The sequence below is a fragment of the Rissa tridactyla genome, chromosome 3 (assembly GCF_028500815.1).
Source record: "Rissa tridactyla isolate bRisTri1 chromosome 3, bRisTri1.patW.cur.20221130, whole genome shotgun sequence".
In the NCBI taxonomy this organism is placed as follows: domain Eukaryota; kingdom Metazoa; phylum Chordata; class Aves; order Charadriiformes; family Laridae; genus Rissa; species Rissa tridactyla.
In genome coordinates, this window is record NC_071468.1 from 32,215,872 (window position 1) to 32,287,960 (window position 72,089).

Below are 72,089 nucleotides of genomic sequence, written 5' to 3' on the forward strand. Positions count from 1 at the left end.
TTCGGAGTGGCTTTCCAATTTTTCAATACATTTTATTTTCAATTCTGTCTTCCAAGGAGCTATCAATCTTGTCCAGCCTGCTTTTTACACTGTTTTTGTAAACATCCTTGTTCTGGTCAATTAAAATCATTAATGAAACCAAAGGCCAAATGCCTGTGGTATAATGCTTAAAAATCCTCTCCAGTTTGCCCACGAGCCAACTATTCTAACCGCAGTTCTGCATTCACTCGAGAACACATTTCCCCGGTTTGCTAACGAGGCTGGTTTCTAACTTTGAGGCACTGTCAGAGGTCTAAGAGTTTGGTCTGACAGGGAGGTTGGGACCATAGAGTCACTTGGACATTGGTGGCTTCTTTGGAGTTCGGAGATTTACTTTTGTGCTAGACTTGCTTCCATTTAATCGGAGCAAGGACACCAGGGCTTGCTTGTGTTTTCATAGCAGGTCTGCATCTCTTGCTAAAACCAGTGCTTTTTCCCCTTGATTAAGTTTGGGTTCAGCTTGCCCTTGTGGGTTTGGCTTGTTTTTACTTTATCTGATGGATTTTACAGTTCCTAGAGAATAACATATTTAAAAAAAAAAAGCCAGAAAAATCACAAGCAGGTTTGTACCCGATGCAAAAAAAACAACCACCAAGCCAAAATCCCCAAACTTCTAATTTGAAGAAAAGAAGCAGTGAAGATCTATCATAACTTTGAAACACAGCAGATATATTTTTTGCTTACTGTTAGAACATCTTACATCTATTGTTGCTCCTAGCTGCTTTGACATGTGACGTGTGTGTGATGTGATGAATATCACTGTATCTCATAAATAAAGCTTACATTTATTGAAAACATATTTCTGGCATTTTAAGAAGCTTCCTTTCATCTTACAAAAACAAATTGGCAATTGAAAAGGACAAATTCATCAGCATGGACTTCATTATTCTCTTGTAATTGTCCTTTGTTATTATTATATTTTTATTTTTTGAGGTGGGGCCCTAAATCTAGTTTTATCTAGGTCTGGGACATCTTGAATGCAGGCAACTTCAGCTCAGCAGAACATTTTGCAATGGATTTGCATAAATGAGCTTGCCTCCAGGCCTACTCTCTTCCTCCACAGTCAGTCTTCCTGCTCATGCTCATTATCTCTGATTTTCAGCAAGTCTTCAAATTTCTGCCAGGCATGGTCTAAAAGACTTGCAGGATTGAAGGCTTCCTTGAGGAGGAGTAAGAAACGTGGGAAGGCAAAAGTAAATTTTTCTGGTATGCCAGAGACCTGGGGAGGAACATGCAGAATCTCAAAGGGACGATAGAGCAGGATCCCTGCAAGGCGTGGGGAGACAGAGAACAGGACCAACACCTTCTTTTGTGGTTGGACTGTGGAAAAGCACTTCTTTCCGTGCCCTTATAAAGATCCATGAGCAATCTCTGCAAGCGTGGGCATGCCTGTTCTGTACAAAGATGACGCCGTATAGAAATGTCAGCTCCGACGGCAGTATGAATGTCCTAACGCAATTACAGAGAGTCTGGCTCCAGGGGAGAGCTTGTCGGGCGCTCACTTGGAGAACGCAGCCCTATACTGTCTCATACAGCAAGGGCAGGTTGCCAGAAGGGCCATGTGCTGAGAGACAGAAAGAGTGCTCTGGGACCCTCTGGGGAGCAGAGCAGGGGAAAAGGTTGAGGGGAGAGGACACAAGGCAGAGAGAAGAAAGGTGCTCAGAGTGCAGGTGTACACTGCAGGTTCGTTCTCATCATCCATTCCTTTTATTAATTCTTTTACACTCCACTGAAATTCACCCATATGGGGGACATTCACACCTATGCGCTGACTATGTGTCTTACAAAAGGAAGAGAAGTTACTTGGTGTTTTACTTCTTCATATAGATTTATTTTAAAAGCCTTTGCCCACTCTATTACAAATATAACTGTCTATTAGCATCATATTGCATGATGTATATACGTGGATGCATTTATAAATGTATGCTTGTGTAGGTATCTATACAGATCTACATGTCTCTCTCAACAATGTCATAATCTACACTGTATCATTATAAAAAGCTTTTTATACTGTTTTAGATTAAAGCTGTCATGTAAATCTAGGATTTTATTATTCCTCTTCAAAGTAAACAACATGAAATAGATGTTCACATTTCAAGGATACACCTTGAAGTCTGCAGAACTGAGGGGGGTAGGGGAGAAGTTTCTTCTCCGAATTTGTTCCAGGTAAAATAATTACTTTCCAGAGTGAGAAATGTATTACAATTTTCACAATTACTCTGTTCTATTGTACCAGGGCAATAAATGACTTTAAGCCCAACGTTTGTCTGGTTAAAAGTTACAGGCACTTAATTTTAATAAATAATTTGGCCCTTTTCTAAAGTGGAAATTAAAATTTCCTTAACAACCGTAAGTAATTTTTTTAAACTACTGTCACATAATAAGGTCATTACAAAAGGGGGAATTAACTACTTACTGGAACAATGCATTTTAAAAATTACTTTAAACAAGCAAAAACAAAGGATCATTCATTTAAGTGTGAGCGAGAAGAACCCGGCTCCTGTTTCACAACACTTGGGGATGCAAGTACACTCTTGTAGGAAGGAGATTTGCCAGCCTGGTCCCACGTGAAGTGATGGCGAAGGATTGGCTGCCTCCGTTTCTGTGTGATGAGCACTGGATTTGTTGGGGGGGGGCTGTACCGCAGCGGGTGGACGCTGAAAGGAGAAAGAGGGAAGAGACACCAGCGCTGGTGTTGCCCAGTCTCTGTCCTTGCGGCAGTTCCCACGCCTTGGAGATACAACAGGACCATTCACCGCTCTTTGGCAAAGGGCAAGTGAAGCCTTAATGGAGACAATGGTGCAATTAGGAGGATTTTTTTTTTAAGAGCGCCTTGGTCCAAGGCACTCATATGTGTAACAGAAGAAGCTGGGGATGAACAGGGTCTCTCAGCGTGACATGAGTGTTTCAGGAAGAGATCTTGCCCGCTGGCTGTCCCTCCTTATACAGTTGCTGTTTACACTTTGAAACTCCAAATGCCCTGTGCCAAAGCACTGGTTTTATGCTAAAATGAATACAAGCATGATTTTGTGCTATTAAGGGTTTGGGGAAACTGGTGGCATTGCAGATTCTGGTAACTCCACTTCAGATGGACTTCCTCCAGGAAGCAGTTTTTACAGAAATATTGGGCTTTCGAGGTTAATAGCTACTATTATACTGGTATCCCCCGTACTTTTCCTCCTTCTCCAAAAAAAATGTCATCTATCTATTGTTTCTCTGCAAGTCAGAGGCCAATCCTTATCATAAGGAATCATGACTATGTGAATAGTTTATTGTCTGTAGGACAATCAACAGTTGTCTTTCTGCCCTACTGCTTTAAGCACAGCTTATAAACACTCAACCACTCTGTGTTTAAAGGTGTTACACTCTTCTTAAAACCCTTTCTAAGGTGGCATGTGACGTACATGCAGACACACATTGGCAAGAGTCAGTATACCTCATATCAAACAAGCCATGCTGCCCATAGGATAAAGTAAGTGCACATAAATCACATATTAAATAACTGCAAATAGAAAGTGTGAACAATATATTGTAAAAATGAGTCTCTGTGAATCAGAAGAAATTTTCATTAAGATTTATTTTACTGTCTCTAGTTGTTATGAAATCAACTCGCTTGTATTCTCCAGCACAATGGGATAACATTTGTTGTGATCCAGTGGTACTGATTAGACCCTAATATGTTGGAAAAAATGTGGTTTATGCCACTAAGTTAATCAGAGACTTCTGCGTCAGCTGGAAACTAACAGCTGAAGCCATCTGAACTGCACTGTTCTCTGTTGCCTGTGGGACTGATTCCTCTTCTCATGGTGCAAATGTGAACACTCAATATGCAATGCACATCGAGTAATTTTCTGTTTAGCTTTTCTAACTGTTGCATCACATTTTTAATTTTCCTCTCTTTGTAATTTAGCCTAAATAAAGGCTCTGGTATTAATTTAATTTTTGAGAGAAAAATAAACCCTGCAAAAGTAGAGACATGCTTTGCCCTTCCTCTAATCAATTTTATAACAGTTTTTTTTAATTGACTTATCCCCTTGAATGAAATTATCATTTTCAGATGAGAGACATATTAGAGTCTAGGCTGTTAAGCCTGCCAAAGCTTGTCTCCATGGAAGGACTGAGTGTGATTTTCATACAATCATTCTGCTCCTCAAATTATACTATTGACAATGTGTTTTTTTCCCCAAGTATTTTCCTGGGGGATCCTTATGAATGATATAGAAAAGGAAGCGCTTTTCTGCCTTTTTTTTTTTTTTTTCCTTCCTACAGTTGGGCACGGTTGTGAGAACAGGCATTCACACCATCCGGAGGGCAGAAACCTGCCCCTGTGGGGCAGTTCTTTCCAAGGCTCCTATGATGAGGAAAGCTTGTGAGATCTAGAAAAACGATTAGGCAAAAGGTTAAAATGTTTGAAATCATCAGGTTAAAGCAGAGACATCAATCACTGCTCTGTTTCTCATAATGCTTCTCAGATGTGGTAACTCAAAAGCACCCCTTGATGTTTACATGAATCCAAGCCATCATAGCTGATATAACACTACACACAGAAATTGCTATCAACAATATTTGAGTTTTTGTAAAGTATAATAGCATGGAGTTTGATTACCTGACTCACATGGACTGGTTTTCTTTCTCGATTGTTGTCAATTTGGTCATGACTGACACCCAGTCTCTGGGGCACAGGGGAGATCTGGTCTCAGGAGAGTTGTGTACTCCCTTTCCAGAGAGATGATTATGAGAAGTTTCTGGTGAGCAGGTGAGAGAAAAATAGCTGAATGACAAGGGAGCTTTACTCACAATATCATTAAAGTGGTAATTTTCCCCATAATTAATGATCTGAAAGATTTGGTCCTTGTGGTAGCGAATGCAGAGGAAAACAGCACTATGGGAACACAGTAAGTGGGCTCTGTAAACACAGAGGAACTGTAAGTGGTAAAGCTTATCAAAAGTCCCATTTACTGTAACAGGTTTTGCCCAGATGTTACCAAGTTTCATACAGGAGATAGAGTCATTGCTATCCATGGATAATATCATGGAGATTTTTTTCAAGCAGTTCTTTCCACCTTGTGGTAAAAGGGAGCAACTAATCCTTTTCTATATAGCTAAAAGTTTCTGTTCGCACTTCTTCACTATCTGAATGCTTCATAACCCTCCATGGATCTTATCTTCACTGCACCCCAGTGTTAGGACTTGTTGCCGTCTCCACTACCTACTCTCCAAAAAAGCAAAATTAAAGTAAGACTGGGCAACATGCTTGGCATCACCCAGCAACTCGCTGACCGAGTCATATTCCTTTTAATCAGTCTGGAGAACAATCCCTTATATGTATCTGTCCTTTCCCCACACAACATTTTTGTGTCATGGACTGCACCTAAGCAGTTTTTTTTCCAGCAGTGAAACTTACTTTTGGTGTTTTATCGCATCTGTTGGGTGAGGAGAAAAATAAATCCACCTGGCTGAGCTATTCACAAGCTTATTCATGCCTCTCTTTAATGCGTGGTATCCATGCTGCCTTATTCTCTGCAGCTGGCTGTCCTTCTCTGCCCACCTTATAAAACATGGAAAATCTCCCTTCCCCCATCTAACTATCTGGCTGAGGAAATGCTTTAAAGGGCAAAATTGCAGCTCCTTCAAAGGTGGATTCACAGAAGAACCTGAGCTTTGATTTATAATTAGAGCTCACAAAACCTTTCATTACAAAGCTGGGAAGAACTAGGGAAAAAGCCATCCTCACCTGTTTTCTGCCTCACTTCACTCTAAATCTGGTTCATGTCTGTTCCCTGGCTCTGTGCAAACACATTTTTGCAATGTTTTTGATGGCAGTGGTATGAACCAATTTCGAAGGGAAAATTTAAGGCAAAGGGAAACGGGAAACCTCCTCTTTCTCGTGAATTTCAGGACAGGGATTTTTGCTTCATTTGAAACAAGTGAAATGCTCAGACTTTCTCCATGACTTTAAGTAAGGGCAAAATTTGCTCTCATTTTTGTCTTTTCTCCTCCTTTTCGCACTCCCTCCCCTTCACAAACAACAAATATTATTTCTCTATTTCACAACCCTGGTCACTGGGAGTTACAATTTCATGTGGACCTCTGTCTGCTCACAAGGCAATTGGCTGGGCTTTTGCCCATGAGCTACCATTTTGCACAACATGTCTAATGCCACTTCTAACCAGAACAGGAGAGAAGCAACCCCAGTGCCATCAAAACAATTGAGTTCCCTCTTGGCTTCATTCCCTTGAAAAATGGAGTCCACACAAAAGTAAAAGCCCACTTGTGAGGATACATCTTTATTTGAATGAAAGGATGAGCACGAAGCTTACTTGAAAATATTTCCTCTCCCTATGCATCTTTATAAATCTTCATATTTTTTTCTGTTTTTCTGCTCATATTCTTTGACAGTTCTTTCTTCCCTTTCTTTCTTCTCTCTTGGTTTCTCCTAGTGGTAGTAATTTCCCAAAATATGCATCCTAGGATCCTCAGGACAGCTTTATTTTTTTCCCCTGAAGAAGGAAAAAAATTTTCTCAAAACTCTTCTAAGGAATGTTTACAGAAACGTGTGATCTCTGAACATCCAGAGGTAGGAGCTGCAGTCAGAAACTTGGATTTGAGAGAAAAATAATATATTAGTTCTGTGCCATTTTTAATCAACTGTGCTGCCTATGTCTACATAGACCAAGCCACAGAGCTCTAAAACTTGCCATCAATCCTTGAGGCCCCTGAATTTGTACTTGTACCATACATCCCACTATGCGTTTTGCCAAACCTCTCAACATAAGAGGTGATCTCCTAGTGCTAGCACTGAGCCTGTACTGTGGCATCATGTGCAGTGCTCTGCTCCACTCAGCTCATCTTGTTGAGAAGGCAAAGAAGTCTGCACAGCTATTACACCTCTACCAACCTTTCTTACTGTTTCTAGCAATTACTTCTGAAGTCTTGGAGGCTAATATTTGTGATTAATACATATATATAAAATGTATAATTTCTTCTGCTAGTAGTTATATGCCTTGGATTTCACGTGGCTGGACATCACTGGTAATGTTCAGGTATGACAGGGTATTGCTCCAGCTAGTATTTTGTGAAGCTTAAGAGGGCAGCAGCTTCTCATTTTCTCTCATTTTCTCAGTCATGTTCCACAGATAGCTATACTGGAAAAATAAGAATGAGTGGTATGGTTTTGATCATTTATCCAAGACTTCATGGATCATAAACCAAAAATTTTTGCAAGTAGATAGTGTATTTTCAGTGAGTTTTAAATATGTGGGTGACAAGAAAACCTTTGTCAATAGAGTTATAGTTAGAGATGGAACAAAAATTATCCAGAAAACTTTTGGTGCCCATAAAAATGGACAGCAAAAATAAAGAAAGAGCTGAGGAGGAAGATGCTTCTCTGTGAAGTCATCAAGCGTGGGTAACAGACACCTGGGATCTACAGCTATGAACTACAGCTGAATCACGATTACTGCTGTGTAATGTGTAATGTCAAGTCTCTGGACATTGGTGGTCAAACGTTCCAACACCTGAAACTCAGGTTTTAAGGGAAACACTATTTTTGTCTGCAAATACAGGGATTAATCCTTTTAGGAGCTGGAAAGTGGATTACAGTGGCAGTAAAGCAAACCTGTCATGACTTCTAGGGAGAAGCAGTGAGGACAGAAGGATCCATTCAGTTTCAGAGTACAGTACATGGCCTATTGCAAGGTATGACAACCATGATGGATCTGGTAAGCTGGGAGGGGAAGGGATTCTCTGTCTAGCTACCACCACACAGAGAAGGGCACGGGGTATGGCAGTGTTTATAGGCTCTCTGTGAAATAAGGGATGCGTGTTTTGAATGGGTAAAAATTAGGCAATCACATTTTTGCTCTGTGGATGGGAACACTCAATGTGGCTTAGTCAATCACATGACAGGCATACCAGATTTATTGTCTTGTTTACAAATGTGATCACTAACAGACATACCAGACCAAAATGATAAAATGGGCTTGGTTGGCTGGGCATAAAATGCATGTGAATGGACCATTAAAATATTCTTCTCTGGCTAAATGTGTGTGACATTTTTATAATGGATACCAAAATTCATGCAATGCAAATCTTGACTTCCCTGACCTACAAAAGTCAAAATACATCCAAAATCTTCACTATTTGGTGCATGGAACATTTCATAAATGTCCATATGCATTTTGATTTGTGGTCTGTCCTCCCAGAAGCTGGAAAATGAAGGCACAGTACAGCAGCTGTAATAAAAAAAGGTCTTCTCCATGAAAACATCTGACTCTCCTGTAGTTCTCTTAAAGTCTCAGAAACAGATCTCAAAGTTTGAAGTTCGACTACCTTATTCTTAAAGAAAGATCTGAATGGGACTGTGGTTTTGATAGTTTAGAAGAAAGAGAAAAGAGATGGGACTGGATTGGAAGGCTGAAGCAGATTCTTAGCAGCATAATGGCATCATCATCACAAGAAACCTTTATCACACTTTCACTCTCCCTTTCCACTGAATTACCAAAACTATTCCTTCTATTTCTACAACTTTCTGATTTAACTGTCCATACGAGCTGCTGTAACCCAAATAATCTGCATACTGATATCCCACATCTTTTAGAATATATAACCCTTTGGTATTCAGAAGTAAACACTAAACTCCTTGTATATTGTTTACCCTGACAGCATCAAAAGATGGGTGTAGAGTTAGCTTTCACAAAGGCTTCAATTTGAATAGCGACATGAATACATAAAACCCCCTCCAATAGAACAGAACCAGTAAAAAGTTAATTTTATACTTTCAAATAAATCTGGGCAGTAGGTATGCTTAAGGGAAAATAGTGAGTAAGTGTAGACTTTAATGACTATAAAAATCAATTCCAGGTAACACTGTTCCCCTCCCGCTCTTTGGAACAGACTGCGTTGCCATCACTGTCAACTTTGTCACAGCAAAGACTAGCCTACGAGCTGTAACATCTCCCATGTGCATATCACTAATTAGCTGCAGCAAAGAAGCATGTTCGGATTTTAACTACACAAAATAACAACCCAAGCGTATGGATTATGACAACAGACAAATTTTAATGTCTTGGAATCATAAAGTGTTGGTAGCTGTGGCATTCCTCAGCCCACACAGAGAACAAGGGGAATGTTTTGCACTGTTAACACCTCTTCCAATTTCAGGATCCCACAGGCTTTGCAAACGGAGAGTGACATTTATCCCAGCTCCTTGGACTAACCACAAGGTCTGGACATCACTTACATTCCACTTAGGGGTTTAAACGGTGCATAGGTTTTCTGTGTGTGGGTGGATTGCACTCCTAATGAAGTGTGCCTCCCTGGGAAGTAGGTATAATTAAACCCCATTTGCAGACAGGGAAAGGGAAGCATTAAGGGGTAAAATGACTTGCCGAAACTCAAAACGAGCCATAATAAAAGCTGGGACATAAGTGAAAAATCTCTTTTTTCACAGAAATCACAGAGTGATTGAGGTTGGAAGGGACCTCTGGAGGTTATCTGGTCCAGCCCCTCTGCTCAAGCAGGGCCACCTGCAGCAGGCTGCTTAGGACCATGTCCAGATGTCTTTTCCGTATCTCCAGGGATGGCGACTCCACAACTTCTCTGGGCAACCTGTGCCACTGCTCAGTCACCTTCACAGTAAAAAAGGTTTTCCTTATGTTCAGATGGAACCTCCTTCCATCCTACCTATCCCCTTCTTTTTTTATTCATACACCAGTGGTCAGGACAAGTGCTAGGATGGCTGAGAAAGTGGCTCTTTGATACCTTCATGAAATAGGAAGAAATGAAGTGGCAACTTGCCTGTTGCCCAGTTCCCACAGGGCAGAAAGATGGCCTGGCTTCCAGTTCCCCACCTTGGGAAGGCAAGTGAGGACATGCTACGGGAGGTATTATTATCACAAATTATAAAATCTGGATCTTCCTTCCACTCTGTTGTCTGTGCTGTTAATCAAGGTCTACTTAGGCTGAAGAAAAGCTGTTTTTTTACTTCCCTACTATACACCTAGGTGAACAGGTATGCAGGCACTTTTTTCCTCCTCATCAACATAATTTTATTTTCTTTTTCAATCATTACTCACAAAATTGCCTTGCTTTTTCTCATTGCATCACTGTAAATGTTCTTTTTAACCTATTAACACCTCTTACTGCCTCTCACCTTGACTGGTGTCATTTTTGTTGTTGCTTTTGTCTTGGTCCATATCAGGCAGTGCAAAGTGCTACCGTGAAAATCATCTTCATTGTTCCTTGACACTCCTGTTTGAACTACTTCTTCATGTTGTTCAGTGACATAAATCCCTGTTACAGCTGAGATACCAAGAGAGAGGGATAAGGAGAGCAGGAATGTGGCAGAGTATTTAGAGTTGTAACACACTCAGATTCTGCCTTCTGACTCTCCAGAGAATGGTCCTGCTCAAATGCCAGCTCTCATCCACCCCTCTTCTTGCTTGAACTCCACTATTTACTCATTGCTTCAGACCTTCTTTCATGAACCCAGCCTCTGTCCTGCAGTGTACATAATCACAGTGATTAACCCCCAGATCTATTTTTTTAAAAAACCATATCTTTTATGATCTGTTCTGTAATCTCTTTGCAGGTTTCTCTCCTTTGCTTCCCCCATCTTTTTCCTCAGTGATGACTCAGTTGCTGAGAGCACCCTGAAGAGAAGCATAAAATGACTTTCAAGAACTCAGCCTAGTGAGAGCATTCTCTAAAGAGCTGGATTTGGCTTTATACATATTTGATCCCAGCATGAGCCAGTGGGAGGGGAGAGCCAAATGAAGCATGTTTCTTTGCTGTTCCCGAAGTAAGAAAGCCACAGAAAACCTCTTTGTTCAAGTGGAGGAAAAATCCCTATGTGGCAGGGGAAACATGAGAATATCATGTCATGCTTTACAGTCACGGTGCGTGCCTACTTTTAGAGGGGAGTGAGCAAATGGTCTAAAATTTTTTTCTGGGGATTGAGAGAGGAATGCATAGGTAGTTTGACTCTAGTTGTCTAATGTGCTGATGCGTGAGCTATATACCAGAAGTGAGCTGAGCTGTGGACCCAAAGAAAGTTTCTTGTGGGAGACAATGGGGAATGGCGTCAGCTGGACATTAGTTTTTAACAGTGATGTCCCCTGGAGACAGTGTTGAAAGCGGCTGGTGGTTAGAACTTGTTTTTGTGAAGGGAAGCAAGAGGGTGAGGGAACCAGTTGGCAACAGGAAGAGGAAGGTTAAGGCAGTGAGGCAAAATACGTTGCAGCAACAGGTTAGGACCGGGTCTCTGTTGACATCAACACACTAGGGTTTTGTCCACCTTTTACTGCTGCTTCTCACTGACATCATAAGAAGATGAAGTCTTCTTGGGTCTCCCTTATGAGGCATAAGAGAGAACACTGACTCAGAATGAAAGCGGATTAAATGCTGGAGAGAGAAAGGAGAGAAGTAGTCACTCTTTTGCAGGTACTGTGCTCAGAGGTGGCTCTGAGGTGTATTGGAGGAAGATCATGCATCTACAACAGTGTCATCTTCAGCCCAAATCCATCCATGTCTCTCCTTTTTGCTTTCAAATGTCCATGACCCTGCTACTGACTAGCTGTTGGGCCATGGGCAAGTCTCTTCAAGTCTTTTTTTTGTTACTGTTTTTCTGCTTACCTTCTGCTTTGTTGTCTACCTAAAACTATTCATGGTTTACGAATTGACAGGGCTACTGACTCTGTAGAAGAAAAGGGGTTTCCAGTCCCTACGGAAGACTAAACATGATAAGTCACTTGTAAGCTACCTGCCCAGGTCAGAAATATGATGATGTCTCTTGACAGACCCAGCTTTGGCCTGAGAAGGAGTTTAACTCTGAGGGATCTCACCATTCAAAGAGAAAATAAGTTTAGGATTAAAAGAAGAATATGAGGTATACCATTTCTGCATAGCCTATATATACATATATATATATATAAAAAAAAATATATATAATTATGCCATGGATATGGATAAGATGTGGAATCTTTTGCAATCAGCCACTAAGAAAAGCATCTCAGTGAGACAGAAGTCTGCAGACAGCACGGATATGCAGGCAGCAGGAAATAGATATGATACTTGGGAGATCAGAGAGATCATTCTTTAGGTACAGCTGACATGCTGCTTTTGTCATTGAGTAAATCACGGCCCTCATTGGGCCAACCAAAATTGATACCTCAGCTTCCTCCTTTTAGTAAAATTACAATAATGAACTTTCCTTTACTCTTTGAAGTACAAGATCTACAGATTAAAGGATCTATTATTTTTGTTAGCCATTCAGAAGGTATGGGTTCTTCTTTAAATATCTTTTTCATGCACATTTCTTTTATTAATTCTCTTTTTTCATATTTTTTTTTCTTAAGGATTTTTTCCTCTTATCCCTTTTGTTCCTCCTAAGGTCTTAGATGACAACATTTTTCATTACATTCCCTACTTTTTTAATCTCTTTGTCTCCATTTATGTAAATTTGGCATGTGAACTCACAAGATGGTGGAGTTATGAAAATCCTTGGAGTCTGCTTTAAAATCTCATGAAGGTCTAATTAAATATTGCACACTGGGAAAGACATATTTTCCAATGTATGTGAAAAAAATTAAATTGATTGACATGAGCACTAGGTCTTAGATGCAATATTTCCCGACACAATAAAATTCTGGTTAACCCAGATTTCAGAGTGACTTTTCCCTTCTGTTGCACATGGATGCGTCGTTTAAAATAACTCCACCATTTCTTGTTTGTTTTGTTCCTTATCGATGTGAAGATCAAAACTAAACATGAGTCATTTTATCTCCCTCCTGTCCCCAGCTTCTTTGGTTGTCATTGTTGTTGTTATTCCTACAGCCATTTTCTTGTAAATTTAATCTCTATGTTTTTTCTGCTTGCTATGTAAAGAGAATGAGAAGTGAATGAGGAGAGGGAATCTTTAAGTGAGATTATCCCTTTATCACAATAAAAGTAAATCTCCTAAATCCAACTGAAAATCCACCATCAGCTGAGATCATCTGTCAAACATGACAGCAATGAAGAAAAATTAATTCTATCTCTACTTGCTTGATTCAAGGAAGTCTAAAGTAAAGATGTTGTCAGTTCCTCCACTCCTATGCCAACCAGACTGTGATCTTGCTGGAATTCAGAGTCTACATGTTTACTGATAAATAAAATCTCCAGGGACCATTTTTTGGCCTGAAGGGCAATGGCACAAACTGCCTGCCTTCATACTTCATAGCCCTTGGCTCTGGGTGGATGCAAGTTTTGGCCCTGTTTTTGGCCTGGTGTGCTCTGCCACCTGAGCTCCATGTTCCCTCCTCGCCCTTGTGCCAGCCCTGGACCCCATGCCTTACCAGAATTTTGGAGAGTGTTAGTGGGTCGAACCCATGTCACGGCACCATGCTACCACTTACAGAGGGTGTTTTCATGGCAAGCTAACGGCTGCGCATTCTGCCTAGCCCTCCTGTATTTAGTTGTAGGGATTTAAAGAGTCTCAGTAGGAGGATGTCCTGTCAGTGCTGGTATGCATGCTGCCTCCATAAAAATCTGGGGACCTCTATTGTCTAGGATGCTCTGCCTCAGAGCTCACTGATAAGTGCAAGAGCTGGTTTGTTCGAGAGGCAAGGAGACCTGAGTGAAAGAAATGAATGCTGCGAGCTCAAAGAAATGACTCTCTAGGAACTGTGTCCTCTTCCTACCCCAAATAAACTCCCTATCGTCTTTTCATTGTCAGCTGGCGAGTGACAGAAAGTTTAGATATGTTCAGGTATTTGTCTCGGTTCAAATTCAAACCTCCCACCGAAGCTGTGGGAATCATGCTGCGGAGGGAAGCCTTGCAGGCTGGCCATGATCTGTGATGAGGAGACTTCCCCTCCCTCCTCTGGATGGTTGCCTCTGTGCTGTGTGCTGCGGGAATGTGCTGCCACGTGGTCTGCAGAATAAACATTATACAGTTTTTATAATTGGATAGAAGTCCTTGGTACTTTATGAAAAACTGAGGGTATTTTAGATAAACTGCTGAACTTGGGGTCTGAATAAATAATTAAATTTTTGCATAGCACTAATTTTCATGGCCACTTTCAGTTGCAAGCTGCTTCTTTTTCACCCCTAATCTTCAAGGCCACTCCTCTGTTCCGCACTGGAGAGAGCTGCATATCTGTATTGGCTGAAAAAAATATGACATGAAGTTTATGATCCTTCAGATCAAATCTCTTGACAAACATTATACAAATGCTGCTCATCAATAATAAAATGACTTGGGTTTAGAGGTCTGGAAGATGAAGATAATATATGGGAGAGGGAAGGAGAGACTTCATAGAAATTATGAGGCTAAGTTCTGCTTGCAAAGACAGCATGAACAAAGATGAATTACCATGTAAAGGATTTCTAGAAGCATAGAACTGCTATTCTAATGTTCCAAATCAGTCAGTCTTTGCACTGTCAGGGTTAGAGTTTATGGATAAACTGAAGATACTATCCTGCAGCTGCCAGAAAGATGCCTTTTTTTCTGTTTTCCTTTGGTTTTCAGATACAGAAGTGGCTCTCAGGGGAACCGTTGCGTTAGGATCTTTGCCACAGATAAATGTCATGGTCATTTTGTGCATTAGTATCTGAGGTCAATGTTGTATGAACTTCAGAGCAGATTTACAAAAGCACATGTCATTTTTCTGGAAGCAAGGCATTGCTAGGTTGTGATGGTAGAAGAGATCTCAAAACACTAATTTAAGCTGTACAGGAGCCCAGCAGAAAGCTCTTATCACCTTTTTACGGATGGGAAAAGAGTACAAATCACGTGTGCGGAGTCATACTGGACAGGTGCAAGAACAGGACTCTCCCTTTCCGTGGCAGGTTCACATCACTTGTTCTATCATGATGGGAAAATCCAGCTGAAGTTTGCGTTTGATTGTTTGCACCTGCTCCAAATCTATGAAACACGCAACAATGCATTCGAAATCTCATCAGTATGGCCTCCCAAGTGAGAGAGTGCTAGCCCTTTGTGCATTGGACTGAGGGTTGTTCCATGGGGGATTTCAGTTCCTTGCCTACTGGTCCCACTGAGACCTAGAAATGTTATGGGCATAACAGATGTGATGGATAGATTTGCAAATCTAGTAAGATCTATTATTCCAAAAGATTCAGTTTTATGGGTGTCTTGTTTAAACTAGATCAGCTTGGCTTTCCTTTATTTGTAACAGGTTTCAACAACTGTGGCTTCAAAATGTCAAAAGTAAAACTCTCAGCTGAGGGTGACTTCACTTTGTTCCAGGCAACGGCAGAGCTAATAAAGACAGCAGGGGGCACCATCTTGAATTAACTCAGAACATTACTTCCCTTTTTTTATTCTTTCCCCTTTATTAACCTGGAAACCTCAAGGTAAAGCCCATTTTCCATTGTACTAAGAGGGAAAAACATGCTATACAAGAATAAGCACATAAATAAATTAAATCAGTTTCATCTTCACTTTACAGAGAGGTATTGGAAGCATACCAAAAAAAAAAATATGTGCAAAAGGTCAAGCAGGAATTGGGCAGCATAGGGCTGCAAAGCAAACCTGGTTTCCTGAGTCTTATACCTCCATCCTAACTACACAAATAATCTTCCAGCCTCAGCCCAGTGGTTGCATCCCTTACATTTGAAGGGATAATGCCAAGAAAGCATCCTCCTCATGTATTTCTTACCTTGTTGTAAATACATGCACGGTGCAGTTAATGCATTTTCAGTTGCACTTGATTTCACTGAGCCCTGATTGAAATCTCCTTATGGCTCCAGTACACTTTGGAATGTTTTCTGAGCTGTCTGTGGCAGGCAAAACCTTGTCATTTCCATCTGTAACTGGCTTGTCACAACTTTTACACTTCATGAGAGGTCTCATTTTCATTGCTAGACGTGTTTTGAAAGTGCCTTCCTGTACTGAAAGCAGAGCTCCATAATGGACTTCATTAAGGTAGAACTGTTTTCTCCTAGGAGGCTTCAAAGCATTTTTCTCTGTCCTGCATGCTGCTTTTTCTGGCAGCCAGGCATACCCTTATACAAAAGGGCATTCTATAGATAGATAGATGTTTCACACTCAAAAAAATTTTTAAATAAAATATCAAGTAAAATACAGCTTTCTAAACTAACTCTACCTGTCACTACTCTAATCCATTAGTTCTCAAAGATACAGAAAGCTGGGTCTTCTTTTACTCCTTCCTTGTGAGTGAGTGCTTTTGCTGAAGTTTCTTCTAAAATCATGTTAACAGGGAAGAGATTTTTGGATTATTTCCCCGATGCTTCTTCTTCCCCCTCCAAAGTACAGTATTGTTTATGGTTTTATCCTTAGATTTTAGAGGCATTACTTAACTTCATCTGAACTTTCAAGCTATCTAGATCTCCCTTGGAAGCTGAACTTTCCAGCTTGACTGACACCTTCATCAAACCTCCATCTCCACCTCTGTGCATCAAAGATGGTTCTAACTTCTGTGGCTCAGTGCCAAACCAGTCTCGTCTTCCCATTAGGAAATACATCAAGGAAGGCCTGAACACATGAGGCTGATAAAGTGTGGAACTGCCCTGTTATCAGCAAGATGAAAGCCCAGCCAAGCTGGAGGCCATAGGAGTTTCACTTATGACTGCAGTCCAGATGCAGCCATTCATAGCTCTGTATCACTTTTCCTGCCATCCCACCATAACATTTCCTTTGCCCTGTAGGTGACAGCTTCCTCTTGCGATACTGCTTCTGACTGCAGTATGAAATACGGCTAGCTCTTTTTGGACAAGTAACTCACAGGACTTTGAATTGGCAACTAGAATCACAGGGCACAAGATGTTTTCCTGAAAATGGATCTCTCCGTCAGTGTTCAAGACAGCTCTAGACATATCTGGATATGCAGAGAAACAAGGATGGCAATGGACCATGGAAGTCTTAAATCAAAAAAGATCCCTTTTTCAGTGATTAAAACAAGCTAATAATCCCAAAGGCTTTTCTTTACATGGCATGCTGATGTAACTCTTTCAGATAGGCAATTTAATCCATTACTGCCTGGGAAGAAAACCATCTTGATTGTTTCACACATCTCATACTACCCAGAAGCAGCAAATATTAGGCAGTGGACGGCTCTTTTACAACGATTTTATCTCATCTGTTCATTCCCTTGTCTTCTCAGTCCTGAGGGCTTTAACACGACTATGCTGATGTCCCGTTTGTGGGGGGATAAGTGATGCTGTGCCCTTACTATCTGTTCATCATCTAACAGGGTCTAGGAAGGTGAACATTTGGAGAGTTCCTTCTGCCACCTATAAAAAATTAGCAGCAAGTGAAGGTATATGCATGTTAGTTCATAGGTAGAAGAGAGAGATGGACAATTCTGGTTGATGGGGGCAGGGAGGGAGGCTCCAGACCAGTATGTGCCATTTTCCTTCGGAAGGACCTCTTCCTGTGCATAATATTTGCCTTTTAAAGGAAATACAGTGTTTTTCAGGTGCCTTTTTCTGTGGCCACAAGTTTTGCTATTACCCTTCCAATCTTCTGCCTGCTGTAAACCAGTTATTCTCTTCCTCTGGTTTGCTCAGCCATCGTTAACCATAATAAATGAGGGGAAGAGCTGTCACGGTCATGATTGAGATGAATGACATGGGTACTGCTCAGTCTTTGGAAGCCCAGCTTTCGTGAGACTCATGCAGAGAGCGCTGCTTATGACTCAGTCGGATGCGCTCTTCCTTGTCAGTCCGTCCCTACCCTAATATCATGGCACAGTGAAAGAAATTGAGGTTTTGTGCTGTTTGAACATGATGTTGCTTTGGCCATTAAATAGCTCCTGCAGAATACATTCCTCATCTCCCTGCCTTTGCATACAGTCACACATACACACAGAGGGTACGCTGCATATCAAGCTACAGGCATTTCAGCCTTGCAGAGCTGAAATTACCCATCCCCACTTCTAGCTTTGCAAAGAGCAGCTAGCTGTTCAAAATAATTGACTGAATAAAAGAGGGAAATAACTAAGCTGTCCACTCCTAAACTACTGGTCTAGGATTGAGGGCAGCTGAGTTCAGTTCCCAGCTTCCTAGTTTCCAAGATGAGGCACTCTACATGGGTTATGCTGAGCAAAATGATGCTGTGCAGAGGTTTTTGATCTGTCTCTAAATGAGCCAATGTGGGTCTTGAGCGCAGTGCAGCCCTGCCTGTGTTGTCAGCTGCGCTGGAAGCAATTAGAAAAGCTGGACTGATTTTGTCTGCATGGAGGGTCATGCTTAAAAGATTGTACTGCTTCCAGGCCTGGACTAACATGGGCTGCGATGCTCAAGGCTCTGTAGACATAACAGTTTACACGGAGCTAATTAGTGTATGCCCAAAATACAACTTCCTTGCTTGGGGTTTTAATCCTTTCTACATCCCTAGGCAAGTCATGTATCCTAAATTCTGAAACAATATAAATTAGGGATTTAAATACCTGGGCTGATTTGTAGAGATGATGTGCAGTCCTATTTCTCATTGACTTAACTGTGGGCATTCACCTGAAAAGAGAAAACAAAACCAGGCCATTTAGTTTCAATTTCACTTCTTTCTGCTTACATGCCCCAGCAATGATGAAGAGGCACTTTATCTAAGTCTGTGAGTGTTTGAGGTACTCTTATTGAAAGATCTGTATACCAAATCTAGCTATAGAGACCTCATTATTGCATTATTGCTATTATTTATAGTATAAATTCTTTCTGTGCTGCCTTAGTGTTGTAGAGGTAGTAGACCCATGTCTATGCAAACAGTATCTGATTTTCAAGGACGAAATCTTGCCTCCAGTTTCACTGATGGAAATCAGGAGTAAGGCTGTTAAAGTTGCTGGAGTAATTCTGACTTTACCCTAAGGCAAATGAGAACATAAAGCGTCTTTTTGCTGCCTAAGTGGAAAGTTAAAGAATACTTTAAACAGGCTAATTTAAGGGAACAGGGACGCTAACGCTGACAAGTCATTTCTATGTTACACCTAGTAATATGCTTTACACTTAAAATGAAAAGTATGATTCCAAAATAGTGGAACTACTTGTCCATGTGGAATATAATAATCTCAGAGGTGACAACTGAACAATGGACTTCAGGCCTGAGCTGAGAAAATAATTCTTTCAAATAAGATTTTAATGTTACCCTTTAAACTCCCTTTGGTTAAAATGACCAGCATCAGGCTGTCCATCTCATTTCAGCTGATGTAGTAGGTACAGCATAAATAGGTCTTTGGAGTTCTTCAGAAAACTGTTCCCCTATCTTTTGTTCCCTTACTGTTGAGAGCGCTGCCGTCTAGTGCAGGCACACACCCTGGTTCAGGAAAGCGGGTAGGTTATTTGTAACTGTGGGATACAGATGAGAAATTACAGGGAGCATATTGGTGGTCACGAGCACGAGAAACGGTTCTGTGTGATATTACCCCCTGGCACCATCCTCCAAAACATTTTGCACAAAGTCTCCAGTGACAATCTCTTGTTCTGCTTCCTCAGAAGATGCACTTCCCTTAAGTGCCTTTCCCATAAAGAAAGTTTTAACAGCATATCACTGTTGTTGTTGTTGTTGTTGTTATATCTAATTGTATAACTATTATATTAGGGTATGATGGTGGAATCAAGCATTCATAGGCCCCATTTGCCCACACGTAAGAATTTACAGTCCAAAGTCCTTTGTTCAGGAAGCAATTAAAAGCATCTCTCATTCTGAGAAAATATTTGGTTTTTGCTGCCTTGAAGAGGCATGGATTTAAATGCTTTCCTGAGCTGTGGCCACAGGGCCTACTCCACAGTTCCCCCCAAAATCAATGCTGAAGATCCTAGTTCATTGTATATCTATTGAAAAATTTCAGCAATCTTTATTGTTCAGCAGGAATGAGAGTGCTGCGTAATTAAATTAGAACAAGGCAAACACTGCAAGAAAGTTTCTGTGAATAAACACGTTTAATCAGTTTATTTCTGTTAAGATTAAGTATAGCTCTCTTGTGTATTCAGTTGGTGTTGCCACCTGATTGCTGTGCAACTGGCACAAACTTGAAAGGCAAATTTCAAAGCTACATGCATACGTTTTTCCAAAGTTCAGAAATTTAAATACTCACATACTAATATTTGCATTGCAAGTGATCATCCAATCAAGAAAAATGAATCATTAACCTTTCTAAGATATTCAGGTTGAACTTCAAAATATTTGTGATCAGTCCCCGACTTCAGAATATTTGAAATAGTATCATTACTATACAAAAGTTTCTGAGGGAAACACAGGTTATTGATGAATATTTAGCTGGCAGGTTAAGGAAGTTCTCGCAACACGTGCACCAAATAATAATGACAATAAAACATACATACATGATCTTCCCTACTGTTGCCACAATAAAGATGTATAAAAGAGAAAGAAGAAATAGGGAAGTCTGTTAGCACATATAACTCTCTCACTATTTCCAGACTAATTTTCCACCCCTGCTGCCAAATTCTTGATTTTTGTGATTCAAAGTTTAAATTTCTTCAGGCCATACAGTATCCATCATGTCCTTTCAGAAGCTATTCTTCAACTTATTGGACCAGAAAAGAAACAAATTTTTTCCAGATTTGCTCACTAAATTTTCCTCTGTTCAATATTATTCAGTGACAGAGGATTATATTTCCTTTTACAGTCTTAAATAATTTATTTTATCCTTTTTATTTACAGTCTTTGCCTTGCATGACCTCCTTTTATCCCAACTATTCAGTTCTTTTAATATTATTTTTTTCAGGAGTCCATCTGTCTCTTAATCATTTGTTGTTGCATTTCTCTAAGTCTTTTCCAATTTGCTGGCATCTTTCAGGCTCTACGAGGCTTGTGACTTTATGCAGCATTCTAAGGGCGGGCAAACCATTCATTGATTTAGCACAGCCTCTTTGGTACAATGCCCTTGGCTTTCAAGCACACAGCATCTACCATTGCTTTTGGTATACATTCAAATGCCTGTGTGCTGGCAACTGTGAAATAAGAAAAGGAGCAAACTGACAAGTCAGGATGTTTTGTCCATGCCCTCTGGAGATTCCCTAGTCAACACTAGGGTGAGCACTTCATATGCCCTGAGCAAAGCAGCAGGTCAGCCCCAAGCATTTGAGTGGCTTCGCTTTATATTCCCTTTTTTTCCATTTGCTCACCACCAAGTCCTTCCCCTTATTCCCTCCCCAAAGAAGCGTAACCCTGTTTACTCTTTCTCTTCTAGCACTGGGTTTGTTGATTATATACCTTTAATTAGTATTATGACAGGACTGCCCTAGCAATTCCCACCTTTGTTATCAATTCTGCCAAGCTTGCACCTCCCAATTGTTGCATATAGTGTCCTACAATCTTACAAATGTTGCCCTGTTAGTGGTGGCCCAGGTCAGGGTGGGCCATCTACACATACACAACTGCACTCTTGTGAAGCTTGGCACCCTGCAGTTCCTCATTTTGTTGTCTTGTTAGCAGCACCACAAGTCAGGATTAGCTATCTGCACGCATACCTTAGCACATCTTATTATGGGCATTTATGGACTTTCCATTTATGGACATATTATGGACTTTCTGTAAATTAGGATGACAAGATTTGCATTGGCGTGCCTCAAAACTGGGCACTATGGTAGAGCTAATCTGTTATCTATAGCACTAAGTACTTTATTGCCACGCCCCCGCAGCAATTCAGTCCTGCTGCTGGTGCAATACAGTTCTAATAACTTTCAGCTCTGACTTCCCTGTTCTGACCACCAAAATTGTATTGATGTTTTAGAGGACAACAGTAATAGAAGATCTGCACCAAGAGCCATCAATTTGACAATTTTCAGTCACTGTTAATTTGGTCGATCTGAATACACTCTTTCTTTCGTAAAAATGATGTGATTTTAGGGTTAAAGATGGAATTGTTGGTGAGACACTGGAATTCTATTCCAGCTTCAAAAGACATTCTGCATTACCATGGCCAAATCACGGGTCCCTGTCTGTGTAATAAGATATTAAACTTACGTACCCCCACAAGATTCCAGGATCTTTGAGGATGGGGTGTGACAGATATTCAGAACAGTCATTATTGGAAATTTGTTTGAAACTTCCTGCTACTCTTGCAATTTATTTGTAGCCAACATAAGATGGCTGCTGATTCATACAGCTTTCATGGACATGCTTATGGTGGCAGCATGCAAGAGGACCCGTGTCATTAGCAGTGGTACTAGGATATTCTGGGGCATGAAAGGAAAAGGTGGAGGAGGTAACAAGAGCTGAGATAAAGCTGTTGATTGATGAAAATCCTTAACAACATTCACAAGATGAGACATTTGTGTTCCGTGCCACATGACAAAAAGATACAGTAGGTGGTGGTTTATGTTTTAGTTTACTTTATCTCCTGGTATCTTTTAAAATTAAAGCATTGAGCGTAAATGGTGACTTAATGGACAATACTTAGTTTTCTCATACCACAGTCAGAAACTTTCCTCAACAGTCAATTACTGTAACAAATCTCACTTTTGTGAGCCACTGTCAGTCTCATTTAGAAAAGCAAAGACATTATTTTAAGTTCTCGTTCCTTGACCTTCAATATCTCTAAACTGCCATGTGTTAGGCTTTTAAAAGTAATAAAATGAGTAACCATGATCTTTCATTATCCAAAACAGTATTTTAATTATGATATATGTTGGCAAATATATATATTAGTGTAATAATAGCATTATATCTAAATGTAAAAGAAAATTCTCTGTGATTTCTTCCTTCTGATACAACCTCTCGCATCCAGTGCCCCCACTCGCAGTGTACATGAATGTCCCCTGCTGCTGATTCTAGCGGGGACTCTGTTAAACATGAGTTTGCTTTCTTTTCCCATGGGACAGCGCATATAGAAAAGGAAAGGATGTTTCCAGAGAAGCAGCCCTTGTAAATGGGTAGTGGATAGCATGGTGTGTTCCCTATAAGACATTGTATTAATAGTCTTTGGAAAAAGAGAATGCTATGAACCTATTTCTCTCTTCTTAGACCAAGAAAGACACCACTGGCTGATGAGTGCTATAGGGTAATAATTCTCCGTGGTCTTGGGAGGTTTACCATCAGTATTAAAATACTGATGTTCAGAAAGGAAGGACAATCTTCCTTCCTTCCCCTGATTAAAAGGAGCTGTCTTCTCTTAATGCCTCTTGCAACTCAATCGATAAAAGCTTTCTCTTTCAACCTAGTTTCACTGGTGGTTAATATGTATGGCACATCCTTAGCATTTGCTCTCTGTGCAGAACTAGGGAAATATTCAGAAAATGAAAAATTACTGAAGACAAGATACCTTCTGAAAGGTGAAAGAATCTGAAAACTCATCCCATTTACCTGAATCTCCCAAGGGTGCAAAATTTGGATGGATGTGTGAGGATTTTCTGGCGTCATTCCAGTGTGACTGGGTTTTACTTAGATAGAAATATTTCAGTGCTGAGCAAAACCAAAAAATAATGTAAAGGGGAGGTACTCCAAGCCTTTGTTTTTGTTTCTGAACCTCAAAGCATCTTGAAGTTTGGCCTGAATTTTGAATAAATGTTCAGGTTTTTTATTTTATTAATTCAGACCGGTTAATCTAGTTTTAACAGCATATTCCATATTTCCATATAAAAGAAAAGACTTCTGAGGCATGCCCTCCCAAAATTTACTCTGTATTTTTGCTGCCAGAAGGGCTGGAATAGTTAACAGTTCCTTTTATTTTCTTTTTATTTCTTCTCTTTCTCCCTCCAGATATAAAAGACTGGTACATCCTCTCTTCTTATCTGTTATTCTTGGCCAGTCAGTGTACTGGATATAGAGTAAAACTGTAAGATAATAGTCCAGAAAGGTATTTTGTTTCCTGAAAGTATGTGAGCAGTTAACTGTAAGAGGTTCAGGAAGACTGCTGTGATACGGTCTGGCTCTAGGTGCTGGCAGTACTTAGTATTACGAGTACACTATAGGCATCGGCTTCATTTGGGCTGGAAAATTATTGCTGCTGCCCTCAGTAAATAGGCCAAAACAATGTCTACGTCCAAGGGAGAGGGCTCTGGGTGCCAGGAGCAGGGCCCTGTGAGCTGGCCACAGACTGGGACTGTTCACTGCCTGGTCACATGTGGGACTCTAATCTCCCTCTTCCACTCTGACAACGAGGCAACTAATACCTGCCTCAAGGTGCCATGGCGAGGGCGGTGTAACTGCTGGGCTTCTGGGAAGGTCGTCGTCTAAGAGCGACCAAATGTAGAAACTCATGCCCAAGGATGCCCAGCAGCATGATGCTGCTGTGCAAGCAGAAGACAAGAAGCCAGGAATGGCCCTGTGCACAGAGCACAGGCTGGGGCACACCAAACAAGGCTTTGCCTCTGACCAAGGGCGCCCCTCGTTGTACGAGCATCCTGGGGGGCTGCTCTGACATCCATGCTGTTTTAAGCCTGGGGTCTGCTTTAATAACCTGACTCTACCTAGGCACTATTCCGGGAGACTTTTGCAAGTATGACTAGGAAAAGCCTGTGCATGTGTGCCAGAGTCGGATCCTGCCAAGGTGGGAGCTGTTGCTGCATAGCTGAGATGACAAAACCTCTTTTCAGCAGCCAAACAGCTTGGGCTGGCTGAGTCTCTGCGGGGGCTGGAGTCCCGGCAAGCAAGCTCAGGGATACTCTGCGACTGCTGTAATTCAGGCACCCAGCAGACATTTCCAGTGAAAGAACCTGATTTAACATGGGAATTACCTGCTAGAGCTGCACTGGGAAATGTCAGGAAAGATGAGTTTTGGCTAATGTGCTCGGTGACACTTGTTAAAGGGCAATGCAAGCTAAGGGTAGGCACACTAATAGCTGTGATGGTGGATCATGTATCCATGATTGCTTTTGCTAGTCTGGGAAAGGTATACACTTATTTATGCCAAGATAACTAATGGCTGAGCTCGCGTTTCCTTTGCTGTTGATCTGACTAAGATTGAACTGAGTTCTGCGCGTACTGCTGCCTGCAGATTTACCTATGAAAAAGCAGATGACACAAGTTTGGATCTCAGTGGTAAGCAGAGCTCCCATATGAAGCACAAATATTTCAGAGTGTTGTAATTAGAGCATGCTAAGGGAGCTCGGTGAGCAAACCATTTTTATTAGTATCATTAATTTGCTAGTTTTAGGAAGAAAAAATATGAAATGTGCTTTTTAATGTTTTGACTGCCTTCAGATATATTGCTGCAGGTACATAGAAATGGTGGAATGAACAGAGACTAGAGCTAAGAGGGAGCTGAAAGTCATCTCAAGAGATCATCTTAACCCCTCTTTTTACTCCAAAGCAGAATCAGACATACCCACAGCATCCCTGACAGGCATTTGTTTTATCTGTTCTCCACTTCAGTGAAAAGATAGTGCTGCTTCCTATGAGAAACTGCCTTTACTAACCATACTGTTAGAAACTGTTTCCCTGACTTCCTAATGCATTACCTCCTGTCCTATCCACCAGGTGCACAGACAGATTAACCCCTTATTCTTTGCAGGATGCTTTTGCATTCCACGCTATGTTTTCCTGACATCTTTTCTCTGAGATGGATAATTCTTTTTTTCCTTTATTTTTCCTTTATTTTTTCCCTCTGTTTGGTCACATTTTTTAGATCTCTGGCCTTCTGATTCTCATCAGTCTTTTCTAGACCTAATGATCCATACTTTTCATGAAATTCAATGCCTGAAACCAGACTCAGTATCCCGGCTCAGGTCTTATGAATAGAAGGGTTACTGTTAGTGTCATAGATCGTTGTTCGTGTCATAGATCATATCCTTGTTCATACACCTAAGGGTGACTTTAGAGATGGGGAACTTTTTTGATTTCCATAACATGCCACAATTGATTCAAATTCATATTGTGACCAATTGCCGTCTTAAGAACATTTTTTGCAGAGTGAATGCTCGTCCAGTTGTTCTCTGTCCTGTCTGATGTGGAGTATTCCTACCTGACTAAACTATCTTGCACTTTAGCTTATTGAATGATACCTTTTGAATTCCAGACACATTTTCTTTTTTGCAAAGATTACTTTGTATTCTGTTAGTGTTTTCTGGGGTGCTGCAGCCCCCCTCAGCTTTATAGCATCTGCAAATTTAGTAAGTATGCTCTATTCCATCACTGGGTCTATGAATGGAAACACAGACAGCAGGATAGTACCAGACTCTCTGAAACCACTCTTGAGACATCCTCCAGTATGACAGAGGACTACTAATCAGAATTTGCTAGGACAGACCTGTAATAATGCATGAATATTGCTTAATAGTCAGAGTATGCGATGAGCCCACCTCTCAAGGAAACTCTGAAATATAATTAATTTCTCAAACTGAACCTGAACCAAAACTATTGTTAAAAAGTTATTGACTAACTGATTCAAAATGTTGATTTTTTCCTGAAGTAGAAGTGAACCTTAACTGTTCTGGGCAGCTTTGTGGATCTCAAATTGCAATTAAATGGAAATGTTTCAGTTGCAAATGGATCCAAACTGAAACCTAAGTTAAAGAGCATTGATTTAATTTCCTTCTTAGTACAATAGAGACTGCATTTCTTTAGCTTGACCAGGCATATGCACGGAGACACTGACAAAAGCCCATCCTAGATCAAGGCAAGCTACAGAATAAAGAGGTAAGGAGACGGTGGCATGTGCTGCAGCCAAAGACTGGGATGAGCCTGAGCTCCTCAGTCACCCTCCCACCCAAATGCAGAGACCAGGACCCAGAAAACTTCATCCTTTGTCCGCATTTCAGCCCCAGCTGCTCCTGCTTCCCCATCCACAGAAAAGGGGAGAAAGGGAGAATTCTTCTCAGGCATGTTTTGATGCCTAAGTGAACTAATGGTCTGAAGTTTGTACATGCGCAGGTTTTGTGTTAGAGTACCCTGCTTCATCTATCACCACCACAGCAAAATTGAATTGAAAGAGCAAGTACAGCATCCAGCATTTTTAAGTTCTTCCTAAAAGCAAGCATAAATATGTAAGGAAGATAATTCTGCTGCCATTACACTACTTTAAATCATGGATCAAGTTAGACATTGGGGAAGTAAAGCAGAGAGTGAAAACTGCCTCTTCTTTAGTAGCAGAAAATATGTCATGTTACTTTTTGAGATATCATTTTTACATGCCTGGATAACAAAGCTCCAAGTGATGGTCTTCAAGCAGCTGGAGAAAGTATATAGGGCATGTTTCCAGTTAATGTCACTGAAGACAAAACGCATCCCTGAGCCTTTCAAACTTTTTTTGTGGGGCCTGACAGCCATTGGCTTCTTGAATACGATCAAGGAAAGGGACTGTGTAGCAGAGTACGCCTCTCCCATCTGCTAGCTCCTATTGTTTTGTTGAAGTATAGAAGGGGACAGACTTAGAGGATCACTTAAAGGAGTTAGGACAAGCTTGAGTGTCAGGATTGTGACTGAAATGGGAGATTTTAATGTGTATCAGAACTGTACTTTTTTCTCTTCCGTAATTTTAGTAACTTTCTGCAGTTGCCACAGCTGGCACGTTGTTTATAATTCATTACATAAGCTTTTCTCTGATTAATTTTATTCTTATTGTTAATCCTGCATTTGCTTCTCCCTTCCCTGAGGTTCAGACAGAGCTAACTTTTCTCACGGGAGATTAACAAACTGGTCCATAAAAACTAAAAGTGACCCTGAATACTAATCCATCTAGTAAAACAGAACAAAACTGAAACTGATAGGCAGTTTAAGGGTGTTCAAGGGGGTTTAGAGATATTTGAATGGTGGGAGCTCAGCTATGTAGAGGACATTTTTGCCAGCACGGCATTGGCAGTCTTTGTGGATGAGATTCAGCTGGGGAATAATCTTAGAAAAAAATCGGGTAAATCTGAGCTCTAAAAATCTTTAGGAAGTGTCCAACAAGCCTTCTGCTTCAAAAATTGTTGCCATCATGAGAATGGCACTTGCTGGAATAGAAAACTTTCCCTTCCTAAACCTGGTGAGCTAAAAGAAGAAAAAGAGCCAGAAGGGCCAAATCCCAGGCAGATTTCCCCTCTGATGGAGAGATGCTGGAGGCTCCCAGGATTTTACAAAGGACTTCACTGTTGCATGTTCCATTTTACCTGGAAGGTGCTCAGACACTAGGGAGGGTCAAATTTGACCTGAGGTTTTTTGACTTGAGGGTGCAAAATCTGGTAGTGAATGAGATCTTTACCTGAGCTAAATCAGAGTAGCTTCATAAGAGTCCATGGCTGCTACTCTCTGCCTTGCATAGTCTCCGCTATGAAAAAAAAAATCTCACCCAGGGACTCTCTCTGTGTAATATCTCACATCTGCAGCAAAGCGCAGAAGGGCAGCTGTCTCTGCAGAGAGGCAGGAAGGTTTCTCTTCACTTATAGGCATAGCACACTGAATGAACAAACCCCAACTCTTTTCAGAACCACTAGCTGCATACCCCCCAGTAAGTAATGCTAATTTATACAGGGCTGCCTAATGAAATCAGTGTCCATGCAATGATCTTATGCTTTACAACTGCTGCTAAAGGCTATTTGACCATACTTTCCAAAGGTCAGTGCACAAAATCATAGCTGAAAGAAAAAGGCAGCGGAGTAATTTGCTCTGTCCAGTAAGGATTGTGGTGACCTTCCTTTTAAGAGGGTTTTAACCTGGTTATTGGTGATACGCCTTAAGTTATCTTTAAGGAGAGGTGCTTTTTCTGCGAAGCAGGCGAAGAATTCCAGCCTCCTTGCATGATACGCTTTCAACTGCAATTAAACGGTGCCTGTTTTTGAGCTGAGTTAGGTTAAAACAAATGGCTCCTTCTTCACAGAAAATAAATATACAGCAGCAATAACAATAAAAATTATCTGTTGTTTCTGCTGGGAGGGGGCTGCTGCTGGAGGAAGCCATATCGCTGAGCAACCAGCCCTCAGCAGGAGCCCCAGCGCCTGGGCTGGGAGCTAAACCCAAACCCAAACAGGAGCAATTCGGCAGCTACATGTAGATTAAGGTTTTGATCATGACCCATGGAGAAAAGACATGTTTTTTTCCCAAGGGATCACAGATGAAGTTCTGAAAAGGTTATTTGGTAGCCCTGCAGCCCTCCTGCCAGGAGTATGTGACAGCTGACAGATGTAATTACTAACTAAATGCATGGCAGCATCACTACTGGGATTAAAGCCAAATGCTTCATTGTTCTAATGATTGCTTTTTTTCTTGCATGTGCAACCTCTGCTTTGTTCATGTTTTTGTCTCCACATCAGCTTAGACACCACAAATTTCTTGTCCTAGTGATTTATAAAGTTTGGAGTCTGAGTTGTTATAACCATTTTTTTTGCCTATCTGTATGGTTTACAGCATGAAGTTGCCATGCTGCTGTGTCCATCAAAGGCTACTCCTTGACTAATAACTTTTCTTTATGAAATGAGCCAATCGTTTGGAATTTGTGGGATACAGGTGCGATCTGTTGCTTCATGTTTGACAAACCTCTATACCTAATGGAAACCACGAGCCACTTTGTGCTGAGCAACACACCACTGACTAAATCAGATGCTGAAGATACCTGTGTGTCCCTACAGCCTATCTAGGCAGAAAGCATGTTCTGCACACTTCATTTCCAGTTGGGTGAAATTAGTGGAGATGAACCCATACTTGTCTATAGAAGTTGCAAAAGTGTGCAGACACACACTTGAAGATGCAGATGATCTAAGTGGTTTTGACGAACTATTAAATTTTGACAATCCTCTTGTGTCTTTAGATGTCAAAGAACGCTTAAAAATCTGAATTTATTCAGCCCCAGCTCCTCATCCACGAAATAGGAACATTCTTCTTTTCTCTGTATTCGTGTCAGATATACTTAACCTTTACAAGGCAGGGGCTTCTTTTGAATTTGTGCAACTTCAAGTACATATTTCAGCCTACTGGATGCTACCATAAACTAAACAAATAAAAAAAGGCTTCATCACAAAGTCCATTGTAATTTTATTCTGTTCTTCAGCAGAAAGTCCTCACAGAGTCCAAGGGGAGAATGGTCTGTGGAGCGTCTTCCCTCTTGAGCCATGTGCTGCTGGCCTTCTCTGATAAGGAGTGAGATGCCTGGGGATATACAGTACAAGGAAGCCTTCCAATGTGATGATCCAAGTTTGGAGATGAACAGAGGGTGGCAGTATCTAGATCTGCCAGTATTGCTCCTCTCACTTGCAGGGCCTTCTATTTGAACATAGCCTATTCTTTGAAAGGAGAAAAAAGCACTCTTGGAAAATGGTGGATTTAAGAAACTGACTGATTTTTTAAAACGTCCACTTGGAGGGGCTTGCCCACAGACTTTTCACAACAGTTGCAAAAAGGTTATTCACAGTAGGTTGAGACCATCCCATCTGAGGTATATTTCTTACTACTGGCACCTGTATAGCCTTTATACTACCTTTATATACTGCATGGATAGGGACTAACACAGCCTGGGTCTCAAAACCAGACTCATTCAAAAGGGGTGGGAGGATTTACCTTTGAAATAAAATACAATATTATGAGGGTTAGGAGTCTTTATATAACAGAATGGAAAGAGATTTTCCCAAGACAGAGAGAGACTGTGTTATTAATGTGTCTAAATGCAGTATAGATATGCACAAAATATCCTATTTTAAATTCACTTCCAAAACATCTTAATCCCATTGATGATCTCTAGCTTCTTATATTCAAATCAGTTTGAGATGTGAGCTGAGTGTCTTACAAAGGCAAAGCTGGTCAAAAATACTGAAACAAATGTCTCTGGGTAGTTTCCATCCTCAAATCTCTCTTCATTCAAACCATAACTTTCCTGAAATTCATTTTAGACTGCCAATAGCACCCTTCTTTTTAGTTTTTTAATATTTTTTTTTCAATTGAGTAAGATAATTTTCAGTATGATGGAAAATATAAGAGAATATGTCATTCTGTTTTCTTTTTGGGGGGGGGGGGTTTCTCTCTTTTTGTGGTTTGGTTTGTGTTTTTCTTTTTTAATCAACCACATGGATGCATTAACTATAGACACATTCACCTAACTGAGAAACTAGAAAACATGCATGTCCTTTGGAAGATAAAGTTAAAGGTAGATTGAGAAGAGGGTGACAAAGATTTTAATGGGACTTCTAAAGCAAGGTACAGGTGATGTAAATACCAAATATCTGTTAAGAAGAAAAGGAAAAATGAAAAGCAGAAGTAGTAAGGGAAGGCAAAGAAGAGAAGATAGAAACTCAATGAGTAAAGCTATGGATAATATGCGGAAATATAACTGGAAATATGCCCTAATTTCTATGGCCATGTGCTCCATGTTAAAATTGGGCAGGGAACCCCAACAAGTATTTCATGGCATTTTGGTTGCTTTCACCTCACAGTCTTTGTGTGTGTGTGTGTGTATGTAACGTGTATATTGCATTATGCCCTAGTCCCATGTAATGTGAAAAAAGGACTTTGAATAGAATACAGAATTGCAATAAAATGTGGAAAAAATAGAAAATATACATTTTTAAAGATACTATTTTTACAAAAACAAACATGCAGTAAACAGGGGATTTTCCTGTGGTGCTTTTCCTTTTTTCCTGGTTCGTGCAAAGGACTCTTGCATTCTCTTCTTGTTTGACATACAGCTTTATTTTGATTACCTCAGGTTTCAAGAGACTATGTCTGAGATGATACCCTTTCTTTTCATGATTTGGAGGGAACAAGAGGGAGAGGAAAAAAAAAAGATTTGTTGGGACTGAAACCATCTGATCAGAACTGATCTTTTCCACTCCGGTCTGCAACACAGTGGTTGCTCCACGGGCTGGACTGTTCTTGGATTGCTCCCTCAGTCTTCTCAGCACCTCACTTGTGAACAAGAGGATGACTATTAACTACAAGGATTAAAATTTAAATACTGTTTTAATTTAAAACAAGCATTGTCCTGATAAAAATGAGTGGAAGAGAGGTTTGTGAAAGGCATATGTAGCCTATGGTCTAACAGTAAGAATTGGGTCCTTACCTGACAATTACATCTTTTGAAATCCTTGGCAATGGCAGTTGCAACAAATTCCTTTTCTTCTTCAGCACTGCCAATGATTATTCTGTTGAATGAATATGTTGGACACGTATTTTTCTCTGTAACTAGTGCTGTTGTGTTTCTGTTTCATTCCAGCTGGACATGCGTCAAGTAATTTTCTGTCTTTTAAGAGACTCATTCCAGGGGACATTTAGCAGACGATGGTTTTGTGTAAGTCTCAGAACTTTAGAAGACGGAAGAGTTTAAAAAGAAGCTCTGTTTGACTGAACCCATCTCCTCCCTGCATGTTCACGCATGGCTCTACTCCCTGCTGGGAGAGATGGCGTGTGCTTGAGCAGGGGCAGAGCGTGGAGGAGCATTTCCCTACCCAAGCACTGCTCTCTGTAAGACCTGCAAACTGTGGTGCCCGTGCTTCACCATCCCTGTCACACCTCTCTCAGAAGGGATGGTGAAATCCTGGACGTGTGCTCCATCTCCTGAAGCTGGTAGGGTTGCAGGGCAGTCAGGCAGTTCTGCAAAGGACGGCCTTTAAGGTCTTGCAGTCTTCACCACTTCACACACACTTGTTCTTGAGGAAGGCCTGGTAAGGATATTTAAAGATCATTTGTGTTGCAAATTGGTGCAGCAGGCATTTGAGTGTTCTCCTTTCCTCTGCTCTTCCTCACATTGTTTATACCAGCTCAAAGGGCATGAGAAATGTCACAGAAGAGAAGGTCCTACCTTTTTGCATGAGGACAAGAACAGCAGGATCTAATGCTGATGTCTGGAAAGAGAAAGGGACAAATCTGACAAAAAGTGATTAGATCAAGTTCTCACAATGCAGAGTACAAGAATATTAGAAGAGGAAAAGACAGAAAACCTGTGGATGGAATGAAACATCTGACTGTCATTTTGCAAACACTAACAATGAAGCAAAAGGACTGGGTATTTTGGCAGTATTTGGGTCAAAAAGACCTGGGAAAGATAAAAGCTGCTGCCAGATGACTCCATTCTTCTACCCACTAATGATTTCTCACTGTCAAGCATGAATAGAGCTTGTAATAAATAATGCTTTGAATTCATAAACCAGTTAGTGAATCTTTTCTTCCAGGAAAACTCTCACTGAGTCCATTTGCTTTCAGAATTTGGCATTTTCTGATGAGAAGCTTGGTCTGTGAGTTTTCCTCTCCCCGGCATTGGAGACTTTGGTGGGAAGTAGGGGTACCCAGTACCTTGCAGGAGGGGTCCCTCAATCATTACCTCACCATTGTGGAAAAGTATCCCTGTGTCAAAAAGAAGCGTGAATTAGGATGTTGCCATGGCAGGAAATAGATTTTTAGCTTTATTCTTTAACTGACACACAGGTATCCTGTGAGGAGTTTCCTGCACATCCTGAGGAGCTGAGTGCCTACTTGCTTTTGACCAGGTGTCTACCAGCATTTAAAGGCAACTAGAGACCTTTGTAAATGTAGCCCATAGCTCCTAACCATTGAGGTTTTCTTCAGAGAGCTGTTGGCTGCCCTTATCTTCCAATACGTTTAATTCAATGTGAAAGCACTGGAAATCCTCAAACGAGAGACATGTCAGTAATAATTCTAGGGGAATTCTCAGAGTCTGACAGTTTCCAACTTTCCAGAAGACCGCTCCAACCATTTAGCCATGCTTTTCAGGACTAAGAGGGAATAGGAGGTGGTTAGGATTTGCTTTCCCTCTGCTTTTAACATTTGGCAAAAATGGCGTCCACTGGGAGAAGGTTTAAACATACAGATTTCCAACCTGCAGACCCTGCTGGTCTGCATATTTTGGAAAGACAAAGTTTTTGGCTTGGGGTTGTTTTGGTTTTTGTGGGGTTTTTTTGTTTGGTTTTTTTTTGTGGGGGGGGTGGGAGGAGGGAGTGAAGGAGAGAGCAGTTTGCTTCTGCTTTTTCTTTCTGGCTTTGGTGACTTGCAAATGATTCATGTGTAGGGGAACAACAAAAGCCAGTAAAACTCATGTAGCACAAGTACAATTGACTTTGAAACTGTTATGAAACCAGGGATTGCAGGGTGCACATGGGGTGAAATACTCATACCAGTGCATCAAATGAATGACTTGGACCCCAGCTTTCAGGACACTTTCTGCTTCATCTAACCTGTTCCAAAGAAACATCTTATCCAAAGAAACTTGAACAAACCGTCTGTAACAAAAGCCTGCCAAAATCTTCTTGTATGAGATTCCTCCAATCTTTTCTGCTCCTTTTGAGTTTGACAGCAACAGAAGCACCTCAAAGCAGAAAAGTGTCATAATCGGTTTATGCCTGCACTTCGCTGGCCCCTGCATGAATGAAGTTTGCACGGGGAAGCTGTGTCAGCACTGGGAAAAACTGATGTGACTGCAGCTCATCTTTACCAAGCTTATTGTAAATTCTGTTAGTAGCAACGTTAGTGTTTCTGATACTCATTGTAAAGGCATAAGGGACAACTGCTCTCTCCATGGTCTTCCTCTGCCATCCTAACCGGAAGGATCGAATTCTGAGCTGGTGTAAACTGTTGTAGCATCACTGATATCAAGGAAGTATTGTTTACTCCATCCGAAGATCTGATTCACAGGCACTGAGTGAAAGAAAAGAGACAAAATGCATCTCATAGCACACTAGAGTATTCAGAAGTTGCTGATTTCAGCAATCATCTGACTTATGAAAATAGTTAATGGAAAGCAAATAACACAAGTCATTTCTTAAATTTACAGTCACACAAACTAGGGAATTCTACCCATTTTCAGACTCCAAACACGTTTAAAAAATGCAAACCCACTCTGCAAAGACAGTTGGATTTATTAAAACTGTTGTGTGGAATGATCTATGCTGAGCTTGGCTGCAGGACCTAAGTCTTGCAAAACATTTGTGATAATTATTAAGCCTGTTGTATTAGCAGCTTTAAGCACACAGTGTTCAACAAGGTTGTTGCTGAGTTTTAGATTATTGTTTTTACAACTACAGTGTTTAGAAATCTTGGTAACAGGAAATACTTTGACCAGTTGTTCTTTTCCAGTTGTCATAATACAGATCAGAAAATTGAATTAGAATAATGAGTGTATTAGTAGTAAAGAGACTCATTCAGTCAGGTTCTCTCTCAAAAAAAAAACCCAAAAAAACACAAAACCCCCCACCAACAACAACCCCCCTGCCAAGGAATATACCTGTATTTCTTAAGGCTCTATGAAGTGTCATTATGGGTCACGTTAAAAGTCTGTCCATCCCCAAATGTTCCTTCCTACAGGGATCAGCTCAAATACTCAGGAAGAATGTAAGAGACAGGGAATATAGAAGGCGGTTCTTCCTCAGTACCATCTTCTTTAGAATTGACAAATGACAGATATTGCATCACTTCCATCACATTTAACACCACAACAACAGACCCATCCCTGGAAGCTGTCTAGGTCAGTTTTGAATATGTTCGAACTTTTCACTTTCTACATTCTTGTAATAATGAGTTTTGCAGTTTATTTGTAATTTGTGTAAAAGTAGTTTTATTTGTTTATATATTAACTCAAAGTATTAACAGCAAGTTTGCCGATGACACCAAGCTGTGTGGCGCAGTTGACACGCTGGAGGGAAGAGATGCCATCCAGAGGGACCTTGACAGGCGGGAGAGGCGGGCCCGTGCGAACCTCATGAAGTTCAACCAGGCCAAGTGCAAGGTCCTGCATGTGAGTCATGGCAATCCCAGGCACAAATACAGGTAGGGTGGAGAATGGCTTGAGAGCAGCCCTGAGGAGAAGGACTTGGGGGTGCTCGTGGATGAGAAGCTCAACATGAGCAGGCAATGCGCACTTGCAGCCCAGAAAGCCAACCGCATCCTGGGCTGCATCAAAAGAAGTGTGGCCAGCAGGTTGAGGGAGGCGATTCTGCCCCTCTACTCTGCTCTCATGAGACCCCACCTAAAGTACTGCGTCCAGCTCTGGAGTCTTCAGCACAGGAAGGACATGGACCTGTTGGAACGGGTCCAGCGAAAATGATGAGAGGGCTGGAGCACCTCTCCTATGAGGACAGGCTGAGAGAGTTGGGGTTGTTCAGCCTGGAGAAGGGAAGGATCCAGGGAGACCTGATAGCAGCCTTCCAGTACCTAAAGGGGGCTTACAGGAAAGATGGGGAGGGACTCTTTATCAGGGAGTGTAATGGTAGGATGAAGGGTAACAGTTTCAAACTGAAAGAGGGGAGATCTAGATTGCATATCAGGAAGAAATTCTTTACTGTGAGGCTGGTGAAGCACTGGAACAGGTTGCCCAGGGAGGCTGTGGATGCCCCATCCCTGGAAGTGTTCAAGGCCAGGCTGGATGGGCCTTTGAGCAGCCTGGTCTAGTGGGAGGTGTCCCTGCCCATGGCAGGGGATTGGAGCTAGGTGATCTTTAAGGTCCCTTCCAACCCAAACCATTCTATGATTCTGTGATTCTATGAAAATAGCTTGTGATTACTGCATGTCTGCTAGTTAAGATTGTGTAGACTGCTTTGGTGACTTCCTTCAATCTTGCCTTTTCCAAAATGAAGATCTGCAGGCTGTACTTACATGGAATCTCTTCTGTGTTCTAATCACCTTTACGATGACTTTAAAACTACACTGTACTGTTTCCAGATTGATTGAATTGGATCGCGTTCAAGATGTGAGCATGTCATGGATTTATAAAGTGGTGCAGAGATATTTTCTGTTTTGTTCCCCATACAATTCCTAATAACTTTGAACATTAGATTTGCCTTTATGATCATTGCAGAACACTGTGCTAGTGTTTTCAGAGAACCATTCAAATATTTTCTGAATGATGATAGCTAATTTAGAAACCATCATCATTTATGCCTTCTTACATGGGAGGTTTCCCTTGTGTATTACTTTGCATTTCATCAACATCTCAATTTCTTCTGCCATTCTAGTGCCTAGGCAAATGATTTAAAAAAAAAAAACGTAGAAAAACTGTAATTTGGGAAAGTAAAAAACGAAGAGTTAGACTTTTTTGAGTCAAAATATTCCAGTCCAAAATTAAATATCAATTTTTCAATGAGATGATATTAGCTGACTTTTCTTTGAATCACCATGATGTTTCTTGGCAATTAGAGCATAAGGTCATTCATTCCTGTTCTTTCTCCCAGACACTGTTCCAGAACTGGACAAGGATTTCCATATCAAGCAATTTGTAACTGAGGGAATTTACAGAGAAAGATCTTCAGGTAAATTGTGTTGGGTTTGCTCAAAATGTAATGTATTCAGAAAGAAAATTTTATATTTGCCATTATGAGTTCTAGACTTAGGAATACAGTTGTGTTTGTTGAAAAAAAACCTTATATGATTTATATCAATCGACGTTAAGAACAGTCTAAATTCTGACTATTAAATATTCTTAATGAGTCACCTAGCAGCAGCTCCAGACTAGGACTCTAAAGTCTTATTCTGATGCTCAACTTAACAAGCTGTCAGCAACCCACTCAGAAAGTGTAAAGTTAAATAGCTGCAGAATTGGCTTTCAAGAGTTGTTCGCTGGTTGTATTCTGCATCAGGCAACAATAAACTTGAGGAATGGGCTGCCCAGTGCTCAGGCAGGAAAAAATAGCAAAATAAATCAGAAATTTTTTTCCTAGGACTGAATTACTCAACTGTAATAAGATTATTCACTTAATATTTCATTCTGAATATAGATAGATAGGTATATTAATTTTATACAACTAAATTAGTCCACATATTTCAATTAAGGTCTACTTATACAAACAAATACACAGGATTAAGGAGTATTTTCATAATTTCATCCTTAAATTTAAGTCTTGGAGCAAGGCTGAAGAGTGAATATTATGAAATGTTTTCAAGAGAGAATAGAACTGTTCTTTTCTCATTTCAAGACAGATGATAGAAAATTTAAATTAAAAGGAACAGATAACGGAAAAATGCTACTTCCTGCTTTGCCTAGTTGTTACTGTTGTCACTAATGATGTCCTAATGTTTATGGCAATTTAAACAATAAAAGCTACAGCCTTATGAATTCTTTCATAGTAGGCAACTATCCTCTCTACAGGGGTACAGATAATATGAGGAGGAAAAAAAATGTCTAAGATAAAGAGATCCATAAAAAAGTTCCATAGTACCTTACTTGCTGTAGTAGTTTAACGGTGACACTAACAGTGTCATAGACTTTTACTATATTAGCATAATGCTAGCTTTCCTGTTCATAATTGGGTAACCAGCCCACAGTCTGTATCCATAATACCTGTATCTCTACTATATGGTGGGACAGGGGGGAGGCAAACAAAAAGAAAGGAGAAAGAAAAAGGCTTGCAGTAGTCTAAGTTTTTATTCACGTGACGGAGAAGCAAAAGTACTGAGCAGTTGTATGAGCACTCTCATTTTTGTAAAATATCTGCCGCTGCATTCAGCACTGCAGCAGCTTTGATTTCACCCTCACACCTTTAGATCTCTCGGAAATTAGGAATGTGAACTGTGATGGAGCCACATCTCTGTGCCAGTCAGGACACCATCAGTGGCACTTTAAGCTTATTTTCCCTCTTCAGTAGGGCATTACAAGGTCTAAGGAGTCTGGTCTCTGAAGGGCAGAGAAAGGGCAGGATGCAGACTGGTGTTTTGATTGGAGCATGCCCCTGAAGTCAACTACCATAGAGAATAGAACAGATTCCCTGTCTCCCTGCAAAACATCCTGCTGGGAGGAATCGCCCATTTTATTTTCATTAACAAGTTAGAGATGAGGTTTAACAGTGTCCCACTGCATGTCCACAAAACTATACTCGCACATCTGCAGTAGTTACCATATGTAATATGTAGTATAGAAAAAAAGAGATTTTTGGAGCAACAGGTGAGTGTTCTGGCTCAAAAGCCACCAACATTTCTCGGGTTTGCTACATCATATGCAAAAAGGGCTTTTACACTGATTGCCATACATTCACCACAAAACATTCTCTGGGTTTTTTATGCCCCTCCTGCTGGTTAATGAATGGATGGCATTTGAAGTGGCTGTCTGAAGTGCTGTTGAGAAGGCTAGTAATTGGCTTTTAGCTTATATTTGCAAATGGATATATTTTTGAACTCCCTCCTCAAAGGAAATAAACTAGTACCAAACCTGAAGGAGGTCATCACTTGCAAAGGAAGCTGGCTGGCCAGCCCTGCAGAACTGAAACAGAGCAAGAAAACACAGGCAGAGTGTTTTTTCCTTTCTTGCCTTGCCAACATACACAGTAGGTGGAAATACAGATGGACTGGGCATCCCTGACTCCTGCTATTGCAGCTTCTGCCCCTCGTAACGTTTGCTAGTGTGGGATTGGGCTCCAAGTCCCTCCCTTCATGGCTGGAGCAGCCTAGTGAAGTGGTATTGCTCTAACCTCTAGCCTGGCATAATCCCACCATTGGGAATTGGAAAAGTGGCATTTGGAACCCCTTTGTCATAGACTTGGGTGGAGAACCTGGATACCAGGCAATCAAAAACATTGATATTACTGGTGTACAGTTTCTGAAATAACCTTTCACCTCCCCAGAGAGGAACAGGGCTATCTTACAGCTGTATCTGATGGATACAAAGCTAGCCATAATCTAACTTTTCTTTTTCTTCTCGAACAAGCAAAGGAGACAGGACATAATGTTACAATTCAATCACGTGCTTTTAAGAAGTGCCAATGCCTGCTCCATGCCATGCAAAGGAATATATATCCTACACCCAGACTGTCTCAATCCTTTACCTTTAAATTTGGCCTCAGTGTTGCCCACTTAGCCTAGAGCCAGCAATTTTCTGATTTTTTCCTCAGAAGCACAAAATACGTATTGTTGTCAGCACGATGTTCATGTTTGTGTGCACTGACTACATGCTGGACAGGCCTGGATGATGTACTAACATGGGAGCCTTGAAACCATGTCATTCCCCCCACACAGAGTGTCTTGTCTGTCCTTAAACTGAAAGTATTCCAATACCTTCAGCTGCACCACTTGAACCGTGATATTTCACCAGATTTGCATCCGATCCTAAATGCAACAATTCCATTTATTGGGTTTTTTATCATTAATTTCTTCCCTGCTGAGATTTCACAGTTCCCTTACTGTAGATCTTCAAACAAAATGGCTCAAGATATCACAAATACTAATGGGAAAATCTGATAGTATATTCATATTCATATGTGTACGAATGTAGAACAGATAAAATGAGTAAAAGACATGGTTCCAACAAAACACAATTTTTCACTTCCAACCCCCAGCTGGCATGAAATGTAGCATGTAGAAATGCAGATGGTTCCACTCATAACCCTGGCTTAAGTGGTACGCAGAAACATGGGCAATAAAAATGATTATGCAATATCAGGCCCACGGAAAACATGTATGGATGTACGCACATCGTGACAGAAACGGGCAAAGCAGTTAATACCAAAGAGCTGTATCTTAACTCCAGTATTTGCTAGGATACTGTGTGTACTGGTAATTCCCTGTGGACTGGAGCCAGGAGATGTGAGGGTTTCCCTGGGGTGATAGGGCAGGACCACCATCCAGGGCCCAGCCAGGGAGCAGGGCAGCCAGGGGAAACAGGGGCAGCCCCAGTCCTGGGCATCAGGCACCTCCTTGGGGATGGGGATCAGCCAAGGACAGGCTGGGATGTCAGCCTGTGGGGGCGGTCAGGATCATGTCTGGTGAGGGGAAACTGCATCAGACACAGCCCTGGTATGTGCAAATACAAACTATTGATAACATTACCATACTTACAGGTGCAGACCGAATAATGGTGTATTCCTGAGAGATGCTGCACAGCCTACATCTTTCACTGTCTTCTGAAAGTAGTGGGTGCTATGCTGTAGCCTATAAAGAGGTGCTTGGTATCTGAGAGGTCCTAATTACTGTGACCACACAGAAGATTTGACTGCCGGAAGACACTGTGCCATTAAAATGCACATTTAAGCCAATGTTCTGCTGTGAAAATAGGCTGTGCTGGTAGAGGAAGCATTCAGCTGCAGGCAGTCAGCGGCGGGATTCCCTTGGAACTGATCTTGTGACCACTCATTAATTAGTAGATTTGTAAGAATCTTGTATACTAATGATGTGTGCAGATAATACATGGTTGAACAGCATCATCAGCAGAGGAAAGGGCTGGAATTTCACAGGAAGGAAAAAAAAAAAAAGATGAACAACAGGTCTGAAATAATTGAAACAGGCCAATAATGCAAAGTGCAAGGGACAAACGGGAAATTCTGTAAACTCAGGACCATCCTGTGGAAATGAGAAATATAAAAATACTCATTTTTAGAATTTCTGTCAATACTCAATATGATATGAGTACGGAAAAAAGCAAATGTCAGCCTCTAGTGCAGGAGGTAAAGTGTTTTCCATGGGGAGAGGGGATTGGTAACACCATTTTTCAAGACAGCCAGGAGGCCATAGCTGGATGCCCGTGTACAGCCACAGCCAGTCAGGTAAAGGGAGGAGACATGCAAGTGAGACGAGTCACAGGGAAAGAAGGATTGGAGGAATCACAAATGAAGACTAGCAAGGACAGTGTTTTCTAGCTTGGGAAAACAAATCCCGAGAGACTACTTGGTTGCTCTCAAGGAACATATCAGTATTTGAACCTAGATAGTAAGGAGCTGGACTTGTTAGCATACAATAGATAGAATTTTTTTCAGTGCTTATATATTTCTTGTAAGCACGTAAACAATGCACTTACTTGTGCAGACAGACAGAAGAGCAAGTCATTTTCCTGGGAGACTGAAAATCCAAGTTGAATCACGTTTAAAGGTTAAACGACCCAAGATGCCTTTGCTATGAAATCAGCTGTAGGTAATGGTGAAATCTAACTGTAGCTTTTGGCTCTGCCGATACGCCAGGAATGAGATCTGTTTTCAGAGCTGTCAGAGAAGTCTCATAGACTGCCAAAGTGAGAAGCAGATTATGGTCTGCCCCACAAGCACCGTAGGTACTGAAGCAGAAGTAAGTTTCAGTGCATCTCTCCTACTGTGTGGAGTGCCAGCAGTACTCTGGCACACAGATGTGCTTTGGCAACCCGTAGCACTGGCGATGGGCTAACTGGGGCGTGGAACTTTCTTTCGGAGAAAACTCCTTAGTTCCTTATGCATCTTTCCTCCTTACAGTATTACATATTTATATGCTCACACTTTCACCCAGGCTTTCTGGAACTGCAGAGCTGATCTTACGGAGGACATTTCCGATCCTACTACCTGCACTCAGGTAAATTTCATGTGCCCTTTCAGACAGCCTCATTTGGTGGCTTTTGGCTCCTTCAGATACACACTTATCTCAAGTCAGAGATGAAAGAAGAGCTTGTCAAATACAAATGCAAAGCAATAAAAAACAGACAATAAAACTTTCATAAACTGCAAAATAAGATGCGCTTGAGCTTGAGATATGTTCATCTTTTTGAAGAAGCCCTTCTCCCATGCTTACTATAAGCATTTATGTTCATTCAGTGATTAGACTCTTTATTAGAAAACTAATTTGTACCTCACTGTACATAGTTCTTGATGATGGATTAGAAATTGCTGCTATGGAAGATCTGTTTTTAAAATCTCCAGAGATGGAAATTGTGCAGGGGCACTGTGAAGCACGTACCTACAAGGACTCAGTCTTTCTACGTTTTGAAAGACACCTAGCATAAGCCAGCTGGCAACTCACAGGCCAGATCTCATTACCAGGGAGGTGTTCAGGTAACATGTGCTAACCAAGTGGTTTAATATCTTCTCTTGAGCTTGCTGTGCATAGCACTAGGCAAGTGTCGTGCTGTGACTGCTACAGCTACGGAAATGGTGGAGGAGATGGGGATACAGTTCCCTAAATGGCTGAGGTTATGTCCATTTGTACTTATTTCAACATAGCTACTGGCAAGGTGTCATGGCTAGGTTCAACTACATGCATAGTCAAGACCTTGCAAAGTGTGAAGAGTCTAACGAGAGGGGAGAAGTGGTGGGCAGTAGCTTTGAACAACTCTCAAGGACAGGAAACAAGAGATGTTGAACACGACACTGTCATTGCAGCCGTGTAGAAAGAGGCAGAGGGCCTAGCATACAAGGTCCTCAGAGAGGTAGTTGAAGATCTGTACTCCAAGAGATGTTATTGAATATTAATAGCATTTTACATCCTGGATATTTGAAACACGACTATAGAGTGTAAACCAGAACCAGCCATGACACTTTTCTCTCATAGTTCCTATAACATAAGACAAAATCTTTCAATCATGTGATTTTGATTTTTTTCCTTTTTGGGGTTTTTGGGGTTTTTTTTTTGGTGGTGGTGGTGGTGTTTTTTGGGGAGGGAGGTATGGTGGTTGTATCTTAGTCACTATCAGCAGGCAGAGATTTCTACCCTGCGAAAAACAAACTCTCCTATTTTACTGTCTGTTACAATAAGAAACATAAACGTAGGTTCAAATTTTCAAACCGCTAGGAGAACTGGAGCCTTTTCTTTTGATGTTGCCCCCCTAAAACATCTTAAAGTGGTATACATTTTCAGTATATGAAAAACAGGTCTTCTGAAAATGTAGTCCCTTGTGTTTCATTTGGAAGAGCTGGTGATCTAATTTCTGGCTATAATGTTTCATGTTTATATGAAATATTTCATATGAACTAGTTGTATATGTCAGAAGAGAAATTAAACAAAAGACAACGCTCATTCAAAGATCTGATCAAAAGACAAGAAAAATTGTATTGAAGAAGATTTTTTGATAAAATTCTTTTGAAGAATTGAAGATATTTTGAAGAAATTTTTCAATTTTGAAGAATTGAAAATACATATGATAAAAATCATATGTATTTTGTTTGTAATATAGTATGATCTAGTCTAATACAGCATCATCTAGCAGGCTTATTCATCCATTATGAAACAACCATTCTTACAGGATCAGTGAATTTTTCTAATTGTTTTGGAACCTGTGAGCAGAAAGAGGAGAAAAGAATGGAATTTTACAAGTGATGTTATAGTCCACTGGTGGCAAAATATTGTGTCACAAACAATCAGAAGCTGACATCAGAGGCTGGAGTGATGTAACATCATGCTGTGGCCAAGCTTAAAGCTTTTCAAGCTCCCAGTGTCTTTGAAATCAAAGGAAAATGTATCAGGAAAATATCTTCAAAAGGGTTATTTACCATTATGTCTTTGACAGGCTGTATCATCCTCCCAGCCTAGGGAAATTTTTAGATCAAACAGCTCTAAATACATTCAGAAAGACAGTATGTGGTATAAAATTTTAGAATATAAATTTATGAAAGTTAACATTGTGTGCAATTCTTGTTTACATAACAAACTTAAAATATGCACAAGTCCCAGTATGCGAATTGTACCTTTTGAAATTTCAGAGTTGAAACACAATCTGGTTCCTCCTGCTTCCCTTCCTAGAGCTCAGAGCACTGGCAAATGAAGAGCAGATAATTTCATTGACTACAGGCACATGCACAAAAGGAAAGAGGCCAAAGCATTCACACAGCGCGCTGCTATGCTCCAAGTCTGGAGCCGTGGGTATGTGCCCTTTTACCAGCTCCCTGTGGGACTTAGGGCAAATCACTCCTGAGCCTCTATTTCTCTAACTGAAAAAGGATTTCACCGTATCACTCTGTAAAGAGCTTTAGATGTAAGTGGTACAAAAAAGCGTGTTTTTACACAGAGGGTATCAAACCAAACTCTTCTCTTGTAGCATTATCCTGCATCCATTGGAATCAATGAAGTCATATGGGTGCATGTGAGGTCCCATATATTCCAGGAAATAGGCAACGTCAGGGACTTGGTTAGCACTTCTTTGGCTACAGTTTGCAGCAATGGTATGGACATTATTGCAGGTTTCCTTTTGCCTATACTTCTGCCAAATGAGGATTACTCATTCAGCCAAATGAGCAGCTTACCTGTCTTCTTGCTGGTGGAGGCAACCGTGGCATCTTAATGGCCACATATTCCTTTTGAATGAAGATGATCCAAATGTTGCCAGAACCTCCTGGGTGAAACCATCATTGAAATCTTGATTGCACTCAGATAAGAAGAAGCTCCAGCACATGTTTAACTGAAGTGGTGCTCCTTTGATTTCCAAGGCAGGTCTCAAGCCACCCTGAGCTGTTGTTTCAAGGGAAAGGCCCCACCACAATGCTGAGTGAGTGAGATGTTAAGAGAGGGCACTCACATTTCCCTCCAGCCACCTCCTTCAAGTGGTTTTGTTTTGCACATAGCTACCCTATAAATCAAGAAAGCCTCATAAATAAAATCTGTTTTCTCTCAAAACAGTCCTACCTAAGGGTGAGGGATACATCACAGGCCTTTAGTTTTTCCTATTGGTTGGGTGGAAGGAAGGCAGGAAGGAAGGAAGGAGGAAAGGGCGGGGGGGGGAGAGAGAGTGAGAGAGAGAGAAAGAAAGAAGGAGATTATCACATCTTCCAAGTGTTTATAAAAACAGTTATAGTGGTATTAGTATAGGCCTCTGTTATAGCTTTCCTACGCTGACTAGCCCTTGAAGGCATAGGTACTTCAGTCTTTTATGTTTTCAGGAAAAAGAACTAGAAGTAGAACAAGAAAGAAAACTAGAAGCAGACAAGAAGTATTTTCCTTCCGTATTTATATACTCCTTTTCCAGTCTTCTGGGGAACTCTGAAGTTAAACAAATTCAGGAGCATTATTAAGATAGCCAGAGTCCTTGCAGTAACAAGCTACCTGGATAATAATAAATGACACAGTTATAGTTCACCAAAGGTCTACTGGTGCTTTTCAGACCATACAGATATTACTTCTTTCTTTACCCAGCCCATTCATTACAATGAAGACACCATTGGGAATGTTATAGCAATAGTTTAGCTGTCAAAGCAAGAAACTTGGGAGAAGGAGGGGAGTGAAGAATCTCTCTCAATCTTGTAGAGGAAACCTGGCCTAAAAGTCTGTTCCACCCACTTGGAATTAGGTCACAGTAACCTGAATAGAAAAGAGGTCATTCAGACTTATTGAAGGATATAGTGGGGGCCAGAGGTCCCCCCACTTCACAGCTGGCATACCTTACAAAAAACGAGAGGTGGCAGCTGGGTAAGTAGGATCCATAATATCAAAAAGAAACAGGCAGGCGATGGACCTGTATGGAATGGAAAAAAACATCAAATGACAAAAGAAAGTGAAAAAAATAATTAAAAATAATTTTTTAAGGCATCTAAAAGGCATGAGATTCAGTTATTTTTTATCAAATTTTCTAAATGTGAAGTGTCTCTCTGTTTATTTCTCTAACATGGGTGATTGTTGAAATTTAGGGATATCTGATAAATCCTCTGCAAAATATATCAAGAAATTTGAACAGTTAGTCTTTACATTCAGCAACTCCTACGAAGTCACAGTGGGATACAGTAGTGACTGGGCTTTCCATAACAATAAAATTAAATATCACAGAAGTGGCTTTACCATATTTTGTGCGAAGTTCCTAGCAAAATCATTGCTTCTTTTGGGCAGCCTTCTTGTAAGAGAGGAGTTTCCAAAGCTGCTGGGTGAGCAACATTTACTCCGTGAGTGGCTTAAAGTTCTCTGTGTGCAGCTGACATCTCTGTGAAATTAAAGAACAGAAAAATCAGCAGGTATCACTCCAGGAACATTATCACATGGACCTGGGATATTAAGATTCAGTCTACTCATTGCCTTGGGTTTCCTGCAAATGGCTCTTGAAGATATGTGATGAGAATATGGCAACATTCGATGCCCAAAAGGGAGCATGATGTAAAATGGGGAAAATAACAGGACTCATGGGAATAAGTGTGGGAAACAATCACAGCCCACACAGCAGAATGCTTCAAATATTGTTAGGAGCTTGCTCCAATACCAATTATCCATAAGGATAATTTCCTTATGAGTGCTGAAAGAATTAAAAGTAAGACTGTAGTTAACCATCATCCTCGGATAATACTATGTTCTTGGAGAATAGGAAATGTGGTGCCTGAATTTAGGAAAGAGGATAAAAGTGACCCAGGAAGGATGGACTGTTAATCTGAGCTCAATAATATGAAAAGCTCTAAGGATAATTTTAAAATGGAAAGATAATTAAATACGAGTACGAACATGGAAATGGAAGAAAATGTGATATAGGGTTGAAAAAAAGCAGGTTGTGGCATATTAACTTAGTCTCATTTTTCTTAAAGTAATTGGTTTTCTAAAGAAAGAAAGAAAGAAAATACTGTACAACTAATTTATCTGGATCAAAGTAAAGCATTTGTTAAGGAGTCACAAGTAAACTGGAGAAGACAAGAATTCAGGACGAAGCTTGAGCTTGGCAAGAACTGGTTAAAATGGAGGCAACAGCATGTGAACCATAAAAAGGAACTGTCAAGCCGGAAAGCTCATCAGAGATCTGCCTTGGTACCAGTCAAAGACTTTCACCCAAAAAGTTTGTTCTGGCTGTCTGTATTTGGCTAATTATTTAACCACTGTTTAAATAAACCAGCATGAAGAGGAAAGTGGGTGAGCTGGCAAGCTGGAGTAATAGAAATTGAACTTCACTTCAAGGTGCAGACTCATTCACAGCACGGACAAAGGAAACAATAAGATTTCTGCAAACAGGTCAGATCTCATTCCATGAAAGGGGCAGGAAACCAAACATTGTTTCATGCATTAGTGCATTGCAGGCCAAACACATCACAATTAGTCACAGTCATATCACATCATGTCAATCATGATCGTACCAGCGTGATACAACTGTGAAACAGCAAATATGTACCAGGAAAAATATTTCCAGTAAATATCAGCAAGTGTTAGTCCATCACAGCTCTGCTAGGATCTTGTGTACGATGCCTTGCACAGTTCTGCCTATCCATCTTTAAGGAGGCTGTAGTCAAATAGGAGGAAATGCAGAGTGGAGATAAGAAAATGGAAAGATGTCCTCTGAAAGAAGACGGATAGCATGATTGAAACAGGGTCAGTATCTCATCCCAGAGTGTATAAGAACACAACACTGGATGGTGCTGCTATTTCAGAGTGCCCCTTCGTCTCCTAGCTGAGATTCTGCACCCTTGACCACCCTCCTTGTTTGCTTGCTTCAAGTACTGCTCTCTAATTGTCTTCAGTGAGTGCATGTGGGAGGGAGGGGGAGCAGATATTCAGATGTCCATCAACAGATCTTAGAAACAGGCCTGAATTCCAAGCTCAAATCAAATGCTTGGCAATGTCTGAAATAACCACAATGAAACTAGACATTTTGTGGGTGTGCCCCGTATGTTGGCTGCATCGTACCCAAAACCTGTCCCAAGTAGCACACTTGCATAGCCAGGCAAAGGTGAAGTCAAGAATGGCAATGATAATGTCAGGAACTTGGCAGACAGCAATACTCACAGAGCCACTGGGCACCTTCTTTCACACCTGTTCTTTGTTACGCATAATTAGTTGATTAACTGTCTCCTTCACTTACCTGGATCCCAGGAGCTCTGGATGGGATCTGAAATGTTTCATGTGAATAACTGAAAAGGGTAGTGGAGTTTAAGATGCTGTAAACGTAACTCAGGCTTAAATCTGGCTTAACCCTGTTTCTTCATCCCTACATGACACATGAGAAAAGAGATATAGAGAAGGTCTATGTCTGAGTCAATAGAGTGGATATTTGAGATTTACTTATTAAAGGTTTTGGATGAGACAGCTATTCTGAGACAGCTGTTTTCTCCCTGGGATGGCAGTGTCTGCCCAGCCCCTCAAGATTATTTCTCTGTTTGCTGCAAAAGTGCATCAAATTCCATCTTCTGCTCAGTGCTGGGGTGCTGACAGTTCTCATCAGCTTAGCTATGGGGTTGCTATCGTGTTGGCATATGAAATATCTCTCTCATATGATGATTCCTCAAAGCGGAGATAACTGCAGTCACTCACAGCTAGGAGAAGCCTTTCCTGATCAGACTGATTTAGTGATGGAGACAATCTATTGTTTTTCATACCCTTGGATAATTAGAGTAAGCTGGCTGGGCAAGCAGCCAAGATGGAGTTTACATAGAGGATGGATTCCCCCTGAGTTTACCCTTTTAAAACATCAAGTTTTGTTGGAAGATTAGTCTTGTCATAGCATCTCAGTCTTTTGAAGCCTGTCTAGGAGGGAAAGGAGAAACTTAACAGTGGGCAAAAGGAGTAGGAGTCCTCCTTAAGAAGGTATCAGACAGTTGTAGGTGAATTCTGGGCCTTGTATTTGCATGCAGGGAGGAACCTTTCTGTGTGTACCCTCAGCTGGTGCCACTCTCTTTCCAAGAGATGTGAGGGGCTTACGTCAAGGCTGATTTCGGTGAGGGCTGCCAGCTGAAATGAAAGAAGTGGGATCCCTTCCAGCCCTGACCAGTTCACTTTGTGTGATGGAGGAGCTAGATCAGCCAGCATAGCCCCTCTGGGGAAACAGCTGTTTGTATACATTTGAAAACCCACCGGTCATGGTGCCACTCTTATTTCTGGGGTACTTAAATGCTGCCTATGAGCCGCTTCTGAGGAACATGAGGGATGCAGCTAATTTCCAGCAAATTACACAGTTTAATTGGTACCAAAACGTGTTGGGACAGGTGGGGGAGTGAAAAAGAGATCTTAGTTAAGTACATTAAGAGCCACTACGGAATGAAGTGTCTCAAACAGCGATTCCCAGACCTTGTCAGCTGTAACTTTACTTAACAGAATCTATTAGCTTTATTCTATAAATAAATAAATGAACAAACAAACAAGGCCTTTGAACAACTACGTTCCTGTCAGGCTTATGTCTCCTGGCATGGTAAACAATGTGCTACCATTTCTAGTTTTGAGATAGATGGCTATTCTCTTTCTATTCTTGTACCTCTAATGTAAAACCAGATTAGAGTCTTTCTGAAATATGCCCCTCTTTCTTGTGTTCCACTCTTCATATTATTAAAAGTACCCATATAAATGATTTATAATGTAATACTAGTTTCCAAAGTGCTTTTATGCTTGGAACCATAACCTCAGAAGGTTGCACTGTTGTATTGCAGTGGGTTTAATTTGCATCTACTACTTCTAAAATATTGCTGGACCTCTGCCTTGCATAAACAGTTACTGCAAGTCCATAACAATTATGTGCAAGTGTCTGGTTAGAAACTATGAGAACAATGCATGCACTTTCCTGAAATCTTCAACAAACTATGAGGAAGAGAGAGGAGAATCCGTACAAATTATTTATTTAAAGATTTCAACAGTATCTAAAAACACAAAAGGACATTTTATTCCATCTAGCGCAGTGCCTAGGGTTTGAATAGTTTGTTGTTGCAAGCTTTGATTAGATCTGAGCCAAGATTTTTAATGAAAAAGGAGTTTATATATGGCTTTGCATAAAAAAGGTGTGAAATCAGTGGTTTCAAGTACTTCAGATGTAAGATCCCCAGAAAATCTATAGTGTCCTATCGGTTTGTTGCAAGCGGTGAGGCATTATCTAAAGTTTACTCAGTGCTAGAGGAAAATACAAGGGCATTTTAGGATAGCTGAGCAAATAGGTGGCTTAGTGATGAGAGAATATTTTTCTGAAAATATTGCAGAGTGTACTGCTACATTTCATTTAGATAGGCAGCCCTTGTTACACAGGACATGAGGCATTACAGTTTTGAACATTTCAGTTACAATATTTTAAGACTTTTTAATCACATACTCTGTTGCTTCTAATTGTTAGGGGAGAGATGCAGGGTCCTACTCCAGTAACCAGCTGCATTATCACCTCTAAACACTCCTATGACTTGGAAAGTCCTTTTAGATGCCCCCTTGTGACTGGTAGTTCAACAATTCGTTCCAGGTATTTTACTGGCCAGGATGTGGCCCTTACCCTTTCTTATCCAGCCTTTACTATTGCACTCTCTACTGTCTCATAAATCCCTTCTTTTTGGGGGTGAGGGGGTGGGGGGGGAAGAAAAAAATAAAAGGGAACCTGCTCTGCATTGAATCCAGCTGTTTCTCCAAAAGCACGCAGAAGAAAATGTTCACTGAAAATTTCATTCCACTGCAGCACAGGAATTACTCATCTGGTGAGACCTTCATTTCTACATTTTTTTGCCTTGCTTGCAAAATAATTGTAGAAATACTTTGGAGTGGTGGCTTCAGTCTGAGGTCTTGATCGCAGTAGCTGTTATTGTACGATGCCTATAACAAATTGTGAGTTGGTCTCTGCTCATGTCCTCTTCTCATAGTCCGAGCACCAATGGCATAAGCGCTGCCTCCTTTTTGACACAACCTTCTTGTTACTCAGCAGCCCCTTACCTGTTACCTTAACAACACATTTTTTAATCTTGTAACAAAGATATCGAATGTCATCCCTCAGATACCTTTTTACCCAAACCTCAGCTGAAAATGTATTGCCCTTCTGCCTTGATTTAGATCCACCTGCTCTGTCATGTATGATTATCCCATAATATGGTTGATAATGCAGTCCTTATGGGAGAAATACAAAGAAAGTGAAATCATCGAATTTCTCTGTGTGTAGGCATAATACATGTAGGGAAAGATATAATACACAAAGAATGGGAGGTTATCTTTCCTCTACTTTCATGTATTCAGACGTAGCCTAAATACAGAGGCTGCCTCATTCTCTGCCCTGGACTCTGATCACAGCTGGAATGCTATCACAGGTATGCTTTATTGTGATAAGTATTACTACACAATTAGGGCTTCATTATGTTGAAAGGGAAAGTATCACTAGAAGGGAAATATGGCACAATTATTTTGCCAGCCTTGAGTTCAGAGATATTTATTGTTTTAATTTGACTATTTGAATTGTTCCAGTTTTACATTAGTGTTATGGAAAATAAATTTCTTTGGGGGCTGTACTCTGCATACAGATTCCTAGGTAAAAAGGACACTGATATATTGGGCTTTTCCTTTGGAAAGGTCCTCCTTGAACTACAGAAATCCTCTGCTTATAGAAGATCCACCTTATGTGCTCCTCCTTCTTTGCAATAAACCTTTGGTTTTTTATCTGTCTCACGCATCCTCAGCATTTTGAGGAAATGCCCTTTTGACCTTCCGAAGAATCCCTGGCATCTCTGGAAAATGCCTTTTTCTCTCAGAATCCAGTAAGCCTAAAAAAGTTTTGGAATTGCCAAATAAGAACAGGTGATTAAAATGCTGTGAGCATGGAAGTGCAGGTAAAACACCCGACTGAGAGTTCACAGTGATGAGATCAGCCTCCCTCCCTCTCTCTGTTCTTCTTTTGTCAGTCTTCCTCTCTTTCGTCCTCTTTTCTCTCTTGGTCCGAACCCCCACTTTCCTCTCTGTCTTCCTACATATAATCTTATTTTGAAGGTAAATGTTCTAATAGTTGGATAAGGCATCAGCCTTGTGCGGCCTTCGCACTTAGCAGTCATGATGGGAAGACTTGTCAGACTCTTTGCGGAACAAAAGACACCCAATTACTGTGTTTTGAGTGTCGATGTTGCAACACTATAAAAATAGAAGGCAATAGAATAAATGAAAAGGAAAGAAAAAGAAAGGAATGGTTTGGATGTCAAGTTTCAAAGTACAGTGTTGGGGGACTGAACTTGGAAAGATTGCTTTACATGGAGCAGCATTTGCTCACCCAGCACTCTGCTCTGTCTCTAGCAGGTGGAGCTTACAGCAACGATAGCCACTTCTCCTTGTTCCCTTGCTGGGAGGGGTGGTAGGGTAGGGAGATCAGCTTCTTTATTCCTTCTGGTCATGTTTCTGAGGCTTGGGACCAACACCTAGTTCTCATGGTGTGTGTCCTCAAGCGAGTCTTTCCTCCTGTGCTCTATCTCCAGCAAGAGCTTTGTGATTCTCCTTGCCACAATTGCAGTCATTTGGAATGACCCATCTGTTCTTCCCACTACCAGCACCTCTTTTCCTCGCTGCCACCTATTAGGTACTTACACTCATTTCCAGCTCAAAAGGCTTTCTGGTTCAGTTTTCTCTTCATTACCCTCACTCCATTTCTGCACATCACTTTCTCCTGCCCATTTACGTACTGCTGGTTCCCAGACTGAACCCTGGTTAGCTAGGCAATTTCTGGCTGCGTGAGCTCCAAAGATCACTGCTTGCTCTCCTTTTCCCTACACAGGCTGATGCTCATTTTCTTTAGGATGTTTTATGCCACTCTGGCTGTGTGCTGCAGCTCTGAAGTGGGAGTAAGCGTAATTGATGCGGGAAGAGATTTTCAAAGGCACAAATGGTAGCCAGATATCTGACTCCTGATGACTCTTAATGGCAGCTGGGTGCCTGATTGGTGTTTATGCCTTTGAACATGTCCCCCACACTTTTTAGATTGTAAAACACTTTCAAGAATCACTGAGGATCAGATGCACAATTAGAGTTTCTTTTGACTTCCCAGGATGAACTTTCTCTAGGGCTAGCCAGTAAATGCTCTGCTCTGTTTTTGTTACCTTTCTTCTGTGGGGCCAAATCCCAAAGCCAGCTGAGTTGGTGGATATATACCCACATAAGAAAAAAGTGAAACTAAATTAGGATTTTCTAATTTGAAGCAAAGAGCTGTTGATCTGTGTGGAGGCTGGTGTGTGATTTATCTCCTTTTCCATTATCAGTCAGTACACTTTGTATAATTCACCATTTCAGGATAGAAAGAGCAGTACCCATTTATAATTGTGGTTGCATACCCATGCTAGCAAATGTCCTTCTCTAACTAATGATGTTAGAAGCATTAGTGAAAGTCTCCTCTATAGAGAAGAAATTACTGAAAATATCAGATCTCAGACTTCAGCCTGTTTTCATTTCAGTTGTTTTCTTTTAATTTCTTTTCATTCCCCATATCCACTTCCAGCAGATACCCAAGCTCATCCTGTCATAGCACTAGATCTGTTAGAAGGTTACTTTGCAAAGAGACCAAGCAGCCAGAGAAGCAAGAATTTCAAAATGAGGAGACATTGCTCTCATTTGAATCCAGAGATAACAAGAAAATGGAAGGACAAAAATTGGTTTATCTTTTTGAATTGAATTCCCAGAATTTCAACTAGCACTGTACAATTCAAATTTTGGGCTCGGTCCAAAGTCTGGATAAGAAATCCCTATCACGGGGATATAGAAATAAGACAGTAGTGGTGCATCTGCTTGCAGATTCAGGGAGAACAACCAACTCCAGACGACAGAAACCACCATTTCTCCCATTCCATAGGATTCATTTCTTCTCTGCAGCCTTGACAGGGAGGCTGCTTCCTCCTCACATGCACAGTTCCCTAGTTGGGGCACAGCAGGTGAGTCTTCTCCTTAAATGAGAATCATATTAATAATTTTCCAACTTGGCCTCTGAGTGAGGCATTTCAAGCATAACAAGTGTGAGAACTACTAGAGTAGCCTGGGGTCAAACTGGAGACCTCAAGGAACAGGTTGCAGCAATTTCAGTCAAAGCTGAGTAGCTAATGCTAGAACCATCTTTCTTCCCCAAAGGCTGAATATGGAGGAGGGAAAAGATTCAGTAATAAATGTTCACCGGTGGGCTGCAAATCCCAGAAATTGGAGGCTTCCAGTGTAGGGACTCTTCATTCAACGCTGTTTCTACCCTACTGCTAAGAACAGTTTAAAATACTATTTTAGCTATAAATTCCTCTGCATTTTTGTAAAGATTAAAATGTTTCTGAATAACCACGTTACAATTAAGCCAACACAGTTTAGCTATAATTGGCAAGATTCTCATTTACACTGAGATTCCTTTAAGACCTCTTTGTGTGGGTAGAGTGTTGCGAAGTGCAATTATACTTCATTAATACTCACCTTAAAGCCCCTTACAGCACCAGAGCAGTAGAAAGGCATTACTGTGAAAATAAGAACCTAGTCCAAGTACTCAATAGTCTCAATTCCTATTTGCGTTATGCCCAATTTCCCCCACTTTGTCAATATAAAAAGACAGCAAATTCTCTTTGCCCACTCTTTAAGGCTTCCTTTTAGGAGGAAAGCAGTATCAAAGCTATTAGTGTAAATGAAAATCAGGCCCAACATCCTTATGTTTAGTTTCACATTTCCGAATTAATCAGAGGAGGATGGTAATAAAGCCCCTTTTCAATTAAATCTTTTCTGGTAGATTGACTGTGTGCCTGCACATGGGTGTGTGAACATGGCCTGAGGTTCCAGGAGCTCCACAGTCTGGCTCGCAGGGGCTCCTCATTGCCATGACCAAGACAGACTGAGGGCAGGGGTCACTAAAACAGAGCTGACTGTAGAAGTCTCCGTAACTGAGTTTCTTTGAGTAGCCTCGCTCTGTCCACCCAAACTGATGATTGTCACAGCAAGTCTCATTCTTCCCAGACATCTGGTGAAAGAAAAATGTTAAAACCGATGTAAGAAGCTAGAAAGTGTTCTTCTTTTATGACTGAAAGTAGAAAGTTACTATTCGGAAATATTATATGTCCCCATGGGAGGGATGAGCTTAACCTAAATGATTCCTGACAGATGTTTATCCAGCCTGTTCTTCAAGGACCAATAGATGCTCCACCGCCTCCCCAGGAAATCTATTTATTTCAGCAGTTCGTTATCTTTACTTTTAAAACGTTTAATTTGGCTCTCCCTTGTTGCAGTCCGAGATCTCTACTTGTATTCTGTGATTGAAAAAGAATTATTGGTTTCCTTTCTGTGCCAGACTTTCAGCATGTCTCCCCTCAATCTTCTCATCTCGGGTTTGACAGGGCTTGGCTCATTCAGTGCTTCCCATAGGCCATGATCACTAAGCCTCTGACTGTACTTACTGCACCTCCGTGAACACTCTCCACCCCATCGCTTTTCTCAAGTGAGGTAACAAAAATTGGCAGGGACCTTATCCATGCCTAAGAGAGAGGGAATGACAGTCCCACTGTCTTTACTGTTTTATTTTGCATTTAAAAATGCATTTTATTGAGGCAGCATATGACCAGGGAGTTTGAACCTCACCACCACGTTTAGTTCAAGTAAAGCCTGATCCATACCAAATTAACCTGCTTCTGCGTTTATACGTCTGTGTAGATCTTTCCTTGCTGACCAATTAATTCACAGCTGGTTAAAGAAAAAAAAAAGTTGGAGATGAGAAAGAGCACAGGCACTTATAAATATTGTTTCTGGCTGGTTTGTGTTGGATAAATTCCTTGTTAAATAATCAAACCTTATGATCTTGATCCTCTGATAATTATTTATGAATGTGATTTGTTGACATTAGTTATTTGAACATTGCTGTTTGAAATGCTTGCTGAGGCTGCTGCTTGATGAGCCAGCTATCAGAATTTGAGACCATAAGCTGTGCTCCCAAATGCATTCCCAAGTTTGCTGAGACAAAAGGGCCTTACCTGATTCACATCTACACATTTTATATAGGCTGACTCAGTACTGAAAAAAAGCAAGGCCTCTGAAGAATGTATTAAGGGATGTGGTGCAACTGGAAGGCAGCTGATTGCTTACTGTAATGAAAGACCTCTGGGTTTTTTCATTAGAACTAAGGTAGAAACCCAAGAACCTGGAGAATCACATATGGCGAGTCAAATTTAGGCCGCTGAAACATTCATTTCCTTAGGACTTGTCCCGCATTATTCCAGAGTCTCGTCGAACATTGTTAAACGGTTCTCATGTTCCTCTCATGAGATAGTTAAATTTCACTGGTGGTTATAAACCTACGCATCTCTATGAACTTTTAGTGAATTTCAGCAAGAAGCACTTTTAGTGTCAACAATTCAACTCTAATGCAAACATTGGTATTCTTATCAATACTATAGGGCCAACTAAAAGTTGGACTTTTTAGCTTATTTTTGAAAATGTGGAAGAGGTAAAGGGAAGTAACTGCCTACCTTGAATTAGTCACAGGCCCTTTGTCTTTGGGAAACTTAAACCCAAAATTACACTGGATCTGAAACAAAGGCTTGAACCTGGGTCTCCTATTTTCCTTTCTTGGGAAGGAAATCCATTTTAAAAGAACAAACCCCAGTAAAATATGTAGATGAAGCTTATATCTCACTAAACCACACGACACACTTCTCACCTGTCCTGGTTTGAGGTAAAACAGAACCAAGTTTCTGTTCAGTAATTTTATTTCTTAGCTAGGCCTCTTCTAACTCTCTGAAATTAACAGCATGTTGTGTCTAAGATGGTTCGTTCAGAGTGATAAGACAGCTTGTGCCAAGGAATGGTGTGCACAGGGGCTCTTGATTATACTTATTGCTATAACAACCAAGGTCAGCTGATTTCGTTATTTGCCCCATTGGAGGGTTGGAAGCAGAGGGGCGTAGAGGGGTCCCACCTGCAGGGAGGAGCGGACAGGACAGGTGACCAAAAATTGACTAACAGGGTATTCCATCCCATCTGCCCCATGCTCAGTATAAAAGCTGAGGGATCAAAGGGTCAATCTCTTCCTTCAATGGCTGACGTCTGAGGAGGACCCTCTCTGTTCATCTGCCTTTGATCCCAATCGGTGTGTTCCTGACTCCAACTCTGGAACCCAGTTCCCACTTGTCACTGAGTCCAGCCTGGGCCTTCCTCAGTGCCTGCCAGTGACATCATCCTGGGAGCTTAATACGGTTTCCTATATACTGTATCTATTTCATTATTTTCCTTTTTATCTTATTATTAATATTTCATTAAAGTAGTTTAGTTTCTTCTAAACTTGTAAATGTCTCTTTATCTCTCCTCCTCCTCTCCATGGACGAGAGGTTGGGGGCAGCATCTGTTGCTGGCCATTGGCCGATTTGGCGAAAACCACAACAGATCTATTGGTGCCCAACATGGGGAATGAACACAGCTGTGATAGATTGCCTAAATAGTTTGAATTCCAACTTGTTCAGGGAGACCAGACAGTTCACGTCACGTCGTTCTTACATGAAATCTTGCATCGTGTCCTTAGAGAGTTTTGCATAAAGTTAATTGATGCAATGGGGATTAACTGGTCGAATATATTGCATGGTTTATTTATTCTCTGTTTGGAGGTGGTGGTCTAAGCATGCTATGTTGGTGTGGATTTGCCTTCAGATTTATAAAATAATTGCTTGGACAACGGTTCTACCTGCATATCTTGGGCATCTTGTGATGGAGTCTTTTACTAATTACACTCCTGGTTTTATCTGGGGAAAGTTTACTTTGCCCTTGGATGATTATGCCAAAGTGACAGTAACAGAATTAGGGGATGAGAAACCTTCGGGCTGTTCTGAGAGTGAATGTTACTTTCATTCATACGTGACTCTGTTGTTGGGTTTCCTGAATGTGTTGCAGGCGTCGTTTATTGTGAAATAGCCGTGCAGGAGCCAGTCTTACGTGACATCTGATGTTGCTGCTCAAGCCCCACGGCCAGAGTCAAAAGATAGCAGAAATTCAGACCATCCCGTCGCTGAAAGCCACAGCAGCAACTCAGACAGCCCCGCCACCGACAGCTGCAGCAGGAATTCAGACAACCCCCCGCCACGGAAGGCTACAAGCAGGAACTCAAACAACTCCGATGACCGCCCAAGACACAACACAGACACAAACAACGCCACCGGCCCCGACAGCAGCCCCAGCGACATCGGCCGCCCCCCACACCGGCTCCGGCGAAAGCCAGGGCCCCGGCCCCAGCACCGGCCCCGTCCCGGCTCATGCCGGCCCCGGTCACTCGGCAGCCCGCGGTCAGAGTCACCCCGCCGCCTGCGCCCCCTGTCCCCGGCCTGTCTCGCCACCCCCTCCCCGCCCGCAGCGGCACCGGCCGCTCCAGCCCCGACGAGGAGCACGGTCACGGCTCCGGCTGCTCCCAACAAGGAGCGCTGCTGCCGCCCGAACTCCAGCAGAACCGGCATAAGTTGCCCCGGTGACCAGGAAGCAGAAAAAGTTACCTCGTTCCCTTGGCTCTGACGACAAAGAGCAGCCCAAGCCAGACAGCGGAGGAGAGGGATCCTCTGAGGAAGATCCAGGAGAGGGTCCTTCTCAGGCAGATAAAGGAAAACGTCCTGCTAAAGCAGATCCAGGAGAGGGTCCTCTCAGCCAGCATTAATGCAGGGTGAGGACTCAGATGCAGAGATAATCATTAAATCCTTTTCTGTGAAGGATTTGCGAAATGCAAGGAAGGGCTTCAGTCGTCATGAAGGGGAGACACTTGTCTCCTGGTTGCTCCGATGCTGGGACAATTTAGCTGATACCATAGATTTAGATGGCAGAGAAGCTAAGCAGTTGGGAAACCTGTCCAAAGATGGAGGCATTGATAAAGCGATGGGGAGAAAGGCAGACGTCCTCAGTGCCATACGGCACACTTCTCACCCCACCCACCTTTAAGGCTATAAGTTAATTCACTTTGTGACCAGCTGCTACTTTTTCCTAAGGAAGAGAACTTTGTACTAACAAATATAGTAAGTTGATCTTCATGATACTGATAGGCCTTGGGTCAGCAACGAGCGGGGCACAGTGTACAAATGGATATATTCGTTTGCTACTAGCTCTCCTTGGACAGAATTGTCAAGGCTGCCTTTGAATCTCTGTCTTGCCTCATCATTTTCCTTCATAACGAGTGGTAGCCTCCCTAAATGACCAGACCTACCGAGGTTACAGTGAAGCTGTTTCTCGGTGCCTTTTGCCAAGATCTTATCAGGAGAGCAAAGAATAAAAATCAGAGAAAGAAAGGGAACTGGATGTCAACAAAGCTCTAGCGTCTCATGCTGCCAATCCCTTTAACCTTCACAAGATGGAATTACTTAAAAGATTAAAAACAGGCTAGTGAGTGCCCTTCTGTTCCTCTGTATACTAATCATTTTATTGCCATGACAGCTATGCTTCCCATAGGCACTGCGAGTGTGACTGCTGCTCTTCCGAAATATGCCACTTTGTTAACCTGCCAGGCTCACTAGCTACCACTGAGGTTCCAAATGTAAATCAGTGGGAACATCTGAAGTAGCAAATTCATTGGGTTTATGGACATCATTTATTACAAATCACATTCCTTCCTGAAAAAGCCTGATTGTGGTGGCCCAGCAGGGCTGTTAAAGTTCCCATTTTTGTGAGAAAACTAAATTGTCCTCTATGCTTACACTCTGCCCCTCTCATTAATCTTGCTGGAGAGCTTTCTGGGGAAGATGGTCCTCCATGGAGTTGAGAGGGGAAGGGATTTGGATATGTGACATCTCACCATGTTCCTCCTCTTTGGCTTCCACTGGAACAAATGAGCAGTGCTTTGCCGTACTGTTTGTGTTCGTGTTTTATATCTGCGCAGCTGCATGCAGTCACACAAATCAAAGACTGGGCTTGTAATACCTTCAGTGTTGAGCAGGCAAACAACTTATAAGCTGTCCCTGCTTTGAAGAGTTTATGCCAGCGTTTCAAGGTGTAATAAGATGCAGCAAACGGATGTGGGGCCATGGGGGCAGAAGGGGTGGATAAACTAACACTGTTGCATACACTTACAGAAGAAAAAGAATTGTCTTTTAAATTCTTGTATTTATATCTCTGCAGAGCCTGAAGTGTCCCAATCAAAATCGGGGATTCCCTGTGTTGTAAACCGCAAATACAGAAAGGAATAGGCTGTTCTTGCGGCAAACAGCTCACAGCCTGCAAAGTCAAAGCAAACACAAAGTAGGTGAAAGAAAAAGAGGTGATTTCAGAAGTAAAATGGCTTTCCCAGTAACACACATCTTACTAGCGTTTTGCAAAACAGCCCAGGCCCCACTTCTAAACAAGTCCATGCCTCTATCTTCCCAAGTGGAATAAAACCTTTGATCGTTAGCTAACTATGATGGTCAATAATTTACACCAGTAATGAAAATTGGATATGAGAATCTTTCCTCTTCTCTTGTGCTGTGTATTTCAAACTGCCACCGATAAAATACTTTTTTGTTTTTGTTGTTGTGCCCTGAGCTCCCCTTTGTACTTAAGTCAGATGCTTAATTCTATTTTCACGCCCCAGGTGCTTGGTACCTTGCAGACAATTCACACTCCATCCGTAATTCGATTATTATTATTAAAAAATACCCAGGCGCTAGTAAGGCAATCAATATCGGTCACATAGACTCTTCCGCTCTGGGGATCAGGGACTAAGAGAAAGTGAATAAAAGAGGATGGTAGATCTGTCTGTCCATCTATTCATCCTTCCTACCTTTCCTGTCTCCTTAACTTCTGTTTTCCCCTGTGGAAGGAACAGGTATGTTTTCCCATTAGAGCTGCTGATGTATTTCTTTGGAAATAAAATCCACAGAGCTCAGCAAAAGCAATCTAGTATAGAACAAGAGCAGATTTATTGAATGATGAGTTGGTGCTTCTGTGTATGTGCTTTCTTCTGGCACTCACTAGATATTTAATCTTTGCCATAGACATTCAGACGTTACCTCTGGCCCAGCTCGAGTGAAGTCCCAGTCCCTGAGAGATGAGGACATCTGGGAGACTTCATAATTCACAGAAAACTCACTGGTGACATTGTCAAAGACAATGAAGTAATTTTTGATAGTACGGCTCATTTTCCAAGCAATTTAGACTATTTTATTTAGGTTCTTTAAAAAATGTTCCTCCAGCTCACTACAGGCACAGCAAGCAATTATGGTATCCCCAAGTACTCCTGAATTTCAGTGCTCCTGAATAATGAATTGTTTACTCTGCAGTTGAATAGAATTTAAGACCACATATTCTGGTGATCTAAAATCAGTTTGTTACAACACATCAGGAGTTTTTATTCAAGAGTTTTCTCCTTTTTATGGAAAATTGTGGATTTCTGAACAGTACATTTGGTTTGGAAAAATTGATTTTACCATCTGAAAATTTTGAATAATCCTGTTTCAGCTGAAAATTTTAGAGGAAAGCATTTCAAACAGAATCCTTAAGGAATATTCTAGTCTGTATGAAAGCCTAGCATTTCAACTCTTCAGTGTCTACTCCAGAAAAAAGAAAAAATCCTAAGTGTAGGAATTTTCTGGTTTATGAATCCTAGTTTTAAAACAGCTATCATCCTTACGTTTTTTGTAGATATGGTTTTAACTCTGTTTCTAAACCGTGTAACGCAAACAGCATTTAAGCAACACTCCCACTAATTTAACATATCGAGGATATCAATGTATTGAAAAATCTTCTTTGGTTACTTCCTTTGTCACTTACTGAACCCGACTGACTTCAGTGATAGAAATGCTGCTCCTGGATCCCACCAGTCCTATACAATCACTAACACTATAAGATAAAACATAGCTAACCCGCTTCTGGCTAACGCTTAATAGTTACCCATGGTAAGTTCACTGTAGTTTTGCCCACCCTTGTGTTTAAGTGCACAAAAGTTTAAGTATCTAGAGCAAAAAGAGTGATCCACCAGGATTAGAAAAATTCATTTTCTTTATTGTACCGGCATTACCCTATTGCTACATGTAGAAAATAGTTGGTTTTCCTTTTTATCTGGAATGGGAATACAAGGTATATAGCAAGATGCTGCGTTACAGCAAGTTACCGGAACCCTCATATTGTATTAACCAGAGCTACATTTAAACAAGGTTTTGTTAACAAGACACTAACAAGGAATAGCAGTTTTATAAGCTATGCTGCCCCAGCCAATTACATATAGCAGCTTTGGCACAGATAATGACATAGATTGGTGAGTGGGAGTTTACATTTCCATTAAAGGTTTAAAAGGGTTCACTAGTCCAAGCTAGTCTTTCTTTGAAAATGTTTGAATTATAGAACAAACTCAGAAAAGGCATCAGTTCTTAGTAACTGTCTTGAAAAATTAAAACAAAACTGTGAAATGATAACTGTACTGCTAGCTGTAAAGAAACCCTTCAGATGCAACTTGCTGAATGATACAGTTAGGACAATTTTCTTTAAGTTCCTTGGTAATTTACATTTGCCCTTGAAAGTCTCAGTTCCTGAAGTCATGGTATTACACATACTTCACAGCCATCATGGATAAAGAGAAAACTTCTGGTCCTTGAGTTTGGGGAATAGAGGAGTTGGAGACTATAAACTGTAATATGTCAAGCAGCAGAAGACAAAATGAAAGACTCAAACGTATTTTATTTACATCCTAATATATAGCAGTTCATACATTTCATAATAATATGCAATATTATTTTTAAAATCCCATCGGGACTCTCGCAGCTGTCACGAGTCTGGAATGGCAGGTAGTATTTTAGAGCCTGGAAGAAAGCACAGGCTACAACAGGCATGTTTAAAACAGGCATGGCCAGCCTCTAGCAATATGTGTTGACTATACATCCCTGTGTACATTACCAGTATTTTCCTACAAAGCAGAGGATTCAGTTGAGTAGCGCTCTAGCTCTTCGAGGGGAACACTGAATTGATTACTCAAACCATTACGCCCTCAGATATGCATGCCAGATTCCCTTTGCACTGAATGCATATTTAAGGCCCTAAGCACATGGGAATTTTGAGGTTAAATTGCCATAAATATTTATGGATTCAAGTAATAAAGGTAGCCTTTTAGATCTTAAATTTCATTCAGGTGGTGACTCCAAACGGATATTGCATTTGAAAGCTGGAATTTGATAAAAGCGTATTTTCTCCCATCTTTTACCTCTCTTGTCTCTATTGATTGTGAGCTGTTTGCTGTAGGGGCTGTCTCTTATTAAATAAGTGTACAGTGCCTAGCACAATGAAGCCCTCACTTTTTTTTCTGGAATCCCTAAACAACATTGCAATGCAAATAAATGAGCTGGGCATCATTCACTTCTACACTGAGGAAGGCTAGTTCCCGTCACTGCAGTTACCAAGGGATATTTATATTACAGGCACAAGAGTTCCTCTTGGTCTAAAATATGTGCGTATGTGTGTATTTGGAATCGGACATGTGATAGCACAAGGGAACTTTTCTACCTAACCGAGGAGAGACGAGAGAAGCAGTAGCACTAGATGGTACCCAGAGTGAAGGCACCTGGAGTGAAGATGCTCAGGCGGTGAGGAGATCTCATCTTGGGCTGAGTACTTTAAGCCTAGTGCTGCCTGCTGAAAAACAACTCTTGTCTGGCACCCCACCTCAGACTACGCAGAGAAAACATGTGAATGGTCTCATCTCAGCAATAACCTGGAATACTGTTCCGTCTACTTGCAACTATATTGCTGATGGGTAAATTCAGAGCTGTCTTTGACTCATACAGATTTCTGAGGTATATGACTTGGACCATTCCCGAGGTGGCTCAATAGGTTTGTGATATTTATAAGCAGAATTCATACAGTTGCCCTCAAAACATATTCTTTCTCCTCCTCCGTTATTACCTGAACTGGCTGGTATCAAACAAGATAAATCCATCCCACTGAAAGAGCTATAGATTGCTTTTTGACAGTACATTTTGCATGCGCTGTCTGCCCGAGGTGCTGCTGGTGTTGGAATTAACTTACCACTGTATACACATACTAGTTTCTTTTAATGTTTTTAATGTGGCATTGAGCTATGGTGTTAGCTTATGAAAAAAATCCAGTACGTTATTGCTTAAGAAAAAGATAACAGAGTTTGATAAGTGAGAATAAGGAACAATGACTTTTTTGCAGTGATCCTTTGTCACTTATCTGCTTTTTCCTTAAATGGCTAGCAGCAAGTGAGAAATTATTGACTGTGGGTTTATTAGAAGATGTGGACTGGGGACAGGTGGCTTGAGGTTCCCGTATTAATTCAGAATTTTTTATTCCGAAGCTCTTACACTTGATTTGGTCCACTTGAGCAATTTGCTGCCATCTGAATTAAACAGTTTGTTTAATCCTGGTGAGAGAGAAGGAACAACGTACGAGCTCATGGCAGAATGCTTGCAACAGCAAGCAAAGTCTGGTCGGAGCCACATGATCCAAGCTCTGTTTTAGGCTATGGCACTGACTTAACTCATCATACCACATATGCTTTCTCTTCTTACATTGCCCCCAAAGAAGATGAAAATAACAAACTCTTTAAATGAGGCACAGTCCATCAACTCCACTAGTAAATGCAACTTTCCCCAAGACTCAGGAATGCATTAAGCCACAGAACTGCCAGCTAAAACTGCTAATTCTGTCGTGTTGGAAGGAAATTTATAGACCCATAAAAGGTAAAGCTGGAAAAGATAGCGAAAGGTCCTCTAGTCTGTCCTGCTTTCCTGAGGATGGATTAATATCTACTTAAACTGTTCCTGACAGGTGTTTGTCTAGGCTATTCTTAAAACGTGGGGGGATACAGACACTGCATTCTTCTTATGCAGTTTGTTTAGGATCTTGCTTAGATTTTACATTTTAGAATTATTCCTAATATTGAGACTTAACTCGTCCTCCCTGCAATTTAATCCTGTTTATTCTCATCCTGTGCACAGCTGCCAGAAGTCATTTACATCATGTGGCATCATGTATGGAGATTGCACGTGAGAAAATAAAACATCCTTTTGCAATACCAAGTGGAGGCACATTGGTACACAGGAATGCTTTACTGTAGGCTACTGCTTTAATTGTAGTCTTGCTTACGATAAAGATATATATAAAAAACGGTAATTTAGGGACAGTGCAAGGGCTGCTGAAATCTGCAGGGATGTTTTACGCTGACTTTCCTTTTGTTTTTCAGCTGGAAAGTGAATTAATTTTCAAAGTAAGAAATGATTTAATCCTCTCTCCAGCCATAAGAGTGTACCTGTACCATTCCATTTGAGAATTATGTCTGATGTTTTCTTGCTCCTTTTTTTTTTAACAGAATTGGCCTTCCTTTTCATCAAAGGGAGAAGGAGATCTTCCATTGATTTTAACCAAAATCAATACTTTACTTTGCCATTAATTCCCCTGAAATCAATAGGTCATTTCTGAATTAAAATGTTATTTGTCATGAAAATGTAGCCCTGGTTGTACCTAGTGGGCCTACTTTTCATGGCCCTTCTGTTTCATGCAAGTGTAACATCACTGATCTTTTTCTGAATTTACAGTGTGTAAGTGAGCAAAGATCTGTAGCACTCCTCCTCGTCCCTGTCCTTGATAATCCCAGATGCTGGGTGCACTTTCCAGGGAAGAAATGAGCAGAGAAGTAAAATGCAAAGGCCACACATATGGATATTCTTTTTCTGACCATAATGAGTGGAAATAAAACATTAATCTGTGTCCCAAAAAACATTTCTGCACTTAGCCACTTTTGGGAAGTATGTGTGCAGTTAATTGACAAGTATCCTCTTCTCTCACAGCTGGAGTTTCAATATCAAAAAGTGCGACCAGGAATGAACATGAACAAGTCAGCTGTACCAGTTGACACAGTGGTGTATTCTGCTCCCCCAAAGCAGAGGTACAAGGTACGCAAAGAGATCCCGCCACCTGAGATGATCTCAGCCCAACTTGGACAAGCTCAGTTTTAGGTGAGTGGTTTTGGTACTGCTGTAACCGACCACAACTGTCACAGACCATGGCAAATTCAATTCCCATCTCCCCGTGCTAACTTACAGGGAGCACAGGGAATCTGTCCAGGGGATTGTTTTCCAGATGTCTGGCTGGACAGCTGCTTCTGTGCTGTGCTGCGCAGTTCTTTCCAGGAAACTCTATCCCTCAGTGTTCTGCCACAGTAAGTGGTTGATCCTACCCTCTCACCTGCCCCTCTCTCAAAATGACGTGCCAGTGTTGCTATGTGAGTGTGTGAGACGAGTAAGTGTGTCACAACCTCCAAACTGACCTCCTGTGGCATTGAAGAGGGAGACCGAGTATTTAGGAACTCAGTACCCAAAATTATTTTTCAGTGACCAAATGTTAAACAAGCTTGAAAACATCCTCACATCCAAATAGGAGAGCATTTTGTCCCTTGGGGAGAAGTCACGGGCCTTTCATGGTCTGTCTTCATCCTTCTCTACCACATGCATAAAAAAGTGAACTTCATACCTCAGATTATCAGAATCTCTACATAAAATTGCCCATGGTAGAATGAATTATCCACTTGAAAAAAAAACAACTGAAAAAACATGAGGTTGACAAATCAGAATATGGCAACAAAAGACTGAGTCAGTTGCCCTGGAATAACAAACACAAAACAATGTAGAGGTCACTCTTTGAGTCCATCCTGCAAAAAGTACATGCTAATGCCCACCTTTTGGGACTATGGAGCTCCTGGTGGCTCCAGTTGTGTTAGGAAAGGTCATTTCAAAAAGACCACTGTGTCTGCAGGGCCCAGAGAGCAGCCTTTATCAGCCAGGTGGGACTGCTCAACGGACCATGCTTTATCCTTTGTCTCTGGGATAAGATCTCTTTCCTAAACATTTGCAGTGATCTGCCAAAAGGGGTGAACGGGTGACAAATGAAACGTATGGATCGGCATCTTTAATAGGGCCTGTGGAGAGTTTATACAACAACGCAAGGGAATGAGTGAAAAGATGACACAGACAAAGATTCACTGGTGGAATCTGCCAGTCTGGCACCCTTCCACCATCACTAATTTACCCTTACTCTAAACTCTCTGAAACAGTAGCTAGTTAAGCGGCGCATGACGTCTGGAGGGTGGCAAGGAATGCTAGCAGCTGGAAAGAGCTGCAAATGGCGATAGTTTTTCCTAGTCAAGTTAAAGTTTGGACTCTCTTGAAATCCCTGCCCCACTTGGCATGTGCTCTCTTTGCAATGTGTAGGTTAAAAGGCCTTGGAAGGTGCAAAGGTTTTCACCAGATTGTCATGTAGTAAGTGCTGTTGCTGGTACTGGGCACGCCTGTCTGGCAGCCTGTTAGCAAAATTTCGGCTTCCTTCCCATTCAGGCATGCCAAATGCTGCCACAGCTGTTTCTGCACTCCTTCCCCTTAAGGTGCCATGCTCCCTTCTTGTACCTCGAAATGTTAACAACTGTTGTTCAGAAGCCGCTTAGCAATAGTAGTACGAAAGCCTCAGATTAGTTCCCAATATACCGATTCGGGGAGAATAAAAAAACAAACACAGGAAGGAGCAGAATATTTTTTCAGGATCAGTGAACAACCACTGTCTTTTCCTAGGCATTTAGGTCCATATTCGCAGAGGATTTAGCACTAAATTCTGTTAAAATCAATTCAGATTAGGTACTTTTTTAAAATTCAGGCTTTAGAATGTAGTCACTTCACAGCAATTTTTTTCAGACACCCTAAACTTAATCAGAGTTACTGCAGGAAGATGCAGAGAATTGTAACTGTTGTTATCGTTGGGGGTGTTGCAGCAAAGTTATTAATGAAGAAGTTTCTGTCACTAACAGAATGACAAGGTTTTCTCTTGATTTCTTTAATGTCCCATTTAATTTCATATCAGTCCCAAGAAAGTCAAAACACAAAGATCCATGAAGGGCATTTTATCAGAGACGTGAAAAGAGAGGTAGAAATAGAAGGGTGGATGTAATCAAAATACTAGACAAGTAAAACAATCCAATTTGTCAGATGACAAAGCATCTGAAACCATGTAACCATCAGATGTTCCTGTTGAGAGGCCACACTTCCAGTGACATTGATTTTCCAGAATGCGAATGAAGGTAAACACTTTGCATTTCCTTCATTTAGCTTCTGAACTTTAAAAAGCCCTGTTGCTGCTTTTGGGAAGAAGCTAGGGCTGGGTTTCCAGAGTTGCTGTGTTGTTCCGCTGCATATTGAAGAACTGAATAAAAGAAAAATTGGTGAAAAAGTCATTTGTGAACAGGAAAATGTTGGTAAGGCCTGGGTCATATTTCCATTGCTCTTAGGTGATACTATTATTATATATAAGACCGAAAAAGTATTTTTCACACATTAAATTCAGAATTGTTAACTACCCTAAACTCTGGAGACTGAAGGGTCCTTGACTTCTTACTATTCTGAAGTCCTCAAAGGAAGGGGACGCGCATTGTCTCCTTGGTTCTGACGTACTCTGAATGCAAACTCTAACACAAGGGCTGGATCTGAAAGACAGAGAATATTTGCTCTTCTTCTCCTCCAGAGATAAAGTATTCACAAGATAAGAGGAGACAGCAAAATACGTTCATCTTGTCAAACGACACTTTAACTGGAGTACAACTTCTTAACTGCTGTGTTTGTACAAATTTAGCATATAGAGTGATACTGGCAAGCACCCCTGGAAATTTTCTGAGATCCAGCATGTACAGCATATCTTTCTCCTCCCAACATGTTCTTGTGCAATCTCTCTGCAGTAAGAAGCAGAACAAATCTATTTCAACAGCATGGCTTGGGTCTTTAATTTACGACACTGATGGCTAGAGGTGGCAGAAGTCATCGTCTGCCTGCATTTGTTCCATGCAAAGCAATGTGAGCACCACCCTGCAAAAGATCACTGGATCATTGTCAAAGAGTCATTTGAAGAAAGGGTGTGGGGGGAATGGACCTATGGCATGGAGCTTTGGCTACTTACACAAGTCAAATCTACCGAAATATCTGAGCGTATTTGCACAGATTTGTTCTTCTTTATACTGTTTATACCCTAATTTATTTGGAGTCTGTATCCCTATAGTCATCATGATCACCTTGCAGTTTTTTCTGTCTCCCTCTTTACCAGCCCAGATGACAAGCCATGCAAATTAAATATAATGGCACAGTATTTCAGACAAAACTTCAGCCAAGAGTCAGTGAATACATGCAGCCTGTTCCCACTGTATAAGCCTTTATTCCCTCGGGCAATTCTATAAATATCAGCCTATCTATTTCTCATTTAGCCCAATGTCACTGAAAGTGAATCAGACACTTAATATTGTTCCTTATATTTATTTATGCTGACCACTACACTTATCAGTCTCACTTTCACAGAAAGACAGGATCTTTCTTACTGCTGGAGCTGTAAACGCGAGGAAGGCTGAGTCAGGAGGACATGCTATTAGAAGGACTTGGCATCCATATAGATTGCTTCTTGAGATGGATCCCATGGCATTTGTAAACCTTATATGTCTCTGTAGAACACTGTACAGTAGATTGACACGCCATGTTAATTAAGGTATACAGTCTGCGTTGGCTGTTGATACAAACCACTTTACGCAATTGTTTAGAGAAGAGACAAATGCAGACAGTCAGTTGGATGAAATCAGAGCAGTTAATTATTTATTACCAGATGTAGAATATGGACCGCCCAGCAAACTTACACAGCAGCAGCAAACAACGTGCCAAACAGAAACAGCCCCCTAAGTGCTTGTGGTTGAAAAGTGTCAGTGTCCTGTCTGCAGCATGAGAGCAGATTGCTGCTGCTTTTTTAAATCTAATGGAAAAAAAGGAAAAGCTCTTGGATCAGAGCTCCACAGCATAGATTACAACCCAAACTACCTGTATACATGACAGCAAATGTGTTTTCTCCCTTAATGGGCTTCAGTCTCTTGATGCAGCCTTTTATAAAAGGCAGAGAGAGCTGTACTTTGACAGCATTGGCCTGCGAAGAGTTTCACAAGGTAAAGTGTTGCTGAAGAAAGAAGATGTTAAATCTAATGCTCTACAGTCCTTAAAAGGGTTCAAAAAGCAAGTGGTGTGTAAGGAAAGGGTTACAGACCTTCAGAAGCAATATGCCTGAAAACTTAGACTGTAATGTCAGAGGCTGCTGTTCCTGAGGTTTGTTTTTGGTAGAGATGTGTAGAGACGCAGAGCTTGAATAACCTGGGTGATACAGAGCAACAGGGTAGAGAAACACTTGCTTCAACAATACACACCAGCTTTTCAACTGGTTTCAAAAAATCTCAGTAAGTTCCTGTATACTGCACACGCACATAGACATGTGCACACACTCAGAATATTGATATCTCTGCCAAAATCCATATATATCTATAGCTACCTCTGCCATAAAGCTACCATCCCCGGGTTAATACCCTACTCTCACAATGCTTCTAAAAAGGAATGAAATATCTTGGAAATCTGTCAGTCTTTTGCTTTATTTATTCACACATACAGCATTTCCCATGCTTTAAACTCATCAATTCAAAAGATAGGAGCATTTGTTTCCTTCTGATCATTTATTAAAATGGTTCTTCACATTCTTGCGGTATTTTTACTTCTCTTCATACTAAGATACTGAAATGATGGGAGGTTTTATTTCTTAACGTCAATCTGAAAAGGAAAGATGCTGCCACCTTAAGCAAATAAACAATATTTATTCAGTGACTACTCTAAAAGAAAGTAAAAATCAAATGGGTGGACCAGGCCTGCTGGTTTAAGGATTGATCCTACTCAAGGGCCATTTGTCTAAGTAGGTTATTGTTGTGATTTAACCCCAGCCAGTAACTAAGCACCACACGTCCACTTGCTCACTCCCCACCAGTGGGATGGGGGGAGAATTGGAAGAGTAAAACCAAAAAAACTCATGGGCCAAGATGAAGACAGTTTAATAGGTAAAGCAAAAGCTGTGCACAGAAGCAAAGTGAAACGAGGAATTTGTTCGCTGCTTGCCATCAGCAGGCAGGTGTTCAGCCATCTCCAGGAAAGCAGGGCTCCATCATGCATAACGGTTACTTGGGAAGACAAACATCCTAACTCTGAATGTCCCCCCCTTTCTTCTTCTTCCCCCAGCTTTATATGCTGGGCATGATGTCATATGGCATGGAATGCTCCTTTGGTCAGTTGGGGTCAGCTCTCCCAACTTGTCGTGCACCCCCAGCCTACTTGCTGGTGGGGTGGTGTGAGAAGCAGAAAAGGCCTTGAGTCTGTGTAAGCACTGCTCAGCAATAACTACAGCATCCCTGTATTATCAACACTGTTCCCATCACAAACCCAAAACAGCCCCATACTAGCCACTATGAAGAAAATTAACTCTACCCCAGCCAAAACCAGCACAGTTCTGCAGTGGCTCTGCAAGGTTTCCCCTTTCCTCTGCCCCTTTCTCCAGCACAATTTATCAGACACTTTGGCTGTGGCTGAGGTTGCAGGGAAGTGGGTCATATTACAGTTAGCTCATTTATTCAGAACAATATCTTAGTCTTTTGTTCAGCTTTAATAAAATACAATTATTACAGTGTCTCTCATTGTGATTAATTCAGACGATGTTTACAGACAACGCGCTCCACAGATCTCTGGTGTTATTGCTGTCCGATGAATTAAACCATGTTCTTCTGCCAGTTGTAATTACAGATCCATATCTTATTTCTCTCTCCTCTTTTTCCTTCTAGTTTGTCTGTATTACCCCAAACAGATTTTAACCGTGATTCCTAATGGTGTGGTGTTGTCTGTGCTTGCAGGAAAATTGTCTTCAGCGTAAGTTCAGCTGTGCTATGAACTGAATTCAAGAAGCTTATTTGCAGTGCATAACAATTACAGTATTATCGAATCTATGAATGTATGAACAATGGCACATTTTATACTAGAAGATGACATTCCTTGTATTAAATGCATTTTAAGTATACCCCTTTATATAGCTCTGTCTGCCGTAAAACCTGAGCTCATTGATGGTGATAACTGCTCACAACAGGTTATTATCCTTGGACTCATTTGGGTAGCAGCGGAGAATACAGGTAAGAACAGAC

At 41.1% G+C, this 72,089-nt stretch overlaps 1 long non-coding RNA gene across 1 annotated transcript; it reads right to left on the minus strand.

Moving 5' to 3' along the window:
• Positions 1-34,375: 34,375 nt before the first annotated feature.
• Positions 34,376-58,735, minus strand: LOC128907723 (uncharacterized). Its single transcript, XR_008465714.1, has 5 exons — positions 58,603-58,735; positions 46,286-46,424; positions 45,892-45,965; positions 44,761-45,083; positions 34,376-34,504 (listed from the first exon to the last, which is right to left on the minus strand). It is a non-coding gene; the product is annotated as an uncharacterized LOC128907723 (long non-coding RNA).
• Between the last annotated feature and the right edge of the window lie 13,354 nt (positions 58,736-72,089).